General features: G+C 44.0%; 2 long non-coding RNA genes across 2 annotated transcripts in view; both read left to right on the top strand.

The window, feature by feature from the left end:
• Window positions 1-2104, top strand: part of LOC309363960 — a 13102-nt gene extending 10998 nt beyond the window's left edge. Inside the window, exons 2-3 of the long non-coding RNA XR_014165666.1 lie at window positions 797-1088; window positions 1881-2104. This is a non-coding gene — a long non-coding RNA (uncharacterized lncRNA). The remainder of the gene's footprint in view (window positions 1-796; window positions 1089-1880) is intronic.
• A 10859-nt stretch (window positions 2105-12963) lies between these two features.
• Window positions 12964-61852, top strand: LOC309363966. Its single transcript, XR_014165677.1, has 3 exons — window positions 12964-13061; window positions 57921-59782; window positions 61239-61852. It is a non-coding gene; the product is annotated as an uncharacterized lncRNA (long non-coding RNA).
• Window positions 61853-72089: the final 10237 nt, after the last annotated feature.

Below are 72089 nucleotides of genomic sequence, written 5' to 3'. Positions count from 1 at the left end.
AGAATAGGTGGAGGAAGGAGATACAAGAGGATCAGAGGTGAAAAAACAAAGTATTGCAAACTTGATATCGATTCTGAGGTGTGATGGAAGCCAGCCTAGGGACTTGGGGAAAAATAGCTCTTGGGTTTGTATCCAACTAAGGTCTACTCAAAGAAGACCCACTATAATGAATGAACCAAGTTAGTTGTGTGTGTGACTTTTCATGGATCTACTCAAAGTAGGGCTAACATTGGATATAACCCATGGTCATTTGAAGATTGACTTGTCCTGCCCTCCCTATCCTGGTGTCCAGAGGCTGAAACTCCCATCATCCCTCACCACTGGCCATGCTGACTGGGCTGGTGGGAGTTGGGAGTCCAGAAACATCTTATTTGCCCTAAGAATGTAAGATGAGCCTGCTGGATCAGGCCAAAGGCCCATCCAGTCCAGCATCCTGTTTTCACAGCGCCGCCAGTGGTATTAAAGCATTACCTGCAATGCATATCTATTCCATTGCTGATGAAGCCACAGCAGCCTGAATACATGGTTCCATGGCAGGGGCATAGGAACCTTTGTTCACAGTTGTTTTCTCAGATGTGATGAGAGGGAAGGGATTTAGCTGTCCCACATGCCATCAGGGAATGTTGATTTTTCCAGCCCCCAGGCAAAGGACTTTAGGAAGCCTTCTTGGATGCCTCTACCTGGCAATCTTTACAATTAGGGGTGGTGACATATTTTGCTAGAGGTTCAGAGTGACAAATGCCAGTCTGAGACTCTCAGATTCTGATAAGCACTGTGTGTATGTGTGTGTTTATAGCTACACAACAAAGCAATCAAGAGCCGACACGGAAGCAGGAACAGCAGCAACAAAGGGGAAAGGCTGAGAAATGTCACGTGGGAAAGAAAGAACAAATGTACCCCAAAGAGAAGCAGAAGAAGCAGCTGAAGCCAAGGCCAAATTACCAGCAGTCAAGCTGAAGGCATCAGAAGCCAGTACAGGGCCAAAGACGGAAACAGCAAAAGAGGCAAGGTCTGACGCAATAGCCAGAGCCGCAGAGAAGGTGGCAAGATCACAAATTGCATTGGTTTTGCAATCGGCAAAAGCAGAGGTAGAGCTTAGACCTTTATATATTATTTCTGTTGTAACTGTTGTGATTATTATGCCGTCAGTGTACAAAGTGCTTTTCAGATTAACAGCAAGCAGGTTCTGCCCTTGAGAAGCTTATAATCTTAATTTCAGCAGTGGGAGTCACAAAGCAGTTACATGGACTGAGGCTGTTTTGGCTGAGGAGTGAGCAGGAAAAGGTGGATTTTGAGGAGGCGTTCTCGGTGGGGGGTTGGATTAATTATGGCGAGAGGACAGAAAGAAAGAGAAACCAAAGAACTCTTGAATGGCTGGGGAAGGACTGTAGCTCAGTGGCAGAACATCTGCCAAGTATGCAGAAGAAGGTCCCAGGTTCAACCCCCAGCATATTCAGGTAGGGCTGGGAATGTCCCTGTTTGAAACCCTGGAGAACAGCTGCCACTCAGAGTAAGGTAAAGGTAAAGGACCCCTGGACCATTAAGTCCACTCAAAGGCAACTATGGGGTGCGGTGCTCATCTCACTTCAGGCCGAGGGAGCTGGCATTTGTCCACAGACAGCTTTCCGGGTCATGTGGCCAGCATGATGTAGGCATTGCTGAGCTGGGTGGTATTAGTCAGATAGCTCCTTACCCATACCCTCTCATGCCTTGGACCGTGATGTCAGTGCAATATGAGCACATACTTCAAAGCCAAACTCATTCTCCAACATCACTGTTTTGCCTAATAAGAGTAGACCGGAGAATCCCTTAGATTCCCCCAGAGCAAAGTTCTGATATTTGCATTTACAATTCTGATAAATCTGTTGCTGACTTTTTAGCTGAGGCACAGAAGAAGAAATCCAAGCTTGAGACAAAAGGATACTCTTCTGAACAACTTGGAGGAAAATGGAATAAATGAGACTGAAATGCAATGAAGGCAGAATGTGATCAGTAGATCCATGGTATGTAGTGGGAACAAGTGGACCTTCTTTGAGTAATAGCAAATCACACCCATTAATGGTGTGTCTTCCTTGGGAAACATCAATAAACATTGATCAATAAAGATGCACAGAATTCTGAATGTTATTGTCTAAGCGTTTGGAAGGCTGGTTCCATAGCACCTTTTTCAATGCAGGGAGAACATCAGAAGGGTAATGGGGCAGATGAAACAAGCTTTTGTGATGGCAGCATGTTCCTGGATTCAGCTGGTGCACCGCAACTTTGGACTTCTGTGTTCATGTGTTTACTGCAATACCAAAACCCTTTTCACAACTTCCCTCCACATATAGAGGAAATGCATAGAGAGGGGAATGAGACCATACCCACTGAACTTTGCATGTAGAGCTGAAGGCCTGGAAAGGGCCACCTGGGTGCATACGGTTGTATGTGCATAGGTGTCCACAGGGAACCCTGTGTCACCAGGATTTGCAATTGTTTGGCACATCCATGGACACCCATCTTTTATGTACCCAGGTGCATCTTTTCAGACCTCCAGCTCTAGGGTGCAAGGCCAGTGGGGCACAGCAGTCTTGGGGGCATAGCCCCATTTCCTTCTCTACATTTGGAGGGAGTGTATGAACAGCGATGACTTCAATGTGCAAAAGGACCACCACAGATTCAGTTCTGCAGATAAATTGTTTGAATCACTTCAAACACGATGCCTTTCAGTGTAGCCTGTCCACACATTCAGCTGCCAGTCATCAAGGGTACAGTAATTTTGTAGAGAAACCAAGTGCCGTACCTGTAGGTGTGACAGTCTGAAAAAAAAGTTGTGATTTGTTATCAAGTCTGCAGCACACATTTTTCTTTACAAAGATCGTCCTCTTGTAGGAAAACTGTGATGAGGATATCAAATGACACTCAGTGGGCAGATACCTCAGGGGTCTTGCCTGAAATCCCCAGTCAGTACTGTGTACATAGTCACACACAACCTGAGCTCATAGGGACACTTTTGAAGGAGTGTTTCACCTGCATTAAAACCTGAAACTGGATGGATTCATCTTACATCTTGACATGCTGAAAGGGTCTTGTGAATGGAGTCCATGAGTGTATAACTAGGTCCCAGGGCACGTTGCAACAATAAAACACAACAATAAAAACAGTTTTAAATAACTTACCATAATAAAAATAAGGTTAGTGGTTATTATTGGAGTAGGACTAAGGAGACCCAGGTTCAGAGCCCGTTTGAACCTTGAAGCTCATTGGCTGACTTTGGGCTAGCCACATTCTCTCAGCTTATCCCACTTCACAAGGTTGTTATGAGGATAAAATGAGTTGTGGGGGTGTACAATGTGTGCCTTGCAAACCTGTCTCTGTGTTCTGATAATCCTGACCTGCACTGGTCCTGTAAGCACTCAGAATAGCCCTGCTGGGCAGCTGCTTGAGGATACAAAGGTGCCAGAGAAGTCAACTTTCTTCACTGCCGTCACTGCTGCACTGTAGGCACGGCTGTGCACTCTAACCTGTGTTCGATCAGCTTTGGTATGAGACTTGTACCACTTGTGCTGTAGCCACCATCCAACCTATTGATCTAATTCAGGGGTGGCTAAGCCATAGCCCACATTCCCCCACCCCAATTTGTCATTTTTTAACTTATAAAAAATATAGTGGGTTTTTTTTAAAAAAAAAGACTTCTCCTGCTGTGATGCCATTATGGTAAAATATATTTTAATTAAATCAAACATTTTTTTAAATTAAAAGAAAAGCTAGTCCCCCTCTGTGATGTTAAGAGGTGATTTAGTTGGCACTGGAAGACCTTACCACCATTAGTCCATTTTTTAAATTTAACAAATACATTTTACTGACTACTCTTGTAGGTCCATTGCTGTGAGGCCAAAAGGTTTTTGCAAATTGACACCTTCTCAATGTCTGTCCTTCTAAGAGACAGAGAGAGAAAGAGAGGACCTGAATTTAACAATGAATATTGAATGATTTTTTAAAATCAAAAGAAGGTAAAATAGTGAAGAATAAGGCTTTTCAAGAACTGTAGTTCTCACCCCACCTGCTTTTGGAAGTATGCCTCAGGGTGTTGATCATGGGCCAGTGCTACCCTTGGCCCCAATAAACTTTACCTCATGCACTGATCTAATATATTGATATGAGTTTCCGGTAGTGATAGGCTGTATGCCTGGGCCCCTTCTAATTCCTGGGTCCACCATGAATTCAATTCCTGGAAAAGCCAGGCTATCTTCCTGGTGAGGTAATGGCCCTCTAAGTATGGGCCATTATGGTAACAAAGGAAGAGACTGTGTGCCTGATGGGAAATGGGTGGGCCTCCCTCCTTCAAGTCACTGATAGTTAGAAAGACAAAGGCAGAGTTGGTGTGAGAGAGGTAGAAGCAAGAAACAAGGCTGTGGCTCTGGGAGAACCAAGACCTTTGTGAGGTGTTAATGCTGTAAGTGCCTCCATCATAAGCTCAGGTTGTGTATATGTGTAAATAAACCATATATCATAAAGACACCACCGTTTCTGCTGTCCCTCATTGCATGGAAGCCGAACCCTGGTTGAGTGCCTGGAACCCCCTGGAATATGAGATTGGGGTGGTGCGAAACAGCATTGATCAGAAGCGTAACTTCTTGGCTAAGGAAGTCCAAGCCAGAGAATGACCATATACATTCTTTTTCGTTTAAGTTTGCAGCTGCGTAGAAATGGCCTCAAAGAACATTAATTACAGATTTCCTTGGGCAATGACCTAAGGCAAGTTGCCTATTTAGAGATGGTGGGCTTGGAGCATTCCTCACTCTCCCTCCTCTTCCCTTGAGCTTCAGATAATGGAATAAAGTTCCACCCTCACTAGCATCTCCAGTAGAGGTCTCTTTCATGGATTCCCACCAAATTTAGCCCTTCAGGCCAGGCTTCCCCTGTTAAAGAAAGCCAGATGGGAAACATCAACGGAAAATCTCATTTCATTTGGTGCTGGATTAACACCCTTGCCTAGTGAGAGGTAATGCCTGGTGCCTTAATGACTCTGAGAGATTATTAATATGTTATGGTGTGTTGTACAAATACCCAGTGGGTATCCCTTAATGTGTGAACACTGCGAATGTGTTATGCAAATGGCAAAGGTAGGACTGTCCCAAGATTTCTGTTTGGGGCAGATATGAAACAGCTGCCCTGTTCTACCCAAGGCATGCCTCTATATTTCATTGCTGAGATCAATTCCAACAGTGTACTTGGTAAAGCAATTCGGGACTTCTTATTTTGAATAGAAAAGGAGTACAGGGCTTGCTTATAAGATGAGCTTTCCTAAACAGGATAATTTCATAATTGACTTCATTTGTTGGCTACTTTACAGCAGCCTTCTTCAACTTGGCACCCTCTGTACTCTCTTGATGCTTTGGAATATAGTTCCCTCAACCCTAGCCAGGCTGCTGTGAGTTGTAGTCCAAAATATCTGGAGGGTACCAGGTTGCCAAAGGTTGGTCTACAGGGTTAAGACGTTAGTCAAAGACTTGCCATGAGTAAATTTTGCGTAAGAGCCTCTGGATAATTAGAGGGCTCTTTGACTTTTCTGCTTCTTTGTGGGGTAAATGAGACCAGTGCATATGGCAGCCAGTTCATCATTTGTAGGGGTGCAGAGGAGCATAGGGTTCAATAATGGAAGCTATGAGGAAATGAGCCAAAAAAAAGTATAGCTGATGCCTGGGCATTCTCTGCTATCCATATTGACAGTCCATATCGACAGTCTTCACAGATTGAGTCCACCTCCAACAACTAAAGCCTCTTACAACTATAAACGAGCCTACAGACCCAGTGGTGGCTGACACCCATTGAGACTGGTAGGGCGAAAGTCAGGGAGCCCAACATTAGGTGGCGCTAGAGCACATGACAGGCAGAGCCAACCAATTCTGGTTTTATCCCAATCCTTCCTGCAGAGTTCTGCAAGGGCAACACTGAGATTTAAGAAAGAGACAACTGGCTACCCACCAGATTAGTTGTAGGTCGGGGCTGGCTGAGGGCAGGCAGGTTGGTGGGGCAGACCCCAAAGCATTCTTACTAGCTCTATTACTGACTTAGGAAAATCTGCGCCTTTGCATACTTATGGAGCCCCTGGCTCTGTTCTTTCAGTGAAGTCCAGGTGAGGGAGAACCTTGCACTCATCTTTATAGAACCATTTGCCCAGCTGCGACTGAAGTCCTTCTTCCCCTGATATCCCACCCCCTGATGTGGCCAGAGTGGGCTCTGTCTATGTGAACTGGCAGGCACGGTTGGGGGGCAAGGGAGGAAGGCGGAACAGCAGCATTTGATTAAAACTCAGCCCCTCTGGCCTTAGATCTAAGCAGACACAGCCAGTCCAACCCCCTCTTTTTTTAACAAATGATTTTATTTTATTACAGAAAGGGCCAGTATTTAAAAAAAGAAAGAAAGAAAAAAGCAAGCTCTTGATTATGTTTTCTGTTCACCAAGACTTTTCCTGTATTTGACCTTTGGATAACCTCCAAGGCTTACAAACATTTGAAAGGAGTAAAGGAGCTCATTTTATTACGGGGCCTCAGCATACATTCTTTCCAGCCTATCTTTAACATCAGTTGACAAGAATTATATAATTGCAGTCTGTGATCCCTTTAAGGCTAAAACATATTCGTTTTCCCTCGCAGAACACTTCAGGTTTCAGACTTAGATGTATACATTTTCTCTCCAGCTAGGTCAGTATGTAAAAAGACGGTGTCCCTTGAAACCGGGCCATTCCCATTCTACAGAGATGCCCCGATTTAATCACCCCCCACCCTTTGAAGTCAGAAAGCAGAAGGGACAGCAGCACCCACCGATCTCGCGCGTGTGTCTTTGTTTCCTGCGACTGTTATGAGCCACTTCACGCATGGGGTGCTCCTGCCATGAGCACCACGGGAGGGCCTAGTTTTACCACCAAGCTTCTGCCCTTGTTTTTGCAAAGCAGTACTCTGTTTGGAGGGACACGGGTGGCGCTGTGGGTTAAACCACAGAGCCTAGGACTTGCCGATCAGAAGGTCAGCGGTTCGAATCCCCATGATGGGGTGAGCTCCCGTTGCTCGGTCCCTGCTCCTGCCAACCTAGCAGTTCGAAAGCACGTCAAAGTGCAAGTAGATAAATAGGTACCGCTCCGGCGGGAAGGTAAATGGCGTTTCCGTGCGCTGCTCTGGTTCACCAGAAGTGGCTTAGTCATGCTGGCCACATGACCCGGAAGCTGTACGCTGGCTCCCTCGGCCAATAAAGCAAGATGAGCGCCGCAACCCCAGAGTCGGCCACAACTGGACCTAATGGTCAGGGGTCCCTTTACCTTTACTACTCTATTTGGATGGTGTCTATGTATCCCACCATGTTTTCTGCAGTGGTGGTGGCTTGGGCTGGTCATGTGTTGTCTTGGGTTGGTTTTATCTCATCTAGAAATGTTGGTTCACAGGGGGGGAAAAACCCACCTCCATATGAATCTATTCATGCATCTGCTTCTGGCCCCATAATGTGATTCTTAGGCCGCTTACACGTTACCAGCTTAAAACACAGCGAGGTTGTTCCATGCCCCTCCTCGAACACGGCATGTCGAATTGCATTTGCACATCAAAATCCCCCACTGTTTGCCCACTTCATCAAGTAGAAAAGGGGCAATAAAGTATCCATGGGCTTACATTTCCAAATTGGATTGAAGCTGGTTTAGGGGGATACACATCCAAACATAGTATTTCTCAAGAAACTACCAGACAGATGTGGATTGTGGTTCATGTTATGTGTGCACTGCTTCCGAAACTAGCGGTGGGAGGACACTGGATGCAGAGTAAATGGGGAACTCTGCCAGGCTGTCAGAGAACACATTTTCTCTTCCCCTGCCAATTTCATGTGGTTCCTTTTTAATATTTCCATTTTTATTGCATCCATCAATGATGCCACAGCAACCCAATAATTTCCACAGTACAGTTTTTCTTTACTTCTGTGTCACTCCCCCGTGAACCTGCTCGGAGGTAGTGCAAGCACACTCCTTGCTCCCTTTGCTTCCATAGGCCTGGGCATGAGAATCTGCATTGCTAAGGGAGCCACCAAGACTTTCCTTTTGTCTTTGGGGAGACTGAAATAAGATTTAGATTTAGAGAGGTTCTGAAGGACAATTAGAGCTCTCCAGGCCTATTATACCCAGTTCTTGGCTATAGAAGGATTCAGAATAGCGAAAACCACATGTTTCATGGAGCAAACATATCACCTCCTCAGGAGACAGTTCTTGGGCTCCTGTAGTAATTGCTTTTCACCATCACATTTTGGTCCATTCCACACCTAGGCTTGCCATTGAATGTACATAGATCCAGCAGGGCATGAAAGCCTATCTCAAAGATACACAGGTAAGGCCTATTTGCTACAGCATCCAGGTGGAAGCCAAATGACTTTATTCTGCTATGATAGCCATTATCACATATGATGGCCATTATCTCATGTCTCATATATCTCATACACTGTTCACCATGCAGTTCGGCTGTCCTTGACTACACCAATACAATCCCCTTCATTTATTCCTGGCATGGAGAAAACTGCTACAGGTGCATGGCAAATGACTCAAGAATAACAGCTTACTACATGATTTAAATAATATTTCATATAGCAACTCCCAGATTTGGGCTTGGGCAATTGTTTTTCAGAATTGGGGAGCAATCGCACCCTTGTAGTTAAGAGGGCATAAGCAGTGTGTCGGATCAGTCGAAAGGACCGATGAGTCCAACAACTTCTTCTCCCAGCAGCCAACCAGATGCCTATGATTCCTACCCAGCAACTGGTACCCAGAGGCATACTGCTTCTGACAGTGGCACTGATGGCTTTATATACCCTCTATGAATTTGTCTAATCTTTTAATGCCATCCGAGTTGGCACCCACCGCTACATCTTGTACAAGTTCAACCATAGTTTAACTGTCCTACAACCTGGCGCAGAAAGGGTTGGGGGAAGAGGGCTGAAGGTGATACGAAACAGCTACCATGAACAGTGGTGAGGACGCATAGACGCCTTTCTTTTATCCCGCTGCCACATTTGGTCAAGCAGCTTTTACAGGCTTTTAGCGTGAGACACAAAAAGTACAAAGCTGGCTTACCAAATGTGGGCTGATTGTACATGCTGTTGGCAACAATGCCTCTTTCATAGCACCTTCAACTTTTCAGTCCATAGCAAGCAAGATCTAAAGGTGTGTACTGTATATACACAATGCTAGGGATTGGTTGGCCGGGGGTGGGGGGAGAAGAGAGGGAGACATACCAATAAGCGATTACAGTATGGCTAAAGGGAAGTTCGCTCAGCTCATTGCTTTCATCAGCAGGGTTATTTATTTATTTTTTTGCAGACAGGACACAGCTGTAATACCCTCTGCTGCTCTAAAAAAGGAAAATCTCAGGTTTGCTAAGCTCTTCCCCGCTTCCAGTGGTGTCTCTGTATCAGCCGCACACATTCTTGTTTCTGTTTCAAACCAGAGACAAGTTTACAAGGCAAGTTTCTCCTCCGCGATCGCAAGAGGCTTTCTTCCCTCTTTCTCTCTCTGCGAGACAGAGGATTAGGTCATCAGTAATACCATTTGCTTCTCTCTCTCACTTGCTCTCTTTTGGTTAATCTCCTCTCCAAGATGTCCGTGTTACAAGAGAAATAAAAGGTTTTAAGTGAGCACATGATCTCCCTCCCTCCCTCACCTCAGCACTCCAGCAGAGAGAGTGGTTTTAGAAAGAAATGGCCACATGGCAATGCTTTAAAAACAGAATTTCAGGCGCTTGCGAGACAAAAGGTGGGGGAGGCAGCCACAGTGGCTTGCTTTGGAGAACACTGTCATTGTCAGACCATTGGCCCATCTAGATCAGGGCAGCCTCCTAGGTAGTGAGTGGCAGCTGCTCTCCAGGGTTTCAGACAGGACCCAGCATTGAACTTGTGGCCTCATAAATGAAAAGCAGATCCACTACCACTAGGCCACGACCCCTGCTCATAGCCTAGGTGTGGGGCAAGGTGCGGGAGGGATTGGCTCCTGCCTGCCACCCACCATTAATGAAGGATAATGTGTGATGCATGGATAGGCATAGGCCCCCATCATACGATCCCCACACCCCTTTCGAGTGGCGGTAGGTCACTGCTCTTGAGCCTATGTCTTTGGGCTGCGCCCCACATAAAGGGGGTGAGAAGGGTTTCTCCGGTTCCCTTCCCTTTCTCATTTCTCTTTGCCCTGCACTCTTCTTTCTTCTGAATCTTGGTTTGATGCGAAGAATTTCTCACATTAATTCTAGAGCTGCAACATGTGCCATTTGACACTGTGTTCAAGTCCATCAGTTCACTGGCACACAGCCACATGCTTCACTACATTGCCATTGCAACACATGTGCATTGATAAAACACAGCAAAAATAGCTGGGCAAATAAAGAAGCGGGTTTGAATAAATAATAAACAACTGCAAAGGCAATCTGGATGCGATTATACATAGGAATCTTGGGTTTTTCTCTAAAGTTGTGAGTGGCAAGAGCTGCTGTCCATTTTCACCTTTAAGTTGCTTGACTACATATGGTGTTGTCATTGCAAAAGTTATGATGCAGTTATACTGTTGGAAGATTGGGACAAAGGCATGAGAACTGAGGCTGCAGCTCCTACCGCATTTATCTGAAGGCAACAGGACTCACTTGGCTAGGGTTGCAAGGAGACTCTTACCTCCCAAGGCTTTCAAGCTGCTGGTTCTCAGAGAGGGGAGGCACCACTGCTGCAGTCAGGGTTTTAGTTTTCTCAGCCATAACTTGGTTCCGGCACCTCTCAGGTGAGCGCCATTGCCATTATAAGAGAACGAGGGAGGTGTTCATGGTGAGCATCTTTTCCCCACAAAAACAGGAACCAGGAAATCTGTGAACCAGGAAGTGGCATTTGCATTTGCTTTTACCATTAACTCAGTTGGCAGCCTTGGCTTCAGTTCCTCTCTGTAGTATGGCCACAATGCTGACTTCCTTGCAGGAGTGTTCTAAGGATTCCGTAGATATTGTCTGTCAGGTGCTCTTGTACTGCAAGGCTGCAATACTATAGCTACTTACCTAGAAGTGAGCAGCATTAACACATGAATATCAGGGTGCCAACTTGAATAAAATATTGGGAGGGCCAGGTAAGCCCCGCCCTATCAATTGCACCATTTCAAATGCTCATGATTTGAATGGCAATGCCCATCAACTTTGGGGGGCCCTGGCCACCTCAAATATTGGGGGGGGGGGTCCAGAGTGAGCTCAGCTCCTATGCATGCACTGTAAATGCTAAACATTGCTACCATGACTAGTATTACTACTTCAGAACTCATATACACAGAACAATCCTGTTTATTTTGTAAGTCACTCCCACTGTATTCAGGGAGGCTTGTTCCTGGGTTAATCCATCCCTGAAATACCTTAAGGTTTTATTTTTTATGTGGGGGGAGTAATTATGCAGCGCTTCTATCAGGTACAATCAATCACTGTTTTATTTAAAAGGTGTTTAACAACTGAATGTGAACTAGGAGTGCTGCAGAACGCGAATACAACAGAGTTAGTGCCCAGTGGGCTTACCGACGAAGAGAGATATGTATAAAATGTAAATACCTGGCCCAAGGTCAGCACAAAGGCAGTAGTAATAAGGGTGACAAGTAGATTTTTGGTCTCCTGACGCTCAACTCTTAACTAGATACAGGGGTTGCTGCAACTGTATCTCTGTATCTCCCTCCATATACACAAAAGAGCCTTTGTAGGGTATGCTGTGCACACATTATTGATGGTTATATCATATCAGTGGAAAGATAATTGTTGCTGTTCTGTCTGTCTGTGTGTACTGTACAGCTTCAATTATCTATCCATAATAGGGAGAGAGGGCAGCACTGGAGAATTTTAGGTAATCAACCTCTCCGAAAACGGAGGGGAGTTTTCAAGGCAATTACGAGGCATTGCAGGAGGTGGCCCAGTTTTTGAAAGGCAGAGAGTTTTCGCTAACTGGTCAACTGAGCTTCCTATCAAAAGGTTCAGTACTTGATTTGGCTTCTTAATGTTTGTAAATTAAAAATACTGATAAATAATCTCTAAATAAACACACACACACACACAGAGAGAGAGAGAGAGAGAGAGAGAGAGAGAGAGAGAGAGAGAGAGAGAGAGAGAGAGAGAGAGAGAGGTTGTTCTGCATTATAGAAGCAATAACATCTTATTGGGCCTCTCCGCCTTGTCCCCCTACATTCAGAGGCATACTTCCTCCTCTTATCATGACAAGAAGCTGCCAATAGCCATTTCCTCCATGAATGTGTCCAATCTGCTTTCTTCTCCTGCCCTCAGCCATTTAGCTTTTAAGGAGAATAAATCAACAAACATCCATTCAAAGCTAGACAACACTGATATCAGAAACTTTATTTCTGCTCCCCTTTTTCTATTTTGCTAGAAAAAGAGGTGTCAGAACCCACCATGAACACCTGCCTTGTTCTCACGTGAGAGGTGCCGGAACTGAGTTCTGGCTGAATAAAAGCCTCAGGACTAACAAACTGGCATTTCCATGCACATTGCACAGAATTGTCTGTTTGTGGTGGTCCTGAATGGCTTTTCACCAACTTCTTGGGAAATAAAGGTCAAAGCAGGAATGTTTGAATTGCTAGTTCTTGCTTGACACATGCAACTTCCTTGACACATGCAACCTGACTAGCCTGTCAGGTTTTAACTTGCTGTATCATCTGCCAATGAGTGGCTGAGCAACTGTCTTCTAAATGGGTCTATGTGGGCAGAAGTATCAGGACTGCTGCCTATCATTGGCTTAGCTGCAGTGATGTCACAGAGAGGCATGGCAGCCTTGCCGTAGGCAACTGAGGTTTAAGGGGGACTTGTGAGGCCATTCCTAAAGCCAATCTGTAACTTAATTTACATTTTCTCATCATAAGTCCAACCAAAGCTAACCATGCTAAAGTCCCATTGATTCCAGAGGAAAAGGATGAATCACACATTTGATTCTCTTGCAGAAACAGCTGAGACTAATAGGGATTGGCAGGATTGTACCACAGCTGAAAGCAACTTACTACAAATTTTTAAAAAGAAAAACCAATGAGGAAAGGGAAGGTAAGAGTGGAGGGGAGAGAATAAGTAACTTTTAAAAAAAAATAAAGGACATTAGGGATTTCAAATGATGCCTTATTGTTGTGGGCTGAGTAGCTGAGCAGGCTGTGACTAGGAGGCCATTGGTCACAGACAGCTGACTTTTCCTTTATAGGGTGTGAAGGATTTTTGGCTTTAATATGTGATCTAGGTGTTAATGAGCACCATGCCCTGAACCATACAAGCAAACAAACATAAGATCTTCGTGGCTGGCCAAAACAGTTTTAATTTACAGGGATAAATCTCATTAAGCCAGATCCATTACATTCTACCTTTTTTCTATTTATTTGTCGTGAATTCAAGCAGCTATCTCAAATAGCATGACCAAACTGAAAACACATTTCACGTTGCCACTCGGGGTCCGCATCCATGTCTCAGGCTCTCGCGGCCAGCACATTACAACCCCGAGCAGAACTGCTAGAATGTGTGAAAGAGATGCAGATGTCCGGGGCTGCGATTCTGGCGTGTGCTGGTGACAAGCCATCAAGGTTTATAACAGGGTCATAAAGGCAAAAGAGTTGAGAACTGTGTCTCCTTAACTTTATCTACTTTCCGAAAGTAATGAGGATCAGAGGGATTAAAATGCAGTTAAGGGGTTTGTTTTTAATTCAGGGTGTCCCCCCTTTCCCTCCACGAACTTTCTTTACATCACCAATGTGGCAAACTTTTGTTTTTGTGGGACAAAAACAACATCAACAAGCACCCCTCAATGTTCTTCCAACTCATAGGAACAATAGCTAAAAGTAATTGTGAACAGGAAAGATGTTCTGAAAGATGGAGCCATATTCCCCGAGCCACCATCTTCCTCTTGAAAAATCGCAGACTGTTGGGCTTCGCCAACTTTTTGCCTCTATGTAGTAATTGCTCACTGCCCTTTGGAGCCCATATATAAACTTCTTCCTGCTAGCAGACTTGTCTATACCACAAAGTATGCATGGAGCTTGGCTGCAAGATGTCCCCTTATGACTACTTTGCTAGTCCCCTCCCTCCATGTTTGGCCACACCTCTGGTTCTGCAGAGAAATGCTGGATCCATCAGAAGCAGGAAATGTTTTGAATTCTGTTAGCGTTTCCCCTCAGCCCAAACAGCAGTTTTAGGCAGGGCTTTTTTCCCCAGCCGGAACTCAGTTCCGACACATCTCAGGTGCAGATATCTGAAGAAGTATCTGAAGAAGTGTGCATGCACACGAAAGCTCATACCAAGAACTAACTTAGTTGGTCTTTAAGGTGCTACTGGAAGGAATTTTTTTTGTTTTGACATCTCAGGTGTGCACTGTTGCCATTATAAGAGAACAAGGTGAGGCGTTCATGGTGAGTTCTGGCACCTTTTTCTAGAAAAATAGCAGTGGGTTAAGGGTTTCTACCATCAACCTGCCTCAGCTACAGTCAGAGTAATATCACAAACCTTCCAGGAAGGGATTGAGTGATGGTGCCTCAAACTAGGGCGATGGGGACCATGCAACTTACTCCCCATAAATAAATTGCAAGTCCGGCTCAAACAAGCTACCAGCCACACGCTCTGCAGTCATGTGGATGGACCCTGAAGACAAACGGGGGTGTTTACCTTGCACAAGAAACACAGGGAACCCATGCTGCGTTCAGGTTTTTAAAACTTTTTAATTTTTTATTTGCAACAAGGCCTTTCCAGCAAGCTGCCTGCAGCAATTCTGCACTGGTATTCCTGAGCTGTAACTCTTCCCATCTCTCCTTTTCCTCCCTGCTGCTCTCCTTCGGTTTCATTGAGCCCTGTATCTTTCGCCTGGCTTTTGAGCTTCTTTTGCATGAATTTCCTTCCCCGCTTCTCAGTTTCCTGGATAGGCTCTATCACTTATCTGGATCATTTCATAGCACATAAATAAAGTGGTGAGATAAAGCACAAAGGGTTCTTGATAAAGTCCAAGTTTTGTTTAACAGTTAAGATAGTGAAAGTTTACAAGAGTTGTTCTGGGAGAGATCTGTGTTGTGAATAGAGCTATTATTGCCATTATCACATTGTTTAGACTGCTGGGCAAAAAACACAGGCATTTTCATACTTGTTTAACAGCTTCATCAGGCTGTATATTTTCATTGTCCTTTGGACTCAGTTGTCATGGGGATGAAAATGACACAATAAAAAGAATCACTGATTCCTTCATGACAACTGATAGGTCCAAGAAGTCTTTAATTAGCAGGCAGTAGAGATTAAGGATGTCAGACCCCCTCATTCTCCGTAAACTTCTCTCCAGGAGTCTGATTTTCTTCCCACAGGCCAATAGAGGGCAGTGCTATCCTGTTTCTTTTGATGCTAGATATGTGTGTGTGTGTGTGTGTGTGTGTGTGAGAGAGAGAGAGAGAGAGAGAGAGAGAGAGAGAGAGAGAAAGAAATAATCCAAAAATAAAAATCCACTTTTGCTACACTGGCCTATAAGCTGGACATATGAGGGAATAATAATATATTTTTGCACAGAAGTAATATATTTGCATTTACAATGTATTTATAGTTACAATTCATACCCAATTTTCAGGATGAAATTCCCACAATTCCAATTTGTTATGTCACTGAGAAAAATGAAGGCAACTTATTCTTCCCCCCCCATTGAACATGCTACTCAACTTCTACCCAAATCACAGAGCAAATGGGTATGATGTTGTAACAGAATGATTCTTCCAGAAAGGGTTTGATTAATGAATAGAACACATAAACATAGATGTGTTCACTTAAGTCATAGAAATGGCTGTATGGGTGTGTGTGTGTGTGTGTGTGTGTGTGTGTAATTGATGGTGTTCCCCATTGTTAAGGTAAGATTTACCTTCTGTTGAAGATGTTCTGATTCATTTCATATAAATGAACACGTTTAAAAATAAAAGCTCTTGTAGAATTATGATTAAAATGTTTTTACACTTAGCAAACAAGTTAGTAGATGAGTTCTTGTTCCTAAGGTTGGTTTTTTTTGGTTTTTTAAAAAATCCATAAACAGATATGAGAAGAGTCAAAAACTGTCAATACCAATGAGCATTTATTTGGCCGATTCCATCATTTTGCGCGCGCACACACACACCTCTCACTCATTCACTCTCACACACCAATTTACTTCCTGTTATTTTTTTTAAGTAAACATCAAGGGTGGTCAGAATGAATTACTTTTAATGCTCAGTGTATAAATACACAGGAGCCTTCCTTTTCCTGTTCTTGAGTCACAATCCAAGGTTGGCATCTTACTCCTTTGGATTGTTTGATTATTGTTACTATTCATGCTTTTAAACCATTCCTTCCATAGCCAGGGCAATTTACCAGCTACCACTTTTTCAGACCATGTCGCCATTTAAAGTCTTGGGATTCTAGGAGCCATATAGCATTTTCATGGTTTGCGATTCAAGAAAAATGTTTCATGTCCTAGGCTGTTTTGTTAGACCAGCATCCTAAAGAGAAACTGAAGCAGTGGAATTATACTATTTGTTTGAGTGTGTCATGTTCATACTATTATCATGCAACAGAAACAACAATTTCAGATCTTCAAAGGTCTTGCAGGTTTTTAATCTTCTCACAGGTCATAGCTGAAGCAATCAACAAACTGGTGATAATTGTTTTGCCTACACTTGAGCTGGCTTCACATCTTTTAATATGCATATCCAGGAGAACAACTATTTACTGAATAGTAAACATGACTTGTGCTAATTCAATATGCAGCGATTGCAGACCATCCTTTTTTAAAAGTCTTAAATATCTTCCAACCTAAGGCACCTAAAATTGTAATTCACTACCTGTGCATTGCTCTTCACAAGCCTTTGCTTTGTGAAGTTTGTTAGCTTTGACTTACGTGGCTAACTTTCAGCAGATACAGGTATGATGAGTCTCAACAGTACTCATTTTTACTTCACTGTGGTTTGCATTAAATCAGAATGAATTGTTCAGAATGCATTAATTTTTGAAATTTAAAAACAGGTATCTTAAAGTTTGGGGCAAACACCAGATGTTGGCACATTATGCATACGATAAAGCCTATCAGACCTGCGATTGCTCACATGAGTAAAGGAGCAGGCTCTGAGAGGAAATATTCATCCTACATAGTTTACAATCTCATTTCTCTCTAAGAAGACTATTTGGGCCAATTCCTAACAGGCAGTGGTGTGGCCAAAGCCTGCAGTCTGTAGCAAGATTCCCATAAAACCAAATTTTTGCAGCCTTGTGGAGTGCAAAGTTACCCCAATTAATTGCAGCCAGAATCGTAGACTCTGGGTCTGCAGGATTTGTTCTCTATTTATTTAGATGAAGGCGTTATCAGCAAAAGGAGCTGATCTTGAAGGCATGTTTACCGCCAAGATGATATATCCTGCATTACGTTATCTATAAGTATTTTTGCTATTATAGAAACTTTTCCTCCTGGCTGGAGCATTTTGCTGCAGCAAATTGCAGAGCCCAAAAAAAAAAGGGACCTTCATTTGGCGGCACAGAAAATTTGCATAAAATATTGCTCTAAGCACTGGAGGATCTTATTACATAGGGTTTTGATGATAATCTTTGTTGAAATAATATTTAACACATGCTGCACTTTTAATTAAGTATCTGAATAATCTCAAATTAATACCAGAGGTTTAAAAATAAGTTTTCATTTTAGTGAACTGTAACATAATAGCAGGCACCATGGCCATTTCTCTCTCCCTTACCCTTTGATTTAATTAAATGCCCCTTTGTGTCTTTCTTGTCACTTCAGAAATGAGCATGAAGAAAACAGGGCCAGAAACAATTTTTAAATGCTTTTTTTGCTTTTTGCACACGTCTCATTATGGTTGTTGTTGTTGCTAATAATAATGATGGTGATGATGATGATACATTTTGCTTCTGGAATTCAGTGTTCTTTGATGAGGATGTTTAATTGGAATCAACTGGATTGGTGCTTTGCAATTTGCCTGCACACTCAAAGGGCAATTACAACATGTTGTTACCTTTGTGAAGATGTTTCGGTATATTGGTGCTGAGACAAAAGTCAGTGTTTGAGAGCAGCAGTCTGTGGCGGTGAAGTTGGTTCTGGTGCGCGGGTGCACACACACACAACTGCAGACTGTTCAGTCTCAGCAGTTTGCACAACATAGGCATACTCTGAAGATTATTATGCTGTTGAAGTTGGAATGCAAAGTAAAAGGGAGGGCTTAATGTTTCCTGAGAGGAATCAAGCGGTTGCAAATAAATTCGCGTTTATTCTATTTATTTTTTCAAATTAAAAAGCCCTGATCTGGCAGATTTGTTTGCCTTCCACTTGGGCATATTTGACAATCAGTGCTTCATTATTTCATCTTAAGAAATTCCATTTGAATAAAGGTTCATGGGAGTGAGAGTTTTCTATTGCAGCCACTTTGGTCTCTCTCACGTCTCTCTCACACACAGGGAAGCACATTGTTTGCTCTGCATAAGGCAGCGGGGGCGGGTGTGGGGGGGAAAAAGAATATTCACCATTTGGAACAGAGAGGATGTAATCAGACAGGCTTTGAAGGTTTTCTGTTAGATTCCCCCTTTATCCCATCCCATCTATCATTGTAAAGGAGACATATATAACTGCTGCAGTTTGTATATTGAGGGGAGCTGCCTGCTTTTTTCCCTTTGCTGAGATAATGACACTGTGGGTTGTTGACTGCTGTTATCTCTGATGACAGCCTTATCTGCATGGCTCTGATTCTAGTGCACAGAGTCGGGAGATATACAGTACTTATGAAACTGACCAGTGCTCCAATTATATGGGAGAAAAAGAAAAAAGAAAAATTCAGAACCCATTTCGACAGAGCAGGAAAATGTTCATGATTTGTACCTCCTAAATTTTCATTTCCTTTTTTAAAAAAAACAAAATTAAATATAAAATCCTTCTGGGATAGGAAGCAGCAATCAAGGTCAGACCAAAGAGAGGCAGTGGCCCCCATCCCAGCAACAGCAATCCACGTGACACGTGCGGGTTACACATGCAGATCTGTTACAACGCTGTAAGTCAGTTGTGGGGATCAAACTTACATGTACCTCCTCCTTCTTTGGGTAGGCTGAGAGTACAAAGTGGTACCCAGATTCTGCCTGCCAGGCAGGTGAGCACCACTGCCTCCCTGATCACTCCAATGAATCAGGACTAAATCGCTTCAGTCAATTCATTCAGCCAAAATGATCTCTCTGTTGGCCAATGCTAACGCAGCACAGTAGAGTTGTAAACAGAAATCTTCACAAGGCCCTGCCATGCTGCACCACTTCCTTTTCTCCAGATCCCCAGGCACCTTAATAAGCAGTTATGATACAGCTTGACTCCATTCCCATGCTGGAAATCAACTATTTTGGTTCATCTGTACATAAAATCTTTGTTTCTGATTTAATCTGATGAAGGCTTGGCGTCCTTGAACCGCTTTATTTCTCATTTGTGAGGTAACATTTAAACATGGTTTTGCAGCGCTGAGGTGAACCAGATGATTAAGTCTAATTTGCAGTTACCAGCCTGCACAATAAGAGGCAGCTGCCCGAGACCCTGTAAGCCTTACAAGTTACCAGCATGCATTAGTCCTTTCAGATAAGTAGGGTCTCAGATAACCAGGGATAGCACCGGTTCGGCATTACAAAATTACAGTGCATTAGAAACCTGAAGTGGCAAGCCTTGCTCCCTCTCTCAAAACTTGCTTCGTGTACAAACTTTTGTCCCCGGTACTAAGCGAAGTTCCAAAACGAGGAATGTGTGCCACCATCTGAGGGTGTGTGGTCCAAAGTCCAGAATGTCAGATGGGCAAAAGTTAGGTACCACGGTATAAATGTGCTTCATTGACTCGTTAGCATTATCTCTGCAAGGAATTAGCATAACTTGGATGAATATAGTAAGCAGAAGATGTTGCAATGAATAAGGGCCCATGCTTGTTATCTGTGCGTGGTGATTCAGCTCCTTTCATCACAGAGATGAATTTACAGATCCTGCAAGCCAGCAACAAATATAAGACTCTTGTTATCTGCCATCCAGCCACTAAGCTTCTAAAGCAAATGACATTCCTGGTTTCGAGGTACTTGTATTGACTTACAAAGCTGTATACAGCTTTGGGCCCGGATCCCTGAATGCGTTCTCTCATGTTGATGGTGCTCCAGCTCTGGAATTTTGTCTTCTCTGAGATATGCAATGGCTGGTACTTGCTCTTTAAAGCCATTGACGCCAGCCTTTTGCTGAGTGCCAGAACTTATGTCTGTTTTAATGTTGGCTGATTGGAATTTATCATTATTATGTATGTTGATCTGTTTTAATTGTAACCTACTCTAGAACTGCACTGGCAATGAAGAGTGGATTGGAAATGTCATTCATTCATAAATAAAGCAAGCTTATAAAATAAAGTTGCAATTAATGAAGAAAGGAAGTTGAGACTCCCAACACGAAACCGAAAACTGCAGCTACAGCAGCTTGTTTCAAGGAAGTGTGTGATGTGCAATGCTTTTCTTGACACCATCACTGCCATTTCACCAGGATCAACTTTGGATGCAAGTGTTATGCAGTGAAAAATTACCAGAAATGAGAGGCTGCTTCCAATGTTGCAGTTCAGCTGGCACAACAGACTGCTGTGCACCCAACAGAGCTCCCTCTTCCTTTCCTGTCCCCTGTGCAGACTTAAAATCAGCACTAAGTGGTTTGGGGGCCGTCTGGAGCAGATTTTGGGTTCATGCAACAGAAGAAGCCCCAGTGCACCAGCGGAACACTATGCAAAAAGACACTGGTTACAACCCTAGACCTGGGAGAATGGCCTGTATTGTATGCTATGAAAATGACAGTGTATTTTCCTGAAAATCGGAGTGTGTGAACAATCTGCAGGGCACCAAAGAAGGACAGAGCCAAAGCCTCAACATCTCTTTTGAACAACTGCTTTCTTTTCGGAGCAACAGGTTTATTGTCTAGCAACTGAGTGGAGCATTTCAGTTTCAAACAATAGAGCTGGGTTTGCAATGGTTATTAAGCCAGTTTTGCTGTGGGATGGAAACTTTCCCCTCTGCAGCCTCAAAACACATGCTCCCCCCCCCCCCATTCCAGCACGTGCCCTCCCTGACCACAAATGGTCACTTTTCAGCAAGATTGCTTAGAAATGATGTCAGTAATTAAAACCATTCTCCCCTAATAGACTTCGACGTTCCTTCATGAGGAAGAAAGCTGGTCTCTCACGTCATGACGCCTCAGCCATGGTGGGGCTGCTCTTTTCTTTCGCCCGGCCTATAAGCGCTAGGAGCAGCCTGTATCTGCAGACCATGGGAGCCGCTTCCATTTTGGGTTGTAAACCTAGGCAGGCAAAGTGAAGTCAGCTGTCCTTTCTGGAACAGTGAAGGAAATGTATTCCAGCAAAGGGCATACTAACAGCATGCTCTAAGAAAAAACTTAAGGGAAATGGTGGGGAAAGGCATGGCACACAGAGGGATTGTTGTTTGGATACCAAAAACATGCAACTACCCCAAAAATGGCCTTGTTTGTTTGCAGGCTATGAAATATAGGCTTTCCCAGCATTTTAGTGATTTCCACACTACTCCTGCCTGATCTGGATGGTCTGTTTTCTAGACATCAGAATGAAACTATGCAACAGGCATCAAAAGGTAAAGGTAAAGGGACCCCTGACCATTAGGTCCAGTCGTGACCAACTCTGGGGTTGCGACGCTCATCTCACTTTATTGGCCGAGGGAGCCGGCGTTTGTCCGCAGACAGCTTCCGGGTCATGTGGCCAGCATGACTAACCCGCTTCTGGCGAACCAGAGCAGCACACAGAAATGCCGTTTACCTTCCCGCCGGAGCTGTACCTACCCATTTATCTACTTGCACTTTGATGTCCTTTCAAACTGCTAGGTTGGCAGGAGCAGGGACAGATCAACGGGAGATCACCCTGTCGCGGGGATTTGAACCGCCGACCTTCTGATCGACAAGTCCTAGGCTCTGTGGTTTAACCCACAGCATCACCCGCGTCTCTAACAGGCATCTAAATACCGTTATATACCAGAGGCAGCAATGCTCTCCTACCACACAAAAGCACACTAAAGATCCATCATCTACAGCCACAACAGCTGATGAAAGTCTCTGCCACAGGGCTCGGTTGACTGGAAGCAGAAGGGACCTGGTACCTTTGCCCGAGTATGGTTTAGTTCAGACTGGAAAACAAGTCCAGAGAAGTCACACTTGTCCAGAAAAGAATGTTATTGGCCCTACTGCTTGCACATATCTCTGTCATTAGAGACCCAGATGACAAAAAGAATAAGACTCACTTGCAGCAAGCAGTTTACAGGTGTGCAATGGCCACAAATCAAAGTGCTCTTTTTGACTTTAGAAGCATCAGGGAAACAGAATTGCCTGCTCTTTTACTAGCATCCCTGGTGGCCCTCCTTCAGGTGGGATTATACTTTCTACGGCCTGATGAACTCTTCATGCAAAGAGGTCCAGCTGGTACCTTCCCAATTTTGTTTTAGGTGTCAGACAGTCCCATTTACCTTGGCTATATGGAGTTTTGTTCAAGCTCAGTTTGTTCCATTTTTTTTTAACTGGAGCCAGTTTGATTTGGTAGATGGGCTGCTGGAGCTGTTTCAGTTTGTAGTGGCCTGCTTTTTCTGCAGCTTAGTTGGCCCATTGGATATAGAATTGGTTGTTTTCCTACTTATTTTTATGCTCCCCTCATAGGAACATAGGGAATTGCCTTGGACTCAGACCATTCATCCATCTAAGCTCAACATTGTCTACACTGAGTAGCAGCAAACTCTCTAGGATTTCAGGTAGGAGAAATTCCCATCTCTAACTGGAGATGCCAGGGACTGAACATGGGAACTTCTCTAGGCAATGCAAGATGCTCTTTCACTGAACTACAGCCATTCTCTGTATGCTGTTGACACTTTATTGTGTTTTATCTGTTAATGGAGCCCACCCCCCCTCCCAACTGGCCTTTTTGCAGTAAGGAAATGTGCTGCAAAGTGTGGGATAACAATCACCTGACATGATGTCATACAATCGCTGCAAAACAAAAGTGCAGAATGAATGGATAAACGTATAAACTTCAGACAAACTTTGTAAAAACAAATCGGGATGAATGCTCCATAAACAAGTTGTCTGGAAGAACTTTAGGTGACCCCGGCTCTCTTAGCCTCCACCCCCCCACTTGCAAAATTGGGGGGGGGGTAATACTGGCTAACTTGGCTTCTTAACAACAACAACAACAACAACAACAATAGGGAGGTTGCAAGGAGCACTGTATAAATATAAAGTATGTGTTAGTGATGATGAAAATAATGCGATTATCCACCTTGAATGACATCCGGATAGTGAAAATAAATAAGAAAGAGAAAGACAAACTCATGAATACTTCAAACAGTAGTGCACTTTCATCTACCTAGCCTAATACTCCTAAGCTTTGTAAAGCACTTGCCTTCCTCAGACCAAAGGTTTTAGACAGGGCAAAAAATGTATCTGTAAAGACTATATTCTTCTGCTATAATGCCGAAACGTTCTTAAGTTCTGAAGAGATGTTCCTTGTTTCCACATCCTTCTCTTGAATTTTTCCCTATGTAGAAGAATTTTGTTGCCAGTTTGAACATATAATGATGGCAATCAAAGCAAACAAGGCAAACAATTTCCACAGCCAAATTTCTAGGCAGAGACACAGTGAAAATAAGCAAGATACACAGGGTGCATCTGGGGGAGGGGAAGCAAATCTGTCTGCCAGGACATATATACCCCCTTAGCAAATTATGATTAAACACTGAAAAATAGCACATGCAAGTCCAGTAAAATTTTATGTAGGGTGCTTCCACACTGGTTTATTGTGGATTTGGTGCTGCTCATGAATTTTTTTCAGAGTTTCCAAATGGCATCTTCCTCACCAAAACATCTATACCCCTCCCCCCCATTTAATCCAAAATTACTATCAGATTTTCTGCAGTCCTGATTAAATGGGAAAATAATATGGAGCAACATTTTGAGGTCATTGCACTTAATATGAACAACGCCCCTGTGTGTGGAAGCACCGTTAGCTTATTAACATTTTGTTTTATTATTTTCAGAATCATTTTAGGAAGTGGGATCAACTGGGTTAGGGAGAGATTCACATGATAGTGAGCAGGAACTTGAAATTCAACATATCCATTGTTTTATCCTGGAGGAAAATTCCTTAAGAAAGCAAATGGATTGGGGGGGGAGGGGGATCCATCACTTATAGTAACTGGCAATCTAGTAACCTAAATAGGTTCAAATGCTGTAGCTCTCCCCCCCCCTTTTTTTAAAAGAAAAGTTAAGAATGTGTTTATTTTAAACAATACTTCCTTCATGGCAATTTCTAATAATTGATGCAATCAATGCAATAAAACCAACAACACTTTATTTGGCTATTTACAACAGTGGGTCCGAATGCAGTACTTGCATGGCTTCAGACCAGCAACATTTGGCAGCAGGCGTTTGGGGAGGCCCAGGAACCGCCCCCCCCCAGTACTTTTCTTTGAACTTTAGGCCAGCTTTTAGCCCTGGCCTGCCTGTATTTATCTATGCTGACAGTGAATGGGAATTGGAAAATGGAAAGGAGAGAATGGCTGCTACTTTTTAAAAAGCTAATTTAAAAGCAGGCGCAGTCTTCTGTAAAGATGATTCTGATTGTCCCCAGCTCTTTTGAAGGGACAAGGTTAAATCCATTTGTATTCAGAATGTGGGATTAGGCACTCACACAAAATGAACAACATCTTCCTTATTTATTCCATATTTAAATGGCCCCCGGAAGTATAAGCCAGTCGATTCCCAGCTGTTTGGGAATGCCAAGGGATCTTCTCCACTCCCACTCCCCCTCTTCCAAAATACATCAGCAGAATTCCTAAAATCCCACTAACTCTTTTCTGCCCAGTCCCCCAGCACAACCCTGAAGCAGAGGGATTGTATGTCATCCCTAAAGTTACATGTAAAGTAAGTGCAGCTTTATTCCAAAGTGGCTTGGTGGAGTGGAATGCAATCCAATATGGTGCATCGCCCTAATACCAGATGTCCTTGCATGACCTCATTCTGTTTGTTAGAAAAGATGGATTGTATGCATATGAGCAAATAACTACCGTTTTTTCCAAGCCTCTCAATTTTACAGGGAATCTTCCTGTAAAAGCACTGCTGTGGCCTGGAAGTGTCTTGGGGGAGAAGGGTTAGAGCATTTTAGAATTTTCATTTATGTCCTGCTTCTGTTCCAGTGAGCACAAGGGCAGCATACGTGGCTCTCCCCATCCCCACTTCATATTCACAACAACCCTGAGAGGTAGGCCTGGCTGAGAGATAGCAACTGACTCAAGGTCACCCAAAGAGGTGTATGTTGAGCGGTGGACTTCATCTTCAGAAAGTTCGCCTGCATGCATTAAAAGGGTGATTGCTACACTGGGGTTATCCATTTGATCCTGCAAAGTATATCCTCCCTCCACCCTTAAAAAGCACATTTTAGCCATTATCACACCACCAGTGAGCTGTCACATCTAATTATCCTGTCCTTCTGGATGGAGCATGGAGTATGAAGAATGTTTCATCTTTGTCAGTTTCACATAAGGTAAAGGAGGTAAGAACTGATTCTTTGGAAAGTTGAAATGGCCACTACAAAACAGGGGAGAGAGTCACCATCCTTATAAAAATTAATAATAAAGAGAAAAAGTTAAAATTCCATGGAATGGCAGGTACACGGCTGTGAAGGAAGAGGGCATTTCATGTCACAAAATTACGTCTATTAACTGCTTTTCTGCTTCTTGTGCCCAGGGCAGGGTTCAATAGAAGCTCAACTATTCACCACCACAATACAGTGGTACCTCAGTTTACGAACTTAATCTGTTCCGGAAGTCCGTTCTTAAACCGAAACCATTCTTAAACCGCCTTCCCTAATGAGGCCTCCCACCGCCAGTGCCCTTCCACCATTCAGATTCCGTTCGTAGACTGAGGTAAAGTTCTCAAACCAAGGCACTATTTCCAGTTTTGCCGAGTTTGTAAACCAAATCGTTCTTAAACCGAACTGTTCTTAAACTGAGGTGTTGTTGTTTAGTCATTTAGTCGTGTCCGACTCTTCGTGACCCCATGGACCAGAGCACGCCAGGCACTCCTGTCTTCCACTGCCTCCTGCAGTTTGGTCAGACTAAACTGAGGTACCACTGTATATTAAAAACAAACAAACTAACTATAATAAAATAAAATAAATACAGCAACAAAACTGAATTTTAAAGGTCTTTGTAAACAGATTTAAAGTACAGAGTGGGGGCCCAGTATAACTTTTTAAGGAGCTGTGGTGTCACAAGACAATGGAACAAGCTCTGCTCAGGGCCAGGGATGCCATGTAACTCAAGCAACTGCAGCCACGTAACACCTAGGGTTGCAACAGTAGCATTAGCAGGGGGGAAATGGCATCAAACTCAGCAACGAAGGATTACATTTGAGTGCTAAGAAAATGTGATTTCCCCACAATGTTCACTTTGGTGATAGCCATCTGGAAAAGTATTTTGGATTCCCTATAGTAACCTCTGCATAAAATTGAGAATGGGAAACCTGTAGATAATATTGGACTGCAGTTCTCATCATCCCTGACCACTGGCCACAGCGGCAGGGACTGATGGGACTTGGGAGTCCAAACAGAGGATCACAGATTCCCATCCCTGGTGCAAACCCATCTCCAACCTCAATGACCTGTGTACAACGTGTAATTTCACTTGCTCATACACATTAGGATAGGATATATGATTTGTGCTTGTAAATGGCAGCCATTAGGAAGCCTGAGCAGTTTTGGGATTGTGGAAGGTGGGGAAGTGAAGAGTGTTTGAGGACCGGGACATTCACAGGGAAACCAAAATGCTTGTTTACAAAGCTATTGAACTACCAACTTTACTGTACGCGTATGAAACATGGACAACTTATAAACACCATCTCCAACTCCTCAAATGATTCCATCAATGGTTTCTCCCAAAAAATTTACACATCACTTGGGAAGACAGGCAAACTAATATCAGTGTACTGGAAGAAGCAAAGATCACCAGTGTTGAAGCAATGATTCTTCAACATCAACTTTGTAGGACGGGTCATGTTCAGATGCCTATTTACCGTCTTCCAAAGCAACTACTCTATTCCCAACTTAAGATTGGAAAGCAAAATACTGGTGTACAACAAAAGAGGTTTAAAGATTCTCTCAAGACAAACTTTAAAAAATGTAGTACAGTTGTGCCTCAGTTCTCGAACGGAATCTGTTCCGGAAGTCCATTCGACTTCCAAAAATATTTGAAAACCAAGGCACGGCTTCCGATTGGCTCCAGGAGCATCCTGCACTCAATCGGAAGCCGCGTAAGATGTTCGGTTTCCAAAAACCGTTTGCAAACCGGAACACTCACTTCCAGGTTTGGAGCATTTGGGAGCCAAAACGTTTGAGTCGCAAGGCATTTGAGACCCAAGGTATGACTGTATAAGCACTGATAACTGGAAAACACTGGCCTGCGAACACTCCAACTGGAGAAAAGCCTTTACCAAAGGTGTCATGGACTTTGAAGAAGCACAAACTCAAGGTGAAAAGGAAAAATGAGCCAAGAGGAAGGCACGTTTGGCAAACCCTCACCGTGATCAACTCCTGCCTGGAAACCTGTATTCCCACTGTGGAAGGACATGTGGATCCAGAATTGGCCTCCAGTCACTTATGGGCTCACTGTTAAGACCATTTTCATGGAAGACAATCTTACTCAGCTAAGAGTGATCGCCAAAGAAAGACCACTTCTGCGTAACCCCTTGTATTATCCAGATTGTGCTGCCTTCATAGATAGGCGATTGCTGGGCTCTGCAGTGTGGACCCTTGCCTCCAAATAGAACATCATAAAACATCTGGGAGAAGTGCTCAAAGCGTAATTAGTTGCATTGTCAATCCTGCAAGAACTGTTCTGAGTGAATCCTCCTGAACTGAAGTAAGATTCTGTTATGCTGCTCTTGCCTCTCCCCACCCAACCAAAAAAGAAGCTGAAATCTAAATAAGCCTTCAATCCTTGTATCTTTATTTCAATTCTTTCTTGTTCCAGTCAAGCAGTAAATAAGGTAGCATGGATACTCCATGCCTACTGCAGTACAGTACAACTTGCCAATGCTTCTAAACTGCTCCTCTGAGCTCCTGCCAAAGCCCCTTATTCAGATACTGTGTAAAGCCTGTTGTTTTTTCTTGGGTATATTCCAGTTGTTCCTAGGTTCTTCTCAATTCCCCCACACTGGAGTTTCAGTTCTGGGATCCTATCTGAATGACTGATCATCCCTGGAGCATAAGGAGAACTACCCTAGAAAACATCTGGGTCTCCAAAATGAAGCAGCTCCCTGTGACAGCAATCCTTAAACCTGTACAAGCACTGCATAGACATCCTTTTAGGGCGCCTGTCTTTCCAAGAGTTACAATGCATTTGGACACATTTTGGGTGGCAATGCACTGGAAACCTCACTTTGATATGACATGGTCTATGAGGCCAAAGATCTCTTACTATTGCCGTTTCTGAGTTCTTACCAGATGGAATGGTAAGAATGGAAGAATTGTAGTTATTATTATTTTACTGAATTGTATTGTTTTAATGAATTTGTTGTTTGCTTTATTTATGTTATGTTTGATATTATAGTGTTTACAATGGTTTGCCCCTCCACAATACTATTGCAATTATTGTGAGCTGCTTTGAGCTCAACATTTGTTGTTCACAAAGTGGAACAAAATATTAAATCAAATTGAATCAAAAGCTAACTGTACTGCTTTGACCTGGTTTTTGCTTTCTTAGGAATTATTCTGGCCATATGCAATTTTCATTTGAATAAGTTTTAGTCTTTGTAACCCATGCATGACCTACAAGTAACATTGTAGGTGCAGAGAGGGCCACGGATCACCAGGCTGTATGTCTATCGCTGCATGCAACAGGGTTTGGTCTTCAAAAATAACCAAAATAGTAAGTTAAAATGGATTACAACTCATGACACTGTCTACATATCTGGATAGGCTTGCCTTAAAAAGGGTTTTTTTTAGCAGGGACCAGAAAAGAGTGCAAAGTGTGGGTGCCACCCACTTTTGTTGCGCTGTAGTGCAAGAGTGCCCCGTCCAGAGGGTAACCGTATAGTAACACTGGAGAGGATGAAGAACAATAAATAAAGCAGAAGGATGTGTCGCGGGTCCACTACAAATCCACTACTAACGTGCTATTAACTGCATGACGTATGTATTGCGGAAAAGAGCAACCGTGAAATGCGCAAACCTGAAGGGGCCCATAAACCCCACAGAAACAAATCGGAAGGAACCCGCACTGAGCAGCAGATACCTTTAGCCTTCGCGCAAACTTTGTGAAAACATTAATCAGTATAAAGGTCGCCTGGGAGAGGGCGAACTGAGGGAGCTTTCGCTTTGCTATTTTGTTTTTGTTTAGGGAAACGGGCGCGCGGCCTGCCTCTGCCACTAGCTGGCTAATGAAGCTTAAGGGGTTTTGAAGGGCCTGAATGGGAGAAAAAAACCAGCCGGGCGAGGAATTTGGGCTGAATGCTCCCACACGCTTCATTGTGCAGAGCGGGGGGGGGGGGCGGCGAGGGCTGCAGCCTGCAAGGCAGAAGGGCCGCCCAGGCTTCCTACGCGAGGGAAGAGGCCCTGGAGCCCGCGCGCGCCTCCCGCCATGACGCGCCGAGCTGGGCCCGTCTTCTGCCCCAGACCTCCTTCCCCTTTGAAGTAAGCCACGTGCGTTGGCAGCGCCCGGCCGCCTCGGCCTGCGGGCCGCGGATCATCCAGGCATTGAAGAAGGGCAAGAAAAATGCAAAGCCCTGTCCCGAACACCATTAGGCCCTTTGCAACTTGCCTCTCCCTTGCTAATTCCTGGCCTTGTGGCTCCACGACGGCAGCCGCCGCCTTGCAAACACCTGCAGCTTTCCCTTTCTTTCTTTCTTCTAAACCGTAGGGGTATTCAAAGTCTTTCCTTTTTTCTACCCCCTCCCCTCCCTCTCTCTGGCGAACTTCGCTTGCTTCCTTTTCTTTGGCCCTTTCACTAACTAAATACAGCTGATCCAGACCCGGCCCCTCCGCACGTGCCAGATGAATAAATCGCACGCCTCGCCCCCTCCCGGGTTTAAATCTTCCCCCTGCTGCTGTGCTTGCTCATTCTCTTTGCAGCTGTGGGGTTGCTAGAGAGAGAGAAATGACCTATGGGCTGGCTGGCTTGCTATATTGCTGGTGTGCAATCCCGCAGCCCCTTTGAAAGCAAGGGTTGTAAACCCTCGCTTGCTGGCTTTTTCATGTATTGTGCTGTAGTACTTGCCTTTTGTTGCAAAGTGCAAACACAAACACGCCCGCTCTGCAAACCGGGAGGGGTGGCGAAGGAGAAGGCGCAGGAGCCCCTTTGCAATATATATTGCCCTGTCCAAAGCCTACGGGTTAAAACAAACATCAACAGTGCGTCAAATAGTTTGCCCGTAAGACTCTTTTGTTATGAAGATAAGCTTGTTATCTCTTTCATTCAGATTTTAATCTGACAGGTCATTTGCATACTGCCAGCTGACTTCAGGGTGTGCATTAGATCCACTTTGCATTTAAATCTTCTGTCACTCAGCAAAATTAAAAAGAGAGAGTAAAAAAAGCCCTTCTTTCAGTTCCATTACTTTTTGTCTGGGTGTAATCGACTAAAAGGAAGTGCCCCCGCCTCCCCAGTATCTTGAACGTCTCTCTTTATTTTCATGGCAAACCCAAAATAGAGATACTAGTTAGATTTAGATTTGAAATGGTTGCAGAGTGAGAAGTCTGCAAAGTGCATCATGTCTCCAACCTCACACTTGCAGAAGCAATAGACAATAAACTAAGCATCATAGGTGCACTGAAGGTAATGCGTCATCACACTGTGGCAAAAATAAGAGCAGTCAGATATTTGGGCAGCCAATGGAGGGAAGGTGTGCACTCCCCCTTCAGAAGTACAGCCAGAGATCATAGCTCACCAATCTCTTGCTTTGTCATGTTTGGAGGTTCCATTGTTTGGAGGTGGAAAAATGAGCTAAATATCAAACCTACTCTGTAAAAAAAAGAGTTCTCTCCTAGATGCCTACCATTTTGCCTTGCCATGAAATTGCCTCTTCCCTGGCTTCCAAACAGACGACTTGCAGACAGCTGTCATTAAGCATGCAAACTTCCTCAAACTTCTTGAAAAAGTGTTTCTGTCTCCATAAATTACCGTAATAGATCAGAATATTCAAAGTCACATAAATCCAAAGAAATGAAATGCATGCTGTTAAATTTATGCTCAATCTGGCCTCTGTGAGGAGCGTCACAAAATTTATTCTTAGTTTGTTTTATTTTATTTCTCCAAGGAGTACATGGTTTCCCCCTGCTCATTCAATCCCCACAACAACCCTGTAACCCTGTGAGGTAAGTTAGGCTGAGACTTGGTGGCGGCGTTGCAGTTGAACCTGAGAAATCATTTAAACAAACACTACAAAAACCATTTCATAATAACAGCAAAACAATAACATAGTAACACCATCTAGCTTCCCTACAAACAAATTTGGAAGTGATCAGGGACAATGCTGATCACCATCAGACCAAACTGAAGAAGGTACTTAAGAAGATAAATGCAGGGGCACATTCCTGAAATGTAACTTTTGTACAATTCAGGACTTGTCCACATTGGAGTTTACTGTGCATTTACAGATGTTTGCATTCCCATTCAGTTTGGTTAATCCACATGATGATACCCTCAAACAACAGCCACCTTAATGCTATCCCCCCGTAAATTCAAGCTTGTCTGATATGGTGGTGTTCTAGTAAACTGGGAAAATTGGGTTCCAAACTACTCCACTCTGGGCTCTCACTAACTTTCCGTGTTTTTGGATGGGTAGATCAGTTGTCACTTTTTGCTACTCTCCTTCTTATGTCTACTGCTTCTCCAGTGATTTAATTGCTTTTCCAGTTGAGATCTTAGAGGATCTTTGTTGTTGTTTGCACAAAACCAGAAAACTGTGCAAGGAAATTTACAGTTGCTTTTGCACGCTTCGGGGGGGGGGGTAATTTTTCTTAAAAAGTAAGGTGTACACACAGTTGTCTGCACACATACCCTGTTGGTACTTAATCAATATAATGGAATCAACAAGTTAGAAGGCAAGGACAAACACAAAAGGGAATGCCTGCTAGTATGAACCAGGCCTGCTATACGCCAGGAAAATTCCTGACACGTCCTGGTTTTCAGGTGTAAAAATGGCGCTGGGGGAAATTTTGCTGAATTGGCAAAATGTCAGGGAAAACCCGGATGTATATCAACATGATGGAAAAAGCAATGGAAACAGCTCCAAAAGCTTAAAATCACTTTTGGGGGGAGACTTCCCAAGGTTTGTTTCCAAGAAAAGCAAAACAAATTTGCGGGTGTCAGGAATTTTGCTTTTTGAAATATGGCAACCCCCCTCGTATGAACAGGAAAGACTGAAGTTGCTCATCATTTACACACTCAGATACATGCTGGTGTGGACTGTGCTGGTCTAATTTGAATGGGGTGGGAGAATGCATTAACGGCTAAATCATGCTCAGAGTTGGACACCCTTTGCCTTCTTCTGGTTCTTCTTCCCTCCCTTGCATCTGGTTTAGCACTCCAGTTGGAAAGCAGCACCTGGACAAGCGGAGTGAAAGTGAGGGGTCGTGTCGGCACCAACCAATTTCTGCTGCAAGGAGGGGGGAAAGGGTTTTTTTTGTTACTTTGTCTTTCCTTGCCTGGGCGAGTTCCTGTGCTGCTCTTTCCACATGTGCAGCCCACATGCCCAAAGCTGTAGCACAGAAATTACGTGTTAAGAGGTCTGCTGGATCACTTACTCACAAGCAGATCCACTCATAACGAAAGGTTATGGCCGGCTGGTAGGGCAGATGCCCATCGCTCTCAACAAACCTGTTCATAAGGAAAGCAGCTGCTATGACCAGCAATGAGAGCAGCTTTCATATTTTGATGAAACTTGTATAGCATTGTACAGTGGTACCTCGGGTTAATTCGTTCTGGAGGTCTGTTCTTAACCTGAAACTGTTCTTAACCTGAAGCACCACTTTAGCTAATGGGGCCTCCTGCTGCTGCTGCGCCGCCGGAGTATGATTTCTGTTCTCATCCTGAAGCAAAGTTCTTAACCCAAGGTAATATTTCTCGGTTAGTGGAGTCTGTAACCTGAAGCATGTGTAACCTGAAGCGTATGTATCCCGAGGTACCACTGTACTGGTATTCTAAGCTTAAGTTGGTGATCAATGAGGGCAAAATGTTGTGCCTGCCAGTATTGCATTGGGTGTGTGTTTTAATCAAAACTCTAAAACTCTGGCTGCTTTATGTGTCCAACTACAGAACTTCCTTGTCTGGTGGTGGAAGATATGGTGAAGCTTTGGAGGAACAGCTGCAGCTTACTTAGTTGCAACAAGAAGCCCATGTTGTCTCCTCCTTGTGAGCAGGTAGAGGATGGAGCAATATCCATTGCTGTGTCTCTTCAAACCTTATGAGGAACCTTGCAGGGCAGGGATGGTGAACCCACAGCCCTCCAGGCATTGCTGGTAGACTACAACTCCCATCATCCCTCTCCATTGGACATGCTAGTTGGAGCTGGAGGGATGTGGAGTACAATAACGCTTGGAGTTCTGCAGGTTCGGGTCTATATTAAGCAGTATAGAAATTAAACAATCATTCACAAGAAGAGCCTGTTGGGTCAGGCCAATGGCCCATCTAGTCCAGCATCCTGTTCTCCCAGAGACCACCCAGATGCCTGTGGGAATTCCTCAAGCAGGAGCCAGCTACAAGAATAGTCTCCCCTCCTGCAGTTTCCAGCAAGTGGCATTGAGAAGCATTACTGCCTCTGACCGTGGATCCAGCTATCGCAATCCCAGGCAAGTTGCATAAAAGTTCATTGTGGTGGGGGCCCGAGCAGACATAATTTTGGTGCTCGCTGGGTTACAGTTATTTCTATCACCTTTGTATTATTCAACTTCACTCACACTGAACTTAAATTGAAATTTCTGATCCAGAGTTCCTGGCACCGCCTCTGGGTCATTCAGTCCTCTGGCATTTTAGGAAGCAGCCGGAATTAAGAAGAAGAAGAACTAAGGCTGTTAATTTAGATGGCAAAGACTGCAACCCTCAGCCATCATGTGCACTCTCAGGAACTCACAGCATGGATTTTACTTGCAAACATATCTATAAAAGGGGAAAAAACTGTAGCTCTGTAAGTTTTGGCTTTCATAAGTTTTACTAAATTCATAACTATGGTATGATTATTTATCACAATAATATTTGTGTTGTTTTTTTAAAAAGGAAATAAATACTGAGCATTCCTTCTGATTTGCTTGCAGGGAAGTTCTGTGACATTTTGTCAAGCAAGTGTTATCCCACACTCTGCAGTGCATTTTCCCATCACCTTCCTGGTCACAAAAAAGTCTGGGTTTCTCCTTTTATTTTGCGGGGATGCATAGATTTGCTGCACGAGAATGCCAAATCAACTTTACCTGCTCAACCGGAATTTAGCAACAGTCTGGAAGAGCCCTGATTCTTCAGCAGACTATGGCACTCTTTACTCAAGGAAGCACAAATGGTCATTTCCCTGGTGAAATTTGGATGCTGGCTTAAAAGGGAATCCTTCCATTTCCTTTTGACTTAGCTGCTCTCTCTGTGTTTTTGATTGGTACTAAGCGAAACTCTCTTTGCTGTATATTAATGCCATACCACTTAGATTATGTATTTTATTTTAACTTTGGTTGTTCGCAGCTCTAGGATTCTTGTTGTTGCAACATAATGTTGGGCTATAAATACTTTAACAAATAAACAAATATTTCCAAACTTCTAAACCTTTATTCTATAACTAGCATACGGGATAGAAAAGTGTGTGTGTGTGTATTCTCAAGATATCTCTATCTATTCAATATACACACAACACAGAACTGTTGAAGATGCACCGAATCTGTGCTGTCTAAGATAGGATGGGAATGGGAAAGGTCACTGGTAGTATGACTTTATGACTGATCAGATCCTAAGCCTTGGGACTCCTCTAAACATCTTTTTAATGGTGCATTCATAATGATTCGTGCTCATGATGCTATCAGGGTGGTCACACCTGATTCCACTTCAGATACTATTTGTACCTGCAAAGGTTTTGTAGCATGGGCATAGCTGGAGGCAATCAAGTACCGTAAATAAAAAAAAATGCTTAACTAACTGACCAATTGCATCACAAATATCTCAATTCTGCCCCCCAACAAAAAGCCTGCCCCCCTAAAATAAATCCTAGCTACGCCCATGTTTTGGGGTAGTATTGCTTCTTTTCCAACCAGTGCATATCCTCTAACTTCCTGCTGAAATCTCATAACTTCTGGGGGGCCTCTAGATGGGCATGTTCTTGACATGATAATAGTGCAGGAGAAGAGGATTCCTTCTGCTTTAGTTTGATCTGTGATGCTTCCATGATGCTCCTTCCTCGATGCTATCACAATACCGTTATCTGGAGGAGCTATGGGACAACAAAAGCAGAGCAAAAATAAACCAGAACATCTGTGGTACAAAAGGTTATGGGATTTAACAGGATGTTATGGGATATGCACTGATTAGAAATGAAGCAGTACGACTGGTCCAGAAATTTTGCTGGTATTGAAAGTGGAGTCATGTGTGACCACCCCAATATCATCATGAACACAAAGCATCATGAATGGACAATAAAGAGATGCCTGGAGGGACCCTTTATACCACAAATGTTCTGGAGGTTCTTGGTCCCACTTTCATGGTGCTATAGTGCCTCTGGACCAAAACCACAGAACAACCAACTTTTCTTGTTGCAGAATACATGTGCAACAAAACCACCCATCTGGATGGGCCTTTGGGATGCCCCTGCTGCTTTTTCAAGCATCCTTGCGCAATGCTACAAGCTTCCTGTCCTTCATTCCCTTCCCCCTTCCTTCAGCGGCAAGGCCACCTCCGTCCTTGCTGCATTTTCACATCTGACAATTTTTATTAACACAGGAAATTGCCTCAGAATTGATACCGATTTGGTGTTCTGGGCCTAGAATGGTCATTTCAGTTGTTATCGAAAACAGTGATGGTGGAATGAGTTCCAGGGACTCTGGACTGAAAAAGACGGATTGGATTAAATTTAAAGTGGAAAGTGAGAGATTGTAGTTCACATGCAATTTACGGGAAAACAATCAAATGTGTAACTTGCAGCAACAAAATGTGTCAGCCAGAAACCACAACATCTTTGAGAAATCATTTACTCATGTGAGCGCTTTCCAGTGCTTGATGCCCTTCCAACGCGTACATTGCAGCTGACAGAACATGAAGGAATGGTTTATGGCAGGGGGATCATTTTTTTTAACACTCATGCTAACATCTGTCCAACGGAGCCCCTCATTAATGATATGATGGAATGATTCCGTAAAGACTTGAGAAGTTTCAGCCATCATCACCAAGCTGATGATATAGTCAGCATTTTCGCTCAGCTTGGAAGAGATGGGAGATGGTATTGAAAAGGCAGTGTTAAGAATTCTATCGTGGCCACAATCTTGCCCATTGTCATATGGTGCACAGCAGGCATTGTGGTGAAGGGAAGATACCAACACAAAACCAGAAACAATACACAGCAATTTCTGAATGTGTTAAACTGAAGTGCAGTACAATTCCCTAAAGAGTTGCTTGTTCGCAGACTGCTGTTCTTTAGTTCATAACATACGTTCCTATAATACACAGCTGTGGAAGATACGTTTGCATCCCCCTGAGGTCTGCAACCACATTAACAAATGCTCGTGGTGGAGGCTGCAGATGCTCACAGAGGCTGCATAGTAGTTCTCTATTTGCTGCGTTTTCCTCAGGTTGATTTGTGTACTCTGGTCCTCTGCATTTTTACACTGAAGTAAGCCTCATTGATTTTTATTCAAATGTAACAATGAGTCACAGTAAGGTTTGGACTCATCCTGGGTGCTCCCTCTAGTTCTCTGTGGTGGCCAGTAGGAGTTTGGAAGTCCCCCCTCCCCATTTTAGATTAGCTACAGTTAAGCATTATGCCCCAACCATCTGTGGTTAGTCATAACTATGGTTACTTGAAACAAGCCAACTTCAAACCATGGTTTACGAGGTTTCGACTAGCTACGGTTAAGATTAACCACAGTTTAGGGCCCAGGCACAAAACTAAACTGTGGTTTGCTTGAAATCAGAAGCAAAAGCTTACCATTTTCTCCTTGTAGCCTTGCAAGGAGAGGCCAAGGCTCTCAGATGAAACAATATACCCATTGTTTATCGTTACATCTATTGGTTCTTTGAGTTTAGTGAGGATTACCATAAAGCAAGTGTGCATTGGACTGCAGACTATTGGCTTGGTTCTGTGTATGTTTACTTGGAATTTAGTCCCAATGAGTTCAACAGGACTTATTCCTAAATAAGATTGCAGTCTTCACTGTGCAAAGAATGTGTTCACATGTTATATATTCATTGCTTTGGAACTCACGGCAACAGGGCATCCACCAGAGTAAAAGTTGTGGTGGTGACCCCCTCTAAAGCCTCAACTACTGTTCACATGGGTTTAAAGTGCCCTTTGCCTGGTAATGGGAGTGACTTCTTAAATAGCCAACAACTGCCACCACATTTGATTTGAACTCCCAACTCTGCAGCATTTTGTGAAGAAGACACCAACTGTATTCAGCAACCTTCAACTTAAGAGTTACCAACCAGATATCTTAATCAGCCAATCAAAGGTATGCTGTGAGGCAGCACAGTTATTCAGACAACCTCAAATTTCTAATTCCAGATTTTATAGAGTGTTTTAAGATAGGTGAGTGGGAGAAATACCCACAAAAGAAAAACAAACAATTAATTTATAGGTAACCACACACTGACCCTATTCCTATGTTACTTTCAGAAACTTTTTAATAAAGCACAACAGATTTGCAGAGGTGCACAGGATGTGTTTGGAAGTTGAAGAGGCAGAATTCCTCAAGGCATACAAGGACAAAAATCATACTAAAAGCACCCCTTTTTATGCTACGTCCCATGGGGGGAGGACTGGGGATTGCACTCAACTGTGCTATCGAAAAAGCCCTGTGCTGGATGTTGCATGTTTCCCATTCACAGAAACTAAGGGAAGAGAGCTGTGAATTGGGAAGAATCTCCTCTTGGGTTCCCTCTTGGAATTATCTAAGGGGAAAACACTGTCTTGTCTTGAGTATTTAGGGGTTCAGGTTGCACAGCATAATACAGGTGGTGCAATTCTAGTTGATTAGGAGGTATTGTGCCACAAACCTGTTTCCGTAAAAGATCAGACTTTTGAAATGAGGAAAGTGATGGGGGAAATGCCCTGGAAAGTGTGGGATAACACTTGCTTCAACGCTATGTCATCTAACCTCACAGCAAGCAGGTCAGGATGAACGCTCAATAAACAGGTCACCTCATCTAGCCTCCCCACAAACCAGGAGGAATGCTCACCAAATAGGCCAACGTCATGCCATGTTATTTAACACCTGCTTTGATGCAATGCCGCCAACTTCCCATGCAAACAAATCAGGATGAATATGCCAAACCCATCTAGAATCTTTAAAGGGCAGAATAATAAGAAGAGTTTGGATTTGATATCCCGCCTTTCACTCCCTTTAAGGAGTCTCACAGCGGCTAACATTCTCCTTTCCCTTCCTCCCCCACAACAAACACTCTGTGAGATGAGTGGGGCTGAGAGACTTCAGAGAAGTGTGACTGGCCCCAGGTCACCCAGCAGCCGCATGTGGAGGAGCGGAGACGCGAACCTGGTTCCCCAGATTACGAGACTACCGCTCTTAACCACTACACCACACTGGCTACAGAAGGGCTGGACATAGCTCTCCATCACAGCTCAAGTCTTGGTTCATGTGTCAACAGGCAGAGCTAAAGAGCCTGGCCCTTCAGCCATTCCTTAGCTTAAGATGACTGGGCAAGCAGATCCTACAGTCAGTTAAATGAACTCTGGATTAAATTGGTTTCCATTTTGGTACTTAAAAAAACAACACCTTTCTGCCTCTTATGCTGTACATGCACACCTACACGCTCTAGAGAAAGAATATCAGCTTCATGGTATTGCATGCCAGCAATGCTAATGCTTTCAAGATTTCTTAAAAGTTTATTTAGGCATTTCAAAGAAAGAAAGAAAGAAAGAAAGAAAGAAAGAAAGAAAGAAAGAAAGAAAGAAAGAAAGAAAGAAAGAAAGAAAGGTATCCCCGCAGCCTTAAGTAGATGGGTGCAGATGGGTTCCAGAACTTCTGATTTGGGGCTTTGCAGTACATTGGTTTCAAGTTAAGGAAGAGGCAAAACATTAAATGCTATGATTGCAAGATGCCTAACAAACTGCAGGAAATAAAAGCTAAGTCAAGAAAAGATCTGAGTTCCACAAAGAGAGCCCCGTGGTCTGTGCAGAAGAGAATTGGGCTTCAGCCAGTGAGTTACTTAAAACATACAAGAAACAAAGACAAATGATTATGACCTCGAGATAAAACTGCATTACTCTATATCCAGAAAGTTGTCAGTCATCTGTATATGAAACATAGATTCATATGTTTACTTGCCCCACTGACGTCTGTGGTTTTCCTTCCCTTCCCTTCCTTGAATTACAATCCCTGTATAATCTTGCCACTCCGCTAAATCTCGCTTCTCTGTTTTTGTGTGTTTACAATTTTACTGAGCAATTTTTTGCTGTATGGTGAAATTGCACACTGCAGTGCTAATATTGAATATAGGTGGGGATCTGCCTTCTCAGGGTGTTATAGTGCCTTGGGAAGGTAGGCACTATGTTGCATTCAAACCAAAGATTGGCTCTGTCAACAGTAGGTAGGGAAATTTGTCTGTGCCTTGTATTTGGGAAGTGCAGAGATAAACTATCTTTTCTGCACCCTAAAAAGGCAAAAAGGCTGTGCATCTATACCAGGGGTCAGCAAACCTTTTCAACAGGGGGCTAGTCCACTGTCCCTCAGACCTTGTGGTGGGCCGGACTATATTTTTTTGGGGGGGGGGGGATGAACGAATTCCTACACCCCACAAATAACCCAGAGATGCATTTTAAATAAAAGGACACATTCTACTCATGTAAAAAAATTCCTGGACTGTCCGTGGGCCGGATTTAGAAGGCAATTGGGCCAGATTTGACTCCCAGGCCTTAGTTTGCCTACCCATGATCTATACACTAAAATGGCATGTCAGAATAGGGCTTACATAAAGGAAACCCAATGCATGTAGGCCAAAACTGCACAATTTTGGCCTACACACATTGGATCTTTATGCATATATATGTGTTCCAAACCGGGACGCAGGTGGCGCTGTGGGTTAAAGCCTCAGCGCCTAGGACTTGCCGATCGAAAGGTCGGCAGTTCGAATCCCTGCGGCGGGGTGCGCTCCCGCTGCTCGGTCCCAGCGCCTGCCAACCTAGCAGTTCGAAAGCACCTCCGGGTGCAAGTAGATAAATAGGGACCGCTTACCTGCGGGAAGGTAAACGGCGTTTCCGTGTGCGGCTCTGGCTCGCCAGAGCAGCGATGTCACGCTGGCCACGTGACCCGGAAGTGTCTCCGGGCAGCGCTGGCCCCCGGCCTCTTAAGTGAGATGGGCGCACAACCCCAGAGTCTGTCAAGACTGGCCCGTACGGGCAGGGGTACCTTTACCTTTACCTTTATGTGTTCCAATGTGCCATCCCTGTGTGGACAGCTGGTGGTTGTAGAAGCGGCCAATGTGCCAGGGAAGGCAGGGGAGTGTGTGTTCCCATTGACACCACAGGCCAGATGTGAGGGGGAAAGAGCATGTAATCCTGCCCAATAATTTTAACAATTGCAGGGATAGGCAACTGTCAGCCCAAGGCTCCTTTTGGACATTCCTTGGACTCTTCTGAGAAATGGAACTTTTTAATCACCCTGTGTTAAATGCTGAGCCCACAGCCCCGTCTCTTTAAGAATTTGTGTGTCTGCCAAAACCCCTTTCTGCCATAACAACAAAGCAGGCAAACTGCGGTGTCTCTGAGTTTTTCTGGAAGACATGAGAGACATTTCCCAGGAAATTGTCATCCTGCCTATATATTGGGCCTCAAAAAACACCAAGTATGATTGGATGCTTGCTTCTCTGTCCCTCCTGACTCAGTCAATCAGTGCCCCCCCCCAAAAAAAACTCATCATAAAAATGGAGTAGTTTTAATATTGCCTCTGTCTCCATGCCTGAAAAAGCTCCGCCAATTACCTCAGCCTCAAAACTGGTCCTGTACATTTTGGGTGCATGCAATAATGTTATGACTAGTTGCCTAGTTGCTGAACTTAAGTTAGGGACTGTTACAGTGTAAGGATTAGGTAGAAACAACTGTTTATTTCCTTTTAATGCAGCCTCGTATTTCTCCTTCTCTCTTATCTTGAATCCTTTAATAAATTGTTGAATTAGACACTTGAAGTTGACTGAGCAGCTACTGTTCCCTCACTGAATTGGCCTAGCCTGAGTGTTGGCTGCTGGTGTCTCAAAGAGAATTAAAGGGAGATGCCTATGTCTGTGCTGCCTCTCCAAAAGATTGCCAGTCTGAGCTCCTGTGTGCTCAGACTAAGGCAACACACTTAGGCAGTGCTGCTCAGCCTGGTTTGCCTCACAAGGAAGGTGAGAGTGTCGTCTCTTCACCCCATACCTCTGTGCAGATGCTTTGGGAGGTGCCTTCTTCTTCCATACACAGCTGAGACACAGTCAAGCGTTCCACAATGTCTCTCACCTGGTTAATAGCAACAGAGGACCCATCTGTTGGAGATGCACATAGGAAGACGTTTATCAGAGTTTCTACTGCTTTCAAACTGGGGGAGAAAGGTGGTTAAAGAATGCTGTCTCTGGGAAAGAGCCAAGGCCCAGTGTTGCGGCTCTTTTTTCCTAGAGCCATTCCAAATACAATCCCCATTTGATTTTTGTTTTTGTAAAAGGTAAAAAAAAAAAAAAAGCCAACCAGTTGGGTGGTACTACTGCTGCTCCTCATCAATTATTATTTACACAAGAAGAACACTACTTGTGGCTAAGGACTGGCAAACCTGCCAATTTCATTTTCTGTCATTTCCCCCCTCTACATCTCCACATCTAACTGTGGGTTAAAAAAGAAGAAGGAGAATTCACCAACATTTTAAGTTTGATTTTCTCCTGTTATATGCACATTTTTCTATGCATTTTTGCAAACCAATCTTCCCTAATTTAGTCCATTTTTGTTTGTTATCTTCACTGTTACATGCATTTTGTATATATCACTTGGCTAGAGAACTACTTTGCAAAATTCATAGAAGAAAAATTCAAAAGGACAGCTGTGTTTCAGTTTGTGTATTGTTTTTGGAAAGTGTGGATTCTATAGATGCCCCTTGAACCGAGTTGACATTTACCCTCATCGCTGCCTCTTGCACCTGGCTGCACAGCCAAAGTCCAAAACGATTTCGGGTCACCTTCCTTCCGTCCACGTTCAGGGGAGAAAGTTTGCTGCGCAGTTAAGGGAAGCCTTCCAGGATCAAACTCAGCAGAGGCAAGTTTTAACTGGACTTTAAACTGCCGAAGGAGTCAGTGGGGATTGTTTGAAGGACTGGCCAAGATGCGATCTTGCTTTGTAGGCAGGAGGCGCTTTGTGTGTGCTGCTGGGCTGCTAGAAACCTGGGCGCACTGGAGGCCAGTGGGCTGTGGATTGCAACAAACGGGCTTGACTGCTCGAGGCACAGTTTGGAAAGAAAGCTAACTGTCTGGGCGCTCACCCTGGTGGTTAAAATGAGCTTGAGCCACCTTATCTAATCTCTCTCCTGATATTTGCTGGGTGAAAGCATTTATTGCATCATGTTACTCCCTGAGTACTTGCTGGCTGCCCCTGCTTTGCGAGTGTGTGTGCTTGTGCCTATTGATGCAGAGGGCGATAAGAAAAGGAGGCCTCCCCAATTTTATGGATCAGTCAATCCAAACTGGTCTCACTGGCAGATGGAGCCGCGCTTGTTACCTGTGGGCAGTGTGTTATCAGGGGTGTAAATCAGCAGAGCAAAGCTCTGTTTATATACATAAATTGCCCCCATCTGACAGTTTTAATACTGTCCTGACTCTTTTACCCTGAGCCAGGGGATAGACAAACGGATCGGCAGCCAAGGTATTGGGAAGCCGAGCAGCTGACTCACGGAGAGAAAGGGGCCTGGCATTCTTTCAAGCCTGGACTGTGGCAGCGAGTTGACTTTTCTGCAGGCTTGACCACTGATGCATGTGTGCACCCCTGGAGGGGGAGAAAGGCTGTTGAAATAGACCAGTCAAGCAGGAAGTCATCTGTTCTCCCTCTTTGCTAAATTAGTACCTGGAGAGCCAGTGACTAGGCACAGAAATGGGGAACTGTGTCTGTTTCCCTACGGACATGATTCCTAAACTGAAGGTTTGGTCGAAGTGAGGGCAAAAAGCAGCAGTGCGTTGCTTCATTGCAGTGAATTGTGCAACTTGGAAGTTAAATGTCTTGCCTGACTTGTCTTGTCCTCCTCCTTTTCCTTCAAGCGCTTTCCCCACCCCCCCATAAAAGCTTTGCGTTTGCCTGTGTTCGCGCTGAAGGAACTTTCCAAATAGTCATTCATTCCTCTATATTTGCTACACTGGTTGCCAGGGTGTGTATGTGTGTGCCCAAATATACTCTTGGTTTGGCAACTCCATTTCAGAGGGACTTGCATTGTTGTTGTTGTTTAGTTGTTTAGTCGTGTCCAACTCTTCATGACCCCTGGACCAGAGCACACCAGGCACTCCTGTCTTCCACTGCCTCCCACAGTTCGGTCAAACTCATGCTGGTAGCTTCGAGAACACTGTCCAACCATCTCATCCTCTGTCATCCCCTTCTGCTTGTGGCCTCCATCTTTCCCAACATCAGGGTCTTTTCCAGGGAGTCTTCTCTTCTCATGAGGTGGCCAAAGTATTGGAGTCTCAGCTTCACGATCTGTCCTTCCAGTGAGCACTCAGGGCTGATTTCCTTAAGAATGGATCAAACCGATCCATTCTTAAGGAAATGGACTTGCATTATTCCAGCAATAATTTGCAATATGTTGTTATGGAGAATGAGATTCTACTGCACCTCATGCATCTCTTGTTATGGGTACTGCAGTTCGGCCCAGGGTACCTTCCCAGGTTCCCAGGTTCATGTTTTATCTCTCTCCCGACAAACCATGAGCTCTAACCAAAGTTTGCCCTATGGTTTAGAGGGCGTGATTGTCTGGAAGAGCTAAACAAGGAGCCCGGGTCCAGATGACATGCTCAGGTGAAACGTGGCTCAGCTCAGTGCAATGTAGCAGCAGAACAACTGGGGAGGAACAAAGGAGCTGTGATCTGCCCTCTGGGAGCCAGCACATTTGCTTGTGTGCACTAAGCCATGGTTTGGCTTAGTGCTTTGTTTTCCAATGAGGACAAAACGAAAGTTTAAACTTTGGCATCCGTCCTCCCCCACACTTTGTGCTGATTCAGTTTTGAGTATGCCTGTCGCTTGCCAGAAGGTTGACTTTTCAAACATCATGGGCATATGAACTTTGTTGAGGTCCCACATTCTCATCCAGCAAAGGGTTCAAGTGGTGGTCGTAGATTGCCCTGCAGCCACATCCTAGACAGCTCCATTAGTCAGATGAAGTAAATACTGGCACTCTCTTCAGCCTTCCCCAGAACAGGTGATCAGTGCTATCAAACCACAAGCATCATTGCTGATAATTCCACCCACCAACTTCTCTGGAAGTGTGCTAACAGGTACACTGCTGCATGCTTTTAAATTACATTAGTTTTCCTTATTTACTGTTGAGCAGAAATCGGAGTGGGGAAAATAGGTTTCTTTAAAAGCAAAACAGAAGAAACCTAGAAATAATTGTAATTAGAACTGAAATTTTTTGCAGCCAGCCTGACAGCCTGCTTTGACAAGTCTCCTGTTCCCTGAAATGCCCTGGATAGGTTTTTCATCTTTCCTCCAGAATATTTTGACATTTGTGCTTTCCTGGCTCTGTTTCTGAAGCCCAATGGAACCTGCAGCCTAATGAAAATGAGGGTCATTATTTTTTTTCTTTCCTTTTGGAGGATAATAATAGCTTTGACAATATAAAAAAGAAATCAGAATTAATCTGTTTACTCTAAGCTGTCTGCTTCCTGACCTGGCTTCAGCACCTGAGGGGACAGAGGGAGAACAAATTAGGGTAAGATTTAAATAGAAAACAAGGAGAGTGTGCCGAGTGCACTCCCCTCCCCTCTTAACACACACACACAAATGTTCCACCCAAAAAGCACCAAGCAGAACACTCAATAATTAGTTTCCTGCATCAAGCCAAAGTTTAACAGCAGTCAGCCCAAATCAGGGCTAGCAGATCAACCAAAACCTGTTTTGCTGAGGCATTTAGATTGGGCAGAGGTGTCCCTCCACCCAGAGAGGAGCCAACTCCTAGGGACTGGTGTCCCTTCAGCCCCCCCCCAATAAAATATTTGAGAGGGCTGCCCCCCAGTTGATGAGCATTGCCATTCAAATGGTGTGTGTGTACCACATATTGTGATCAGTTTTGTGAGGCAAGGCTTATCAGCTTCCCCCCAATATTATATTCAAGTTGGCACCCCTGCTGCCCAGCCCTGTCAAGTCTCCAGCAGACTCCCATTGGATGCCACTGGCATCACTTTGCCAGTGCAGAGCTCCCCCTTCTATCCAACAAATGGGTGAGTGGAAGTGCCACTGGCTGGATCCCCAGGCTTAGCCTCAGAGCATTCAGCCAGACTCAGAGCATTGTGGGAAATAAAATGGCTCCCTTAGTCTTGCCACTGGTGCTGCTTGGATTTCGAGGTTCAGAAATCTGTTTAAGGTGGAGGCCCAACATGTGAAGCAACTGTGGCTTCTGCTAGAGTATTAGGGTTCTGCCAACCACCCAAAGTTGGAAATAATGCTATAGTTGTTTCCATTTTGTTCATTCCTGATTTTTTTCTCTCTCTTTTGACTTCCTAATCAAAAGCTTCTTGTGTTGAACTTATATTATTTTGTTGTTATTGTCTGTTTTTGTTGTTCAATAAAATAATATAAAAGAGATGAATAGTGCCGATGCTGACCCTTTGACCCTGATTTCTCTTACAATGAGAAGCAGAACAATGGAGGTAGATGACCTTCCTATTTTATGTCCTTCCACCATCCAAAAAATATGTTATTGAGAGATATACTGCCTCTGTACATAATGGATCCATTTATTTATTTATAAAAATATTTATATACCGCTATTCATTTTTCAAAAAATGGAGTGGTTTCAAACAGCGATATAGAAAACCATGCAATTAAAAATATATATGAAAAAGTAAAAAAAAAGAAAGAAATTAGCACTGTATTATGGGAAGTATGCATTCTTCATTGCCTGCATGAGCCCAGTGGAATAGAATAATTCTGAGCAAGTGTTTAAAAGTTGAAAGGCATATGCTGAATCTCTGTTGTCAGAGTATTCCACAAGACTAGGCTGATGACACTAAAGGCTTGGTTCCTTCTTGCTGTCAAAAGAGCCTCACCACCTTGGGGAACTAACATGGCTCATAGGGGTTGAGAGTGTCAACCTCCATGAATTTGATCTAATTTAAATAACCAGCAGTTATGTGGGGGTTGGGAGGGGGTGCAGACCGCCACCCCCAGAAACCAGTACATCCCAGAAATCCCAGATAAACAGTTTATTCAAAAGTATAGAAACAGGGTAAAGAGTAGAAACAGCAAGTAGGCATGATCAAAATTAAAATAAAACATCAAAACCAGAATATCCTTTAGGCAGAACTTACTCTCCTCATGCACTCTTGGTTTGGGTGGGTGGCTTCTGATGTCCGTGGCAGGATGAGGGGTCCAGAGGGCTGATGGTAGCATTGCATTTATAAAGTCTCTTGTTCAGGTGAGATCTGATTGAAAGGTCCAGTCACAAGATGGGCACCTACTTCAGGGAAGTGAAGGTGCTGCGTGATGGTGGTGGGTAGTGGAAAACAGGAGAGGGAATGAAATAGGGTGACCCCTGCCAGCATCTGGAGAGCACTGGGTTGGCAAAGCCTGGCTTAATGTAATCCCATTACATTCTTGGAGATGTCTTGTTACCTTTTACATCTCCTCACAAAAAGGCAGCTGTGCTTTTACTACTCACTGTACTTCAGCCCACCCCTCAATTCACTTCACTCTGTGTCTGGCTGAACAAAATATATGCTACCTTAGTTCGGAACTTGCGTTGTGGGACAATGCGGGGCCTTTCAGTGATCATAGAGGGGTAAGGAACCTTTTCCAGTTCGAGGGCCACATTGCCATCTGGGCAACCTGCCAGGGGCCATAGGCAAAAGTGGGAGGAGCAACAAGCATAAATCTTACCGTCAGCTGGTTTCTATACACTCACAGCCCCTTCTCTATCCTTCACCCAGGCAAGCACGAAATATTATCCGAGTCCCGGGCACATTTCATCCAGGCCAAAAGACTCATGGCAAATGCAAATCAGGTCTGGTGAGGGGTGCAGCTGAGGAGGCTGTGTGGCTTTGTGAGAGTCCCAAGGGCCAGAAATAAAAGGCCTCAGGACTGCATTTGGCCCTCAGGGCTCAGGTTCCCCACTCCAAATTAACGCAAGAGGGAATGCAAATGCAACTTAATGGGAAGGGACCCTTTTTCTATACCACTTGTGCCATGTCTTTGGCCATCACGTCTGGGACTAAAAAGAAGTTCATATCAGAAAATGAGGTAATGAGGGAACTTGAATCCCAAGAGGCCCATTTGGCTTTTTTTCGAAGTTAACACGAAGACATTCCTTTTCCAAAGGCATTTGGAGAGGTGAGAGTTAATCTTAAGCAGTGTTGTGTGAACTTGTTTTCTTTTTTTAAAAAAGTTATATTATTGTTTTCATTGTTCTACGGATTTGTAACCTACTTCTAGATAAAGGAAGGTTGGAAGTCTACCAAATAAGTAACACAGAAGACTGGAGTCCAGCTTTTGCACGATAACCTCTGAGTTTGAGTTATGAACTTGACTCTGGGAAGTTTCTTGGGCTGATTATGAAATAAATGGTGGCTAGATTTGGAATTGAAATACAGGGAGCACACAACTGCCTGTGTGCAAGTCCAGTTGACTCCAGTGGGACTTAGATCTGAGTAATACAAACCTAGAAGTACACTATTACTGTTCTTTGTGCCACCTGCCCAAACTGCCTTAGACTAATGACTAAAAGACTAAGTGCTGCTCTTTGTTTTGATACTCTGAATAAGATGCAAAGACTCCAACGAGAGCAAGGACTCTTCACAGGAATGCAATGGCCTCATATATTTGGCTATACATCTTAACTCATAAGGAGGTCCAGCGCCAAGGGCCTTCTGGTGGTTCCCTCACTGCAAGAAGTGAGGTTACAGGGAACCAGGCAGAGGACCTTCCTGGTAGTGGTGCCCGTCCTGTGGAATGCCCTCCCATCTGATGTCTGACTTTTAGAAAACATCTGAAGGCAGCCCTGTTTAGGGAAGTTTTTAATGTTTGAAGCTTAATTGTATTTTTAATATTTTGTTGGAAGCCGCCCAGAGTGGCTGGGGAAACCCAGCCAGATGGGCAGGGTATAAATAATAAATGTTGTTGTTGTTGTTGTTGTTGTTGAGGAATATACTAGAACCTTGCATGGTTGCTTCTTGTGCTAATCCTTACCATAAGCAGAGGACATCAACCTTCACCTAGCTTTCTGCTCCATTTAAGACAGTTAAGTTGTAATCCCACATGACTTCCCCCAAAGAATCATGAGAGCTGTAGTTTCCCGTCACAGAACTGCAGTTCCCAGTGCCCTTAAACCACTGAATGTACTTTAAACGCATGGCATGGATCGGCCGTCTTCAACCATGGATAAGATTCTCCCCCTATATGGGGACCTTATGAGGATTTTTTTGTATGTGGGCACTGTGCCTGCACATGAACGGATTGTCCCACGAAAGTGCTATTTTAATGATTATTGATTAGCAATAATTACAGATGAACTGTAATTACAGTGATTGCTGATTTCTAGCTGGCTCATATACACTCCTAATCAGCTGAGGAAATAATCACTCCTTCCAATAGCAAATGCAGGTGCTGAGTGCTGCCAGGATTGAAGCCAAAATGAGAAACAAGAGGGGGAGGCATCAGCATGCTGGGGGAGAACTCTCTGTTTATTTCAGAGCATTTTTAGCCCAACCGCCATCCACCAATCCCAGGGTGGGTTTCAAAAAAGGTGTGTAAAAGAACTAGAAATAAAGATTTAGTTGGTTTTCTTTTAATGATATAAGCAAGAAGGCAACTCCCTAAAACAACAGCCCCATGAGAACAGAGCAAGCTCACAAGCAAGAGACAGAATATTGACTGTTTATATTAAATTGAAGTAATTTGGTTTGATTTGTAATAATTTGGAAATTAATAAAAATAATAATAATAAACAGAATATTGACTGTTGGGAAAGAAAAATAGAAAAAAGAGCAGGAGGCACTCCTGTTAGGAAGCGAGGATATGGAGGCAATGGAGTTTCCACAAGGATAGCATGGCTGGCTGGACCTCTGAACCACTCCTGTTAGAAAGCGAGGATATACAGCAATGTTTTCTTGTAGCAGGGCTTGATCCATAGCTGTCAACTTTTCACTTTTCTTGCGAGGAATCCTATTCAGAATAAGGGAATTTCCCTTAAAAAGAAGGGAAAAGTTGACAGCTATGGCTTGATCCCAACACCCTATTTGCTGAGCACCCTATTGGGGAAGGACCATACATCCATGACAAAGCATCTCCTTTGCATGCAGAGGGTCCTAGGTTTGAGCCCCAAAATCTCCAGGCAGGATTTGGAGAGTTCTCTTCCCCAAACCCCAGAGAGCCTCTGCCAGCCAGCATAGACAGCCCTGAGCAAAATGGCCCAATGATCTGACTTGGTATAAGGCAGATTCCTACATCCCTTCAATGCTGGCTGTCCCTCTAGCAGACGCCGCAACATGCTGGGGTGGGAGGGAATGGCGAGAGGAAGCTGTGCCCTCCTAGCTGCATGAGGATTTACCGTCTCCCTCCCGCCCCCGTGGAAGATGATGACATTCACATGGATTGACCCGCAGAGCCGCAGAAGTCCAGGTGAAGTCTTAAGGTGTAAGTCCCCCATTTGGACGAGCTTGCTCTCGGCTTGCCCTCGTCGGCCCACAATGGTGCCTAATGCCTTTTCAATTTGGCAGCCTGATGGCAGCAGTGAACCAGCAGCCAGTGGGCTTGTCAAAGGCATTCCTTCACTTTAATCCTATTGACAGAGGCTGCTGCCTGGAACAGGAACTGCAGGGTGAGCCATGTCAACAGCAGATTCTTATTACAGATAATATTGATGGGGCCTTTACTTGAATAATGAAGGGAAGAGCCCTCTGCTTTGACGTTTGTCTCCAAAACCTAGAATTACCAAGAGTTTAAACAGCGGAGGGGAGCTTAAGATAGTTGCATCTTAAAGGATCTGCTTTCTTGTCGCTTTCAGGGCTGGGGAAAGGAGTTTAGCCCATACGCCGCAAGCTCCGCACTGACCTTTTCACTCCTCTTAATAAATGTTACAGTTAAATAAAGTCTGATGGATTTTCCTATCTGCTGTAATGTGTTATCCACTTTCCAAAAAAGAAAGCTCCCAAATCCCTATTTAATATCAGTGTTACTCATTATCTTTGTTAGCTGTGGGGCAAAAGGCAGGGCAGGGACAAGCCAGCATTATCCGTGGAAGTTCTCGCCACTGCCTCTTTTTATATGGGCAAGGCTCTGGGTGTTTTATTTGGGAGGCAGTGAAACCAGGTTTGCATCAACCAAGTCACAGTTTGTTGTGAAATTCAGTCCAGAAGCAGCACCAAATCATGTCGATGTTAAATAGCATAGGGGATACAGTTCAGCCCTGAGGAACTATACCCTTCTTTTACAAGAGGGGAAATGATGACAAAAGAGGGAGGAGACCAAAATACAGGGAATGGGGCACTGTTATTTGTTAGGTACTCTTTGTCCCACCTGTTTCTTTACATGGCAATGGAGATGGGGTGATGCAGAGAACACAGTAGCCTGTTTTGATGCAGATAACATATCCAGAGAGACGTCTACTGAGCCAAGAGGTGTGCACTTCACAAACCCCTGAAACCACAGAAGGTTTCACTCTACTATAACTGCCTGCTAGGACTGAGTTTGGGGCAGTTAGTCCAGAACTCAAAATGGCTTATAGACCACAAGTGACTGGTCTCCAGCGCTGTCATCTGCTGTTCCAGCTTTAAGAAATGAGTGAATTGCAAACAAACTGCCTTCCCTCCCAGTGGAGATTTATGCTTTCTGACTTCCTGACGACCGAGGTGTGGCATATAAACTACTCTTTGCTTCTCATAATAACTGGGGACAATTGAATAGGGCTTGCCTTGACGTCATCAAGTCTCCTTGTACAAGGCGTTCGCGTCCCAAAAGGAATAGGACTGGGGACTGGCGGGCTCGAGGGAGGGTTTCTGAAAGGACAGAATGGCTCTGTGCCACCTGGGGCCCAGGCTGGCTGGAAGAAAACCGAATGGTTCTGATTACTCCTTTTTAAGAGAGCAAAAGTATTCAGCATTCGGGACACAGAGGGGCAGAAAGGTTACCTGTTGAGGAGCTTGCTGGAAAAAATAGCACATGGAGGTCCTTCTGAAGCCCAGCCAAACTCCCATTGATAGGTTTGGAGGGCCAAAGACAGCTGCAACACCCTGAGCCTCTCAACCAGCATTGGGGGTGGGGGGGAGCTTGTGCAAAGTTGAGGGTAACTAGGAACATAGGAAGCAGCCTTTTACTGAGACAGACCATTGGTCCATCTAGTCCATTGATGCATCTCACAGTGCACACAATGTGTCAGTATCATGTTAATAATGACAACTAGGAAACACAGGAATGTGACCTATAACAGGATATAGGTCCATCTAGCTCAGTGTTGTCTATTGACCGGCAGCAGCTCTCTGGGGTTTCAGACAGGAGATATTCCCAGCCCAGCCTGGAGTTGCTAAGGGTTGAGCCTGGGACTTTCTGCTTGAAAGGCAGATGCTCTATCACTGATCTCTATGGGCCTCCGAATTACAGTCCTTCTCCTACTGCCTTAAGGAAGCAGCAGGCTTGGGCACCAAAGGTCCCTGCCCCACAAGACTGAAAGAAAACAACCTGCCTGCTAGCCTGGGTTTAGGAGGGCATTTTTTTTTCTGGGTACACGTATGTGTTTTTCAGTCTGCTGCAGTGTTTGAGCAGCAGGAGCTCATTTGGACAAGCTCAGAATTTGGAGCACAGGGAGGGGTGATGGCAGATATTTCTTGATGTCTTCTTGACAGCCTCTCTGTGCTACTGCAGGACTCAGTAGTGGCATCTTAACAGTCAGGGCCAGCCCACCCATGAGGCCAGGTGGGTCAACTGCCTCAGGTGGCAAGATCCACTGGGGTGGCAGATCCTGATGTTGAGCTTTCTTACACACACACACACACACACACACACACACACACACACACACACACCTTGTTCCTGATGTAGCTCTTCCCTCATCCCTTCTTCCCTGGCAGAAGGGGGGACACCATTTTGGAGTTTACCTCAGGTGCTGGCCCTGTTAACAGTTTCAGGTCTTCATTTTGTCATTTTTCTGGATGTCTCCCTTTTCCTCTCTAGTCAAAACCAGAATGCCCTCTGCCCCATTGCAATTTCTATGTATTGAGGAGCCCTCCAAGGGTGCACTGTCCTTTGGGGTGTGCTTCTGTGAGTGTCAAGGGGTGCTGTGTGGAGAAAACTGTGGGGTGAGGTGAAGGTAAACACCTGGCACTTCTGCACACCACAAGCAATGCCAAATAGATTGGCAATAGCCAATGTGGTGCCCTGGAGATGTTTTCTAGGCTACAACTCCCATCATCCCTGACTAATCAGAATACAGTGATACCTCGGGTTACAGACACTTCAGGTTACATACACTTCAGGTTACAGACTCTGCTAACCCAGAAATATTTCCTCAGGTTAAGAACTTTGCTTCAGGATGAGAACAGAAATTGTGTGGCTGCGGTGCGACAGCAGCAGGAGGCCCCATTAGCTAAAGTGGTGCTTCTGGTTAAGAACAGTTTCAGGTTAAGAACGGACCTCTGGAACGAATTAAATACGTAACCTGAGGTACTACTGTATAATAGCCTGCTGGATCAGACCAATGAGCCATCTAGTCCATTATCCTGTCCTCAAAGTGGAGAACCAGATGCCTGTGGGAAACCAAAGAGCAGAACATGAGCAGAAGAGCACTCTCTCCTTCTGTGGTTTCCAGCAACTGGTAATGCTGCCTCCAACTGTGGAGGCAGACCATAGCCATCATCTCTAGTAGCCATTGATAGCCCTCCTCTCCATGACTTTGTCTAATCCTCTTTTGGCCATGCTGCTGGGGCTGCTGTGAGCTGGAGTCCAGCAACATCTGGAGGGCCCCACTTGGGCTTCCCCTGAAATAGACTTCTGCCGCCGCAGCAGCCGTGACTGTCTGCTTGCCATGGATCGAGAAACTCTCACTTCTCCCAACAGGTGAGAAGCACTATCAAAGCTGAGCATCTTTTATTTCTCTTTCTCTCTCTTTACATAAGAGAAATGGGATACACGAGCTAGCATTTATGTAGCCTGAAATTTGAGAATTGCCAGCAATTTAAAAAAGCAATATTCCTAGCATAGTTGGAAAGCTGCGAATGTATTAAGTAACATTTTGTATTTCCTCCTGCCAGGGTTCTAGTACAATTATCAGATCTGTGTGGATTAACCCTTGGATTTAATAGGAATTTAGCAGCTATTTAATATGTGTGACACTATCCTTGCATGTAATGTGTCAGTTCCTCTTTTTTTATGCCTCTTGCCTTCACGTAGCCATTCTGAAATATAATGGTATAGAATGACTGTGGAGAAAGCAAAGTTCATTGGTTGTGCTGTGTGTTCAAACTTCCATAGTTAGCATAATACCCAGAATATGCAAGTCTTGGCTTCATTTGAAACATTATATAGTTGATAAGGAAGTCATGCTATAGTGTGTGTGTGTATTCAGTCACTTAAAAAAAACCTCTACATAATTAGCCTGCCAGATAAGAACAACTGTGACTCTCTCCATCAATGTATGTGTTTGATTTTTTAAAAGTAAAGCTTTAGATTGTACAGATGCGTTTCAGAGATGAAGAGCCACGTGGCACTTTAAAAGGGGTTCTAGTGACAGATCATCTCCTTTAAGTACAAAGCCCCCACAAAACTGGTCCCCGTGCCGAATTGGTTCTCATAATAGATTCTCACAGAAAATGGAAAATGTACTAATTAAAAAGAATGCTGACAAGGGAGAATTCTGATGAGAAAGTTCTATCTGGAGCTTGTTAATTGCAGGGAAGGGACTCCCCCCAGTTTCATAGGAAGGATTGGGGGGGGGTGCCCTAAGAAGCCAGAACCTCAACAAGTCTGAGCCAAACCTCTCCACAGAGTTCTAGCACTGATGTGAATGAAGCTGTTGAAATAATTTGGGTTAAGGACATGAGCACTTCCCTAAACTGATTTTAGGGACCTAGGAAGCTTCCTTCTACCTAGTGTTGTCGTCAGTGGTGGTTAGTGCCCATTGGGGCTGGTGGGGAGAGGGCAGGGAGGCCAACAGTAGGTGGCGCCAGAGCCAATGACAGGTCTGAGTCAGCATAAGGCAGCTTCTATAATCCTCTTGCTGTGGTTACATGAGGTCCTTCCTGATTCCATTGTCCCAGCATAGCCCCCTTTCAGAGCTATCTTTCCTTATTCCCCCATGAACTGATGCTATTCTATGACTGTGCTGGACTGATTTATAGCTACTTCCTGATGTCTTCTGTAAGTTCCATTCCAATGTCCTAAATGTATCCATCTTACTGTATTAGTTCCAATCAAAAGCTTGTGGTGCTCATTGCCTAATATACCTGCAAAGTATTCCCTAACGGTCTTAAGAATTCTAGTTGCAGCGATCATACAGAATTCTTCTTTCTTCTTCTTCTTCTTCTTCTTCTTCTTCTTCTTCTTCTTCTTCTTCTTCTTCTTCTTCTTCTTCTTCTTCTTTATTACAACGTATGAAATATAGGTTACTATAATCTAGGGGATAAGAAGGGTTCATTTGCATAATATTATTATGTTCCATTGGCAAGTGTGACGTGGAGAATCCACTTTGTTACTAAGTAGATATAAATTGCACACATCTTTTAGCACACTGTTTTGACCAAAGCTTTGCAGGGCAGGATTTTTCCTGTGAATATCTTGCTTCTAATATCATTTTGAAGATATGGTGTGCAGCAGACAAAGAGAACAGAACGGACTTTCCCCTTAAATGAGGAGGACCCAACTAACTCTTGGTCACCAAGAGTTTCTGCTTTGCATTCTCTTGCTCTCCCTCCCTCCCTCCTCCCTCCCTCCCTCCCTCCCTCTCTTTGTGGCTGTAGCTGGCAGCCTGCTACTTCTTTGGGTACCCAGTCATGTTTTCCTGCATTCTCCCCCCAATGGAAAAAGCCAGAATCCCTTAGGATGTCTCCGTATGCTTTTCTTCCCAGTATTTTCGTCTGGGAACCACAAAAAACGCTCAAAATCTAAATAGCAGGAAACAAAATGCAGACTAGAGCACACTTCAGTACACTTGCTGAACTAAAGCACAGTGCAAGAGGGATTTATTTGTAAATAGAATATGAAGGGTGTTTATTCCTTATTGATGAAGTGATTTATTGCACGAGGTCATACAAGTCATTAATAAAAGCATATTGGAAGGAAAGTTGCACCAGAGAAAAACTGTTGGTTTTTTATGTCCTGTTAATTCCAAGTCATGTTATTTGTGATGCTCTGCCATGCCAAGCTCCCCTCAGTTATAGGTAATAACATTTACTGAGTCAGACTATTTGTCTATATAGTCCAGTATTGCTTACTCTGACTGGCAATAGCTCTTCTAGGACTCAAACAGAGGTCCTTTCACAGCCTTAACAGAGCTTCTTTTAAGTTGAAATGCAGGGAATTGAACCTGAGACCCTTTACGCTGGGATCAATTAGTACCGGACAAGATGAATGGAAGGAAATGGCAGGTTTTAAGGGTCTGTGTGTCTGAAAATGCACCATGGGAGTTGGCACACCGTGCATCTGACTTCTCAGGAGTTGGAAGCCAGCAGCATCATTAGAGTCCATTCCAAATTCTTGGTTGCTGAATATGACCAGATGGAAATGGGTGTTGGCTGTGCAAGAGCAACAGGTGGAGGATATTTTAAGATTCTCATCTTCAGACAGCAGAGGGAAATAAAGGGGGAATAAATGTGAGACACTTCCAGGCATCTCCTGCCCTCTTACTTCCAAGCATGCCCACCTGGAAATAAAGGCCATTCCATGAGTTGCTTTGGAAAGGAGTCTACCACGCCTGGGGGAAGGCTGAGCTGCTGCCTATGAGTTTTGGAGGTTTCTGGGAGATCTGACAAATAGAAACAGGAACCAGATGGGATTCGCGGCTGCTGGAAAGGAAGAAAGATCCATAACCCATGTTGAAAAGTGAAGACACGTTAGTTTTCTTTTGGAAACATTCTTCCATTGGTAGTCGTTTTCAGATCCCCCCACTCCCCCCTTGCTAGGCTGAGCAGCACAGGAGATTTCCTGTTTATTATTATACAGTGGTGCTTTAGTGGAGAGGCCACTGGGTTCTTCAATGGCCCGTGTATTTTATTTTTAGGAAACATTTTCTTGCAGAACAAGAGTCACTGTATGCCCTTTGTTTGCTTTATAGTATTCTTCATGTCGTCGGCTTGTCAATCCGTGTCCTAATTTCTTTCCCCTTAGGCATTTTGCATGGAAATGAAGCACCGACTTGCTATTTGTTCCAGGGGCTTGGACAGAGATAGCAATAAGGATAGCAATGGATTGGTTGTAGCTCACTTCCTACAACCAATTCACCTATGTTGAACATGTGGGGGGGGGGGAGATTGTGCCCACCACTTCACCTCCCACCTCTGCGTCTTTATCTGAACCTCTGAACAGAATCAACCTGTGCATAAGCTCTGTGTATTGGCTCTTTCTGGCTACAGACTGTGCACTGGTTCTCTTCAAAGCTCCAGTTATGGGTAAGATCCTATTCAGAGGTTCAGCTAAAGCAGGAGTGGGGAACTTGCAGGTGCTGCTGGACTATAACTCCCATCACCCCCTGACCATTAGCCATAGTGCCTGGGGCTGATGGGAATTGGAGTGGAACAAAATCTGGTGGCCCCCACTCCCGGATTAGAGCAAGCCAGAGGCCATGGTCAGCCTTCACACTTGCATTCAATGATGATTCTTCACCTGAATTCGACTTTACTCTTCTGAAACACCTAAACCCAGTGCCCTAAATATGGACAACAGCCTATCCTGCCAAATATGAGAAGAGAGGGGAAGAAACATTCTTTTGAAGGTTGTTACCCCTTTTTCTAATACTGTAGAGAGATGGGGGAATTGTTTTGTTCACCAGAGAAAGTTAAACATGACCAGGTTCAATTGAGCTTAATAATGTACTTCAGGGTAGTCAATGTTTCGAATAGTAAGGGATGGTGGCAGTTGTAGTCCAAATTATCTGGAGGATTTCCTGGAGGAGCTGTATCTGAAATATCTGATTTTCTAGATCCATTTCAATCAGGATCCAGGCCTACTTTGGGCACAGAAACTGCCTTGGTCGCCCTTTATGGTGACCGTTGTCAGGAGAAAGACACGGGGAGTGTGAGAGTACCGTGTGTTGTGTTGTTTCTGCTCCTACTTGGGTGGTGGGCTCCAGAAGATGGTGCTTGGAAGATATTGCTCTGCCCTGTGGGTTCTCTGGTTTGGGATACTGCAGTGATTGGTCTTGTCCTTCATGCTGTTCAACATCTACATGAAACCGCTGTGTGGGGTCATACAGAGTTTTGGAGCACACTTTCATCAGTATGCTGAACACACATAGCTCTTTTTCTCCTTTTCATCTTCTGCAGGTGAGGCGGTGGATGTGCTGAACTGGTGCCTGGTTGCGATAATGGACTGGATGAAGGCCAATAGGATGAAGCTTAATCCAGATGGGACCGAGATGCTGCTGAAGTTCTTCTTTTTTGCTGCTGAAGCTTTTTGTTGGCTTCTGCTGGTCCTGTTTATGGTTATTGAAATGGTTTTATTGAAATGTATTGTTTTGGTTATATGTCTAGGGATGATGGGAGTTGTAGTTCAGCAACATATAGAGGGCCAGTGGTTTCACACATCTGTTTTATGTTATGCCTTTTTTGGTGCTTAATCTTTTTGTAAGTCACTGAGATATATATATATTTTTTGCAGTGAGCAATGGATAAGCCCAACAATAGAAAATATCAGTTAAATGTTAAATGACCTTAGTCAATTTCCCATTTTACATCCTTGTGAAGATTCTATAGTTGCATACACAGCACACATTTAAAGCACATGGCTCCCCCCCCCCCAAGAATCCTGGGAACTGTAGTTTACCCTTCACAAGACTACAATTCCCAGTGCCCTTTTCCATGGACCATGGTCTCCACTTCCTTGAGGAATGACTTCCAGGGGGTGACCCAGAGGTCCTGAGCAATGAGATTTTTCTGCTATTTTCCAGATCTCCTGATCCTTCCCCTATTAAAAACAACAACTAATGTCCCCCGCCCTTTTTGTTTCATTCAGTCTTGCAACAACCCTATTCCATTGAATGAAAGGTGCAGTATGAATGTTTAAATACAGAAAATAAGTATTAGTTAGGCTTCTGTTATTATTTTTATTTTGCAAAAGGAGAAGTGAAGTTCAGAGATCATAGCCAAGTAGCAGCTGGGCAGGGTGGAATCATGCAATTTCTCCACTACAAGTCTATTTTAGATACCTTTCCTGTTGGGAAGCTGTACTCTGGAATACTCCTTAATAAATATTTCTTGGGAAGTTCTAGCAATGTATTGGCTCCCCAGAACAATGAAACACATGCTTCAGTTTAAGCTAAAGAGAAACCCCCTGGTTGTATCAACTAGGTTACTTAGTAAAAAGCATGTGCTTAAATACTTCTCTAGGCCTGGGGTGGGGTGAGAACTGTTTCGTGCTGAGCCCCATTGAGGTGGCCACACCCGTGACCCATCCTCGCTTAGCACCGCTTTGTGGAAAAGTCCCTTGCCTTTGCACACTGCAGAAAGATGTTACGAAATCCTGGCCCTGACAGAGAGCAGATGCATTATTGGGAAGCCCTCGGGTCACAAGAGGGCTAATAGTCACATTCCTGGCTGCAATGGCAAAAGATTTACACCCCATGCTCGCTTGCCTCACCCTGCACCAGGCTGAGGGCTCCGGGCCTAACCAGCCCCCTTGGCTTTAATTGTTGTGTTAATGGCCCTTTTATTTGAAGCAGATCCCCTGGCTTACAGAGGAGAATGTCATTATGTTGTATTTTAGATGTATTTACATTCAACTTGCCACAGGGATAACATTCTAATTATTTTCTATAGCTGACAGCACTAGCGTCTGCTGGTATTATAGACCCCCTTAGACCTGATTACATGGTCTGTTTTTCTTCAAATCACCCACAAATGACACTGTGGAGCAGGTTTATTATCGACTGGCGTACCTTTGCTTAACACGGCCCGCTCCTGAAACAAATGCACAGAGAAGGTAATGCATGTTTGGAGCTTGCGTCTTTGTCTTCAGGAAGGCAGAGGGGCTTAGAAAGGTTAAGCCCACAGTTAACCTCCTCTTCTTCTTAAACCTTTAGCACATACCCCGAAAGAGATGGAGGCACCACTGCACGGTCTTGCGTAGCACACTTCCTATATCAACAGCATCCCACGGCAATTGACAAGGAGGGCCGTGAAGCCCAGAGGTAGCTAGTTAAGTCATAAATAACAATAGCAAGTTGTAAAGTCGAAGGGAAAGGACCCCAAAGGGTGGTGTCAGGTTGGTTTAGATCACAGATTAGGAGGAGGAACCTTCAATAGGGCAAGGTGACAACTGATAGGACAGAGGAGCAGTCACATTTTAGAAGAATGGCTTCGGTTTTTCTTTCTTGCCCCTGCGAGAGGGTTAACAGTTGCACTGTGTAATTGGTAATGGCTGGAGATAAGAGGCTCAAGGAGCCTTCAGACAAAGGCATTAAGAGATGTCAAGGTGACAGAAGATGGAGGTCTGTTTGAAGACTTCTTCAGTCAAGGGTGATGAGGAGGGTGTGGCGCCTTTAATAAATAAGGAACACGAGGAAAGGGAAAGAAGAATCTGGGTTGAAATGTCTATGGTGAATTGATTGTCCCTTCCAACTATGATTCTATGATCATCTATGATTGCGGCTGGCCTGCTTGGGTAGGTTAAAGGCTAGCAGCATGATCCTGTACATGCTTATTCAGAAGTTAAGTCTCATTGTTTCCAGTGGGGCTTACTCCCAGGTATATGTGCATGGCATTGCAAACTCAGATTTGGTATAAGCAGGAAATACAATTGCATCCTCTTGTTTGGGCTCATGTGTTTCCGGAGCCAGCACGAGATTTCTCAATTAGAAATAATTATTTGATTTTTTTTAAAAAAATTTTTTTTAAAAAACAACAATGTTGATGTGTCATTCCGGAATTTCCTGACTCTAATGAGCCCAGTAAACGAACCTCTCCCCCCCCCCCAGTGCTTAATATGCAATTGTACAGTTGTATGTGTAGGCTGATTGGGGATGAAACGCATTAGGTCATGATGCAAAATTCATGTGAAATGTTCGAGATAGATCTATGGCCAGAAGATTAGAGCCTGATCCTCAGATATAAGCTCTATGGAGGTCAAAGGGAGTTACATACAGCAAGCGAGTGAAGGATTTCAGGTTTCAGTGTCTTCCTATTCCTGCTAATAAAACTTCCCAACACTGTCATTTCCCCCCTATATGTTTACCCGAGGAAAAATGTTGGCATAATCTCTGAACTGAATATTAATGTTAGCATGAGCATAAGAGTAGGCTTTAATAGAAAAGATATTGTATGTGATAAGTTAATGAAGCTGGAAATTGGGGCAGGGAACCAGATGCTGTTGGACTACAACTCCCATCATCCCTGGCCGTTGACCATGCTGGCTGGGGCTAATGGGACTTGAAATCCAACAATATCTTGAGGGGCACATGCTCCGCAGCCTTGCTGTTGATTGACAGGAGTCTCCGAAGGGTAGCACCACCTTGCTTTGCTTAATAGCTTTCTAATGGTGCGTATGTGAGAGAGTGGCAGGAGAGGCACTGTTGTTCTTTCAGTGGATCTAGGTCTGGGAAGCCATTATATGGTTCCTCACAGTTCTTCCTTTTTTCTTCTTTCCAGGTGCTGGCTAAACAGCTCAAACCAGGAATCTATACAGCAAATGTCAGCCTCATCTATGAGTATAGTTGACTGTCTGTCTACCCACTCGGTCTTAATTATTCTTAATTTTATGTGTGTGTGTGTGTGTGTGAAAGGTTTGCAGCTCTGAAATTTGTCAACAAAACATCTATAGGGCTATCTAAGAATGACAGATTACGAAAGCCAATCCTTTCCTAATTTGCTCAAGATTAATGTTTAGAATTTCCATTGATTTTGACTAACCCCCCCCCCTCTCTTCTTGCATTTGTGTTAAAACTTGGTTTAGACATGGAGTGCAGAAATCAAGAGGGGAAAGTCTTACATATCTGGAGGGCGTTTGTGGATTTCATGTACAGTCGGTTAAATTGTGGTCTCTTCGCCTCACTAATCGTATGCAAGGCCCTGTTGTGCATTCTTTCAACAAAGAATCGTTGAACCCCGGTCACTTGAAACCTCAGATTGCCTTTGATCATAAAATAAGTTGACAAGCGGTCATGGGGTGGTGGGGGTTTTGTGTGTGTTTGTGGGGATTTGAATTCTTCTGTATATGAAATGTTTTGTCTGTGAAAATGTTTTATACGTTTTTATTCTCAATGTTGTTGTTGTTAAATCACTCTGAGAAGTTTAATAGGAAGTCATCCAGAAATGGAAATAAATGAATGAGTTTCTTTTAAAAAGTTACATGGAGCATTCCCTGTTCCTCACTTCCTGCCACAGAAGCACCGGCACTGCACCACCCAGGCCTCTCTGCAGGGCCATGTGTTGTTCTCCTCAACAATGTGGGGTGGCATGTAGGGATGTCCTATGCACAACCAGCCCAAGGATGACAAACAACCAGTAGCTTAATTCTTTATTGACAAAGCACAAACTTACAATAGCCTCTGAGGTGCGCGCACACACACACACTTCTGGTGATTAAGCAGCAGGCGCCCCTCCTTGGGCTTTGTCAGGAGTCCAGGTTCCCAGCTTGATAACACAGTAAGTAAAGGGACCCCTGACCATTAGGTCCAGTCGTGGACGACTCTGGGGTTGCAGCGCTCATGTCGCTTTATTGGCCGAGGGAGCTAGTGTACATCTTCCCAGTCATGTGGCCAGCATGACTAAGCCGCTTCTGGCGAACCAGAACAGCGCACGGAAACGCCGTTTACCTTCCCGCCGGAGCTGTACCTACCCATTTATCTACTTGCACTTTGACGTGCTTTCGAACTGCTAGCTTGGCATGAGCAGGGACTGAGCAACGGGAGCTCACCTTGTCGTGGGGATTCGAACCGCCGACCTTCTGATCAGCAAGTCCTAGGCTCTGTGGTTTAACCCACAGCGCCACCTGCGTCCCTGATAACACAGTAAGCGTAGCTAATTAAAAAGGTGGATTCATTGCAAAACAAACAGATAGCACCGGATGGCTCTAACAAAGCCTCCAGGACCATTACTCAAGATGACCCTTCTGAAGCCTCCTTCTGGTATCTACAGAAGATAGTGAACTTTTGCTTCTTACACCTTTTGTTTTGCTTCCTATCTTGCAGTCCTCCCATTCACCAACTCCTCGGACTTAGTTGGTCAGCTCCCGCCTCTTCTCCATTCTCTGAGAGGCTGTCTCTTAACTCTTTCCCGCCTGTTTGTGTTTCTGGCGAGTTTTGACTGCGTTCTAGCCTGCTCTCTGCTACTGTCTTGCACGTCACGGTCAGGAGGCGCCAGAGTATGCAGCTGCCGGTCTCCCCTGTCTAACTAACATCAAAGCAGCCTCTCTGTTCCTGGCTGCTTTCTGCAGTTAGCTGCAAACCTTCACTTAGAGCTGCCTCATTCCTGACAATCTTGTGCTCTGAGCTAGTCTGTTGGAACATTGGTGTGGCCATGCCTACACCCAAACTTAAGTACCTTTGTCTGACAGCCCAAGCAGGAGCAAGCTGCGACTTCTACTTGGAAATTGTTGCTGTGCCAGCCTCTTCGAGCTCCTTCTGGTCCTGGGGGACAGCCAGTAGGGATGGAGGGGATTCTGCCCCCCACCTCCGCTTCAGGCACTGTCTCTCCCTTTGCTCTTGGAATATTCTATCTGTCCTCACCCACATCCTGCACCACCTCCCCCTGCTCAGACTCCTCTCCATTCTCCAGCTCTGGCCCCTAACTTATGGGAGGCACAGAATCCCATAAATGGCTACCCCCTTTCCCTGGCTCAGCCTCTGGCCCTTGCTACCTCTTCCACCCACTCCTCAGAGTCAGTCCTTCCGATGCCAGTCCCTGACGTGGGGCAAGGGAGAATTCCCAAGGCAGATGGAATTTTAGGGGCAGTGCAGGGGACTGCTGGGCAGAGGGGGTGGAACGAAACTTTCCACCTGTAAACTTCCATAAATTAACTTATCACACCTCTCCACTGTGCCTTGGAGTAGCTAGGACGTTGCATGCTCCCGGGCTGCTCCTCCATTGCTCTGGGCCGCGGAGAAAATCACTGGTGGGGAGCTAAAGGTGACAAAAAGCAAACTGAGTTTCTGGTCCATGGTGAGGTGGGGCACCAATACATCTCCTTGGGTGCAAGGGATTGGGGGGGGCACCAATGCAGCCCCTTGCCAAGGGCACAAGGGAGCCTAGGTATGCCTGTATGTACTATTATTCATTTAAATGCATAGCTTACTCTCTCCCTAAGGCTCAGGGCAAGTAACATTCTTTCTCTGTGAACAGGGACAGCTGGTGCCTCCAAAAAGTTGTTCCAGGAAGTCTGTATATTTCCAACCTAAGGCTTACAACAGTAATCATCTCCCTAGCGGGTAAAATGCCTTACATCAAAGTCCGCAAAATTGAACCTAAAATCTCACTTGTTTTCTTTTCCGATTTCAACATTCATGCCCTAATAACATTACAGACTCAAAAGGCAAATGACCACACACACACACACACACACACACACAGAGAGAGAGAGAGAGAGAGAGAGAGAGAGAGTTCCCCACCCCTCTTTAAACAAATATTAACTGAAAACTGAAATAAAGTTTGAATTGCATTTTGCTTGATGGGTGAATCCCTTTCCATTTGAGCCGAACCAGTTCACCCTGTCGTATTTGACATTTTAAAGTGTAGTTCCTGCGATGATGAATGACCACATAATTTGACAGCTGGTACAGAAAAACTGTGTTTCCCAAGGATCCGTTTCTGAGATCATAGGAAAGAAAACAGTGAAAGTATTATTTGAGGTAATAAAGAAGATCTTGTACTGGATTCCTACCCAGATAAGTAGTGTGTGTGGGGGGGTTGTATTTGTGTGTCGCTGAGGTATGAACAGACTTTAAGTTTCATCAAAATGCGAAACTGAACCATGGGTGCTTCAGGACTGTCACTACTTTGGGGTTGGATTCAATCACATACAGTGGTACCTCAGGTTAAGTACTTAATTCGTTCCGGAGGTCTGTTCTTAACCTGAAACTGTTCTTAACCTGAAGCACCACTTTAGCTAATGGGATCTCCCGCTGCTGCTGCTGCGCGATTTCTGTTCTCATCCTGAAGCAAAGTTCTTAACCTGAAGCACTATTTCTGGGTTAGCGGAGTCTGTAACCTGAAGCGTATGTAACCCGAGGTACTACTGTACTGGCAAATTCCAGTTATGCAGTTGAAGCTGATTTGGAGCTCTTGTGCACAAACCTGCACAATACTTTTTGCAACAAGGAGAGCAATGGGGAAATGCACTTGGAAAATGTGGGGTGAAACCAGCTTTGACACAATGCTGTGCTTGGCATGTACAAAGAAATGATCTTCTGCTTGCTTTTCTTAAAGTGATAATGGAACCATAGAATCATCAAATAACAATGGTCTTTCCTAAGGCTGTGGAAGACTATCTTGGAATTCACCTGCACAGTTTATAGTGACAAGAAAGCAGAAAAGTTCATTCCTTGGGGGGTGCAACTAAAACAAAGCAGGAGTAACATGTGAGGCAAACCATTAAGGAGTGCTGAAAATGCATTGCAAATGGGCTGGTACTCGCCACTCATCTCCTATCGCTTCTCTTTTTAACCATTGTCTCTGCTCATTACCTTTATAGCTGAGGAAGAAGGGGTTACCTCAGTGGCAGATGGCTCCCCACCTAGGTAATGGATTTCTTCAGACTCCATTGACTTCCATGTATACCTTGTTCTTCCAGCATGCTTCTTTTGCAAAGTGTAGATTCAGTGCTTATACTCCAGAAGGACAATTAGACATTGTTTTCAGAAGACTATGGGGGTAGGATTTGGCTAAAATTTGGGTGAAGAAAAGAATGGGTCATATGCATTTCATTACACCCCTCCCTCCTCAGCCTCTCCCCAATAAAATTGAGCACCTGTAAATCCCGAAATTCCCATGTCCTCTACACATGCCTTAGGACTGAAGGGCTGGGTGGAGATTCTTGCTTCATCTCATGTTTGCAGAAGTCATTGCAGTCATTGGTTCGAAAGAGGATATGGTTTTTTGAAGCTTAAGCATCTGTTGGGGGGCTTTTTGTCTGCTTCTGGCTGTGGTGGCTTGCAATTCTCAGCAGTGTTAGACTTTACCAGTTTTATGGGAGATGATCTATAATGAAATGAAAAAGGTATTTAAATATACCTTTCTGAAGAAACCAGAGGCCTTTCTCCTGGGCATGGTCGGCCAATTGGTGCCAAAGAAGGATAGAATTTTCTTTATGTATGCTACAACAGCAGCCAGAATACTTATTGCAAAGTACTGGAAGACACAAGATCTACCCACCCGGGAAGAATGGCAGATGAATTTGATGGACTATATGGAACTGGTGGAAATGACTGGCAGAATCCGAGACCAGGGAGAAGAGTCGGTGGAGGAAGACTGGAAGAAATTTCAAGACTATCTACAGAAACATTGTAAAATTAATGAATGTTAGAAGGATGTTGGAATGAAGTTATGTGGTTTTAGCAGAAATGTTATAAAGGTTTAGGAAAAAACAGACTGTTAATTGGTGAAAGGAGGGAAAGTAAAGTTACATTATATTAAGAGAAATTACAGTACAGGACAAAAATTGGAAAAGATGGAAAGGATTTGCTGAAATAGTTAACCGAACAGGAATACAAAAAAGGGAGGTGTGAGGAGGTCAAGGAAACAAGCAAATGAAAGATAAGTTATGGGAAGATTCGCTGTGTTTTTTAATGGATTTTATTTTTCTGTTTTTTTCTTTTTCTTTCTTTTTTCCTTATTGTGATGTGTTGTTTTGTTTTTGTTTAATACTGTATGGTGTTTTTTACTTTTACTTTTTGTAACCTTTAAAACTTTAATAAATATTTTTTTTAAAAAAATAGACTTTACCAGTTTTGTTTTTAGTCTAACAGACTTGTGTGTTTCTATGAGCGGTGCAGGGTCACCGAAATCTTCAAAAAGATGGATCACCAACAGTCCAGCCCTTTGGAGCTTGTCTTTATTGGCTAAAATTTGTTTGTTTGTAGACCAGTCCCTAAAGATCACCACGGCTCTATTTTGGACCTTGTCAAATGAGGGAAATTTTACGTTGATAATATTTTTTTCTGAGACAAGGCCTCTAATGGCTAAGCCGATTTTCTTGAGAACATTGGCTCTCCATTGTGCAAGCGTGGGGAAGCCCCTGTATTTGGAGAGAGGTAGGAAGCAATGTCTGCCTTTTTTGTTACCTCTGTAGCTCTCCCCCTCTGTGGCATTTTCTGCCGTTCACAGAGAACTTGAGGGAAGGGGGCTCCTGCTTGCTATAGGTGAACTGGCAAAATAGATTTGTGGAGCCCTGGCCCTTAGTGCCACTTATCAGCTGTCTGCTAACGTAAGCAGAGAGGAGCTGGGCAGCAACTGCTATGTATGGGCAGCTTTCTTTTTCACCGCAAGGTCCCTGGAAAGGAAATGGAAATGATGTCATTCCTTTCCCACAATGAACCCCAGGGGCATTTGCTGTTTCACTTCACAGTGTGATGATCATTGGCAGTAGCAGCTCAGTTGCCGCGTTGCCCTCTTCATTGAGTCATGGTTTGTTTGGGGGGTTTTTTTTTGAAGAGGAAAGGATCTGGGTAACTAGAGAGAATTTGATTTTGGAATGGGATCTGGCTCATGCGTGTGGGAAATTAATTGGGGCTGTGTGAATTGATCAGAATGATCTGACTCGAGGTGCTAATTTGTAGGGGGGAAATGATTTGGGTGCTTTGGAATGTGTGCTTTTATTTAAAATGCATCTCTGGGTTATTTATGGGGCATAGGAATTCGTTCATTCCCCTCCCCCAATATAGTCTGGCCCACCACATGGGCTGAGGGATGGTGGACCGGCCCATGGCTGAAAAAAGTTTGCTGACCCCTGATTTAGGACTTCAGTGGAGGAAGGGAGCAAACAAGTTTACTCTTGTGGTGGTGTCTGTCCTGCCTCTGGGATCCTTTGAAGACCTCCATTTGTTTGGACTATTAACAGACTTTCTGAGTGGATATTTATCTTCCTTGAAACTTTTATAGCAGGCGCACTGTGAAAGAAAAAAGAAGAGAAAATCCCTTAGCTGTTCTTTCTAACGGAGCGTTGTGCCAGGGCTCCTTAAGAGAATGTATTGCAACGCAGCCAATGCTCTTTCCTTTATTTGATCAGCCTCTAATACCTAACAGTTTTGTAAGTAAACATTTATAGATCAAATCAAAAGCCTGAAAAAGGAAGCACCCTGGATAGATTAGAAGCTAAACTGATCTAAATTAGAAGAGATACAGAGATAACCTTGCCTGGCTAAAAAGCATATACTATCGGTTGCACACAGATAATTAAATGAATGAGCCCTTTTCTATCGAACAACTGATGTGCGATTGATAAACTTAATTAATAATTAACTTTTTAATTAAATATCAATTTAAAACAAGTGTGGTAATATGCCATCTGCATTTAATTTAGCTGCCTTTTCTTCCTTAAAGGGCCATCATTAGGGTTACAGGTATCTGTTTAAAAACGCTGCTGTGCGCCTTGGAGGGAATGAATGTGTCCACTGGGCACTCGCCAAAGATGGTGGCGATAAACCAAAGACAAAGGCAGTGTGCAACTTCAGAGACACAATGGAAGCCGTGAACGGACGGCATTTTGCACTTCACTTCAGTCTGCTGCAACAAGATTTCCGAATGAATTTCAGCAGAGTGTCTTCACTGCATTTCAATGTGGACCAGGTGTTTCTTGGCTCCAACTCCCATCAGCATGGCCAATCAGAGATGATGGAAGTTGTACTCCAGAGAAACCTGGAAGGCCACAGGTTCCCTATCCTGGACCTGGCCAGTGGGCTATCATGTGCTCTGAGGAGCTTGGGTGAAATTCTAATGGGTGTGAAGAACAGCTTGGTCTACAACTCATTGCTATAACCATATACTGGTGGTCAGGGAATATAGCATTTGTGCTTTCCCCCCCCTCCTTTCTCACTAAGGACCAAAGTAGATGTCTCAGGGCAGCCACATTTATTTTCTTCATGTGTCTCAGCCCTGTTCGCATGTAAAGCAGGGGTGGATGGGATGCTTCTTTCACATGAGGGCTGGGGAACTTGTGGCCTTCTAGGCGTTGGAGGGCTATAACCCCCAGCAAGCTCTTTTCTACAAGTGCTTTGATTCCCTGAAGTTCATTGCCTCATCCCTTCCCAAGCTCACAGTGGTTTGAGAAATAGCAGGCTTTAAAATTAATCAAAGTAAAACCTGGTAAAAAATATGAAAGAGGAGGCTAAGAGTATATTACAATATATATCCAGTTTAAAGACTGGGGGGAAAGTTAAATACTTAGGGGTATGGTTAACAGCAAAGAATATACACAAGGCAACAGAATTGGTTTGTGGGTTTTTTTGTTCATATTTTTATCACGTATTTTGTTCTTTTATATTGTATTTATATGTCATGAATGGCTCTGAGATCTGCAGATGAAAGGCAGTATACAAATTTAATAATATCATTTAAAAATAAATAAATTTAAAAATGCAATCTGGGTAAGCAAGAGGCAGGGCCAATGATGGGTGTGGTCTGTGGAGGAAAGAGATGGTTCTGAAGAGAGTTGTGAGGGCCAAATAAAGAGGCCTGGAAGGGCCACACTTGGCCCTCAGGTATCATCCTCATTATTATTATATTTATACCCTGCCTCTTCTTCCTGACAGCTTACAGAAAAAAAGCATTAATCACTAAAAACAGGGAAAAAACCAGTAAACAATTAAACATTAATAGAATTAAAACTATATGCTACTATAAAATATGTTTAAAATATACCAATAATTACAACAAAAACAGTATGGCACCAGCCCATTTATTAAAAGTAGTCCATTTCCAAAAGCCTGTTGAAACAAGATCTTCACCTGCCAGCGGAAGGACAAGGAGGGCAGCCAGGCTAGCTTCTCCAGGGAGGGAGTTCCAGATAAGGCCCTCCCCCTTCTTTCAATTGCCATAGCCTTCCTTCAGACAAAAAAGAGAGAACCATCACCTGTCCGCCTAGCCTTCAATCTTGTCTTCGGTTCTAGGGCCTAGCAAAACAGGGGATGGGCAAGACCATCTTAGGCCCACAGTATATTTCTTTTATTTATTTATAATTTTCATTTATAACAAAGAAACATTTCAAGAAAGAAATTAAAACAGTTCTAGCATATCAGACTTCGACTTCCATCCCCCTATTTCAGCGGTTCCATGAATTTACCCTCTTCCCCCCCCCCTTCCTGCATATCCCAATTAACTCTATATATTCTTTTCTTCATCTATGTTTTAGAAACTGCAAGTTTTTACAGTAATCCTGCAGTAGATAGAGAGACGGCTGTTTGAGTGTGTAGAAACTAAAAAAAGTAAAGGTCCCCCGACAGTTTAAATCCAGTCACGACTCTGGGGTTGCGGTGCTCATCTCGCTTTACAGGCCGAGGGAGCTGGCGTTAGTCCGCAGACAGTTTTTCTGGGTCATGTGGCCAGGATGACTAAGCTGCTTCTGGTGCAATGGAACACCGAAATCAGAGCAGTGCACGAAAATGCTGTTTACCTTCCCGCCGGAGCGGTACCTATTTATCTACTTTCACTTTTGGTGTGCTTTCGAACTGCTAGGTTGGCAGGAGCTGGGACCAAGCAATGGGAGCTCACCCCGTCACGGGGATTCAAATCGCTGACCTTCTGATCGGCAAGCCCAAGAGGCTCAGCCCACAGCACCACCCGTGTCCCTTTTGTGTAGAAACTAGATAAAAATTATTTTCTTTACTTCTCCCACTTCGCCTGCCCCCACCCCCCACTGGCAAGTGGCCCCCAGAACATTGCCCAGAAGGCAATGCGGCCCTTAAAAAGTGGAAAAATTTCTCCTCTCCTGTAGTTAAGTTATTCCTTAGTCAGTCAGTTTCTCCGTCCCTGGTGTCCCTTTCTTACCTCCACGATCTACTTGAGACACACGATAATAGAGGACGGTGTAGGTTTTATTTGTTAGAGAAAACAGGTATGTACCCTCTTGCTTCTGAAAAGATTTGGATCGGGATAAATTTTGCACATTTTTGCCAGTCAGTTAGCTTCACATGTGATTTCTATTATCAGAGACAAAAAAAGAAAGAAAAAATGCAATTCCTTGCTATCTGGTCATCCTATGTAACCTACTGAAACTTTTTTTAAAAAAAAAAGAATTAATGGAGGATATAGACTTGGACAGAGATCAATTTTTCTCTTACCCCCTCTCATGCCACGTTTGCAGGCACTCTGTTCTGTGTAAGGCTTACAGATTGCCTCCTGTCGTTGGGCTTTTCTCCGTCAGCTGGAAAATGCAGCCCTTTCAGTGGCGCCATCTTGGATCAAGTAGGGAAATTTCGCCATCCAGCGAGGATGCTTCTCTGCTGAGAAAGGAATCTCTCTCTCTCCCTCACTGCTGTCTCTCATTAGGGAATGCACTTTGCATCTGTGCATCTGACGGGAAGATGCATCAGAGAGGTTTGCTACTGGCTGCCGCTTCATCTCGGAAAGCCTCCTCTGGAACAGAGGAAATAGTTGGGAGACGAAATCACAGGAAAGGAATCTTTCAAATCCTTAATGCTCGTTGGATTTTTCAGGGATACCCAAAGGATACAAATTATTGGCACCAATGCCTTATGGAAAGATTACAGTAAACTGCACAGGGTGCAACAACAAGGCTTTTCTCCATTTATTGTACAATATCTATCGCCAACCCAGTTTGTATATTTTGCTTTCTTTTGTGTAATCTTATCACTGGGTCTGAAAACGATGTGATTTTTTTTTGGGTTGGTTCCTTTGAGTAGCTGCCAAAAAAGCACTTACATTGGGAGTATTAGTGTATCATTTGGCTGCTGCTTCACATAATGGTTTTTTTATGGCAAGTATTTAACCATGTTTTCATCCTGTGGGAAAGAGTGATGAGTCTGTTTGGTAAGAAGAAGAAGAAGAAGAAGAAGAAGAAGAAGAAGAAGAAGAAGGGGAAGGGGGGGAAAGGCTTGTGGTAATGTGGACATGCAAGAGATAGAAACCTAATGCAGCAAATTGGTTTCAACACAGAGAAATGAAGAAATCCAGATCCTGCATGCACGCTGCAATAGTAGCCTTTGACTTTCCCTTTCTCCCCTTCCTTCCTTCCTTTCTTTCTCTCATTGGAAAAAAAGGAGCAAGGCTTACGGATGTAACAGGTTACGAGGGAGAGTTTGGGGTGTGGAGGGTAGCATAAGCAACCTGCACTTACGGAGGAAAATACCACTGAGCGAAGGCTACTCGGTCTCAGCACATGGTCTGAAGATGTGTGATGCAACCTTGCTCAAGCTAAGTGAGTCTGGCTCTGGTCATTGCCTGGATGATGAGACACTGTCTAGGAATCCTATGTACCCTGCCTTGCATTCACTGGAAGAAAAGAGAGTAGAAATGTAACACGTACATAACACGTCTACATAGAATGACTCT

Source organism: Podarcis melisellensis (assembly GCF_964234715.1).
Source record: "Podarcis melisellensis genome assembly, chromosome: 2".
Lineage (NCBI taxonomy): Eukaryota > Metazoa > Chordata > Lepidosauria > Squamata > Lacertidae > Podarcis > Podarcis melisellensis.
This window is presented reverse-complemented; position numbering and strand designations above follow the sequence as displayed.